Here is a 72,089-nt window from a genome sequence, read left to right as displayed (position 1 = left end):
AGTTGATGTAGTATTGATAAGGACATATTGTAAATGAATCTGTACTCAAGGTACATTGATACTATTCAGGATTGTCTTTGGCATGTTTTGTCAAAGAGGGAGAAGTTTATTGTCATATCTTTCTAAAATTTTGTAGAGGGAGAAGTTAAAAAGTTCATTCATAAAGGGAGAACACTTTAGGAGAAGTTTTCTGCATAAAATCAAAGAGGAAGAAACTTTCTGACAGAGGGAGTCTTGTTCTCAAATTTTCATTATGATATGACACATGTTTCCATCAATGCCAAAGAGGGAGATTGTTGGATACAATTGATTAATTGTGTGTTGTCTTTGATGTTACACAAATTTCATATCAGTTGGAAACCAGTGCATGTCAAGCTCACTTGGTTAGTAAAGATAGTTTTCCTAGTTTACTAATCATTCCTAAGTTCATTATGTGCAAAAGGCAATCATTATCGAGCTCACTCGAGTGTCAAAGGAAGCTAAGTAGAAAAGAGTGTTAACCGAGCTCACTCGACTAACAAAGGGAAAGTTGAGTAGAGTTAGTGTTAACCGAGTTCACTCAGTTACCAAAGAAATTTTGTAAGTTCACAATGTTAACTGAGTTTCTGTTGGTTAACATAGGAAATCGCTTCAGAATCAGTTTCTACCGAGTTGGGTCAGCTACCAAAGGATTTTCTTATTTTGGCATGTAAACATTAATTATTTTACCTATTGATTCTAGCCAATTGAAGCAATGAATATTGATTATTCTAAGTTGTATTTGAGTCAACTTGACAATCTAAAAGGTATAAGTAAAAGGTCAAGTTGTGATTTCAGAGTGTGTGTGAGATGCAAGTTGAATGTGTTGAAAGAAATAAGAAGAGGAAGCGAACTTGAAGGATAAGCAAATATCCTTGTGGAGCAAAAAAGTATTATTCAATCAGGAAAGATCAAGTATGAACCAAAGCAGAGATCCATAACCAATAATTTAGTTGCATCACAATTAGGTCATCTCATTGTTACTCTCTAACCATTGTAGTAGTGAACTAAAATCTCTTAATAGAGTTGGTTTAACAGCCATTTATAAATCCTCTAACAAGGTGACAATTCCATTGAATTGTGTTAAGACCTTTTGCAAGGCCACTCCTAATAGGGGTGATTAAATCCTTTAACAAGGTCACACATAGTGTGTCTTGTAACCTTTAACAAGGTTGACTCCTAATAGAGCTCACTTCAGAAGACTGAACATTGGTGGTTTTTCCCAAATTGGGTTTCCATGTTAAATCCTAGTGTCTCATGTGTTCATGTTATTTATTTCATGCTTGCAAGTAATTACTAATAATATCTTAAGATCTACTAAAGTAATTCACATTTTGCATTTATCGAGTTACAGTAATTTATGTGTATTTACTGAGTATCAGCAGTATTTAATTTTATCAGTTTGAGTTTTATAGTTGACATCTAAGGGATATAGGATTTATTCTAGTGGTAACTAATTCACCCCCCCCCCCCCCCCTCCTCTCTCTTAGTTACTCTTCTTATATTTCCAACAGGTATCTCTACTCTATGTTTTCTATTAGTATCAATCACTTAGTCATATACAAGGTCGAGTCAGATGGTCATCACTATGACCGACCTACTCTACATAGGCTGAGTCATTTACATAAGCTAGTATGTATTGATCAATTGTATAGAAGACGAGTAAAGTATGGTATATGGACTAAGCTCATTCAATGACCAAGCAAGTTATTAGGGACCAACTATAATTCCAAGTATATAAGTATTCAGTGATATTGTATGTGTCGAGCACAATATATGCTGCACATCATGAAGTTAATAAAGGTTGGGAAACAACAATGCCAAGCACCAGTTATAATAGAGGCTGAGTAATATAAAGTTTATTTAAAAGTCAAAAATGGAACAAATTTTTAGGAAAAATGATTATCAAGCGGACTTGGAAGGTATATTTAAATCTTGAAGAGGTTGTTATAAAACATTTAATACTTGTCGAGGTTGTTACAAAAAATTTGCATAGCATGGATCACATATTCCCATGTGTATATTCAATGATCAGGATGAAGAGGAAAAACAAGGAAACATTTAGAATACTCTTCATGGAATCTTTGTAAAGAAATGATCTTAACCTAGATAAAGAGGATGTGAGAGTTGAGAAATTGGTCATATGCATGCATATGAAGAGCAAAGAAGGAGATAAGAAGTCATTCAAGGGTTCCATTATCATCTAATAGAACAAGTGACTTATTCATAAGTAGTGAAAGTGGAAGGGAAAGACAAGAGTATCAAATCATAAGAGAGGATCAGTTAGTAAGGAGAAGACTCAAAATCAACTTGCAAAGAAAACTAATAATTAGGTACTGAGTCAATTTTAACATACTTGAATCAGGGTAAATCCTTTAATAGAGTGGTCTTAATATATCTTTGTAAATCTCCTAACAAAGTCCTTACTTAGTTGTAAGTATCAAATCCTCTAACCATGTGAAACCTAATAGTTTCTTAAGTCTTTAACAAAACAAACCCCTCACAGAGTAGATCATATATTATGGTCAAACATTGTAACCTTAACTAGTTAACTTTATTATTGTGGTAGTGAAGACTTGTGGGTGTCTTCCCCACCCCAATTTTACCTTCACCTTGGAGGGTTTCTGGGTAACAATATTGTGTTATGTTTTATTACTTTCATGAATGTGATTGAAGTGATTTACATGTTACAACAAGTTTATATTTATTATATTACATGCATAAGTTATTATTAGATGTGGCTAAATTTGTGAAAAGGTATAGAATTGTTATAGATCCTGATTCCCCCACCTCTCAGTATCTAGTTTACTGCTCCATAAATGAATAGGAAAAACATCCAACAAAGTAGGAATCATAGCCAGATCTAAGAAAGGAGTCTTTTGGGAGTCCTAATACTCATCACTAGAAATGATTGTAAGTTGCTTTAAAAGCATGTTAGAAAACTCATAATCCATATCAATGTATTCGTCACCACTACCAACATGTTCATCATCAAGAGTATATTCCATATAAAGATTAATAGAATCCAAAATATGAACAAAATGTTCATGTTTATCCATTTGCAATGTTGCCTTGATTAGCTTCTTCCAAAGACTCGTGTATGGTTTGATAAAAAGAAGGTAAATGTTAAGATGAAGACATGGGTTAAGAGGCAAGATAATAGTCCTTAGCCTTAGATTTAGCTTGATGATTCTTGTGACAGTGATGGACATCTTGATTATGGATGGTTTTTCAAGATAAAGTAGAACGATTAGGATCAACTACCATAGGTTCCAAAGAAGGAAAAACTACAAGTTCTAGAATAGTAGTTGAAGGAATAAATGGGGAAGGTAAAACAAGTTTAGAATTAGTGGTTGAAGGGACAAATAGAGTAGGCAAGTTAGGTACATGAGGATCACCCTTAAGAAGGTTAAGCTCAAGAATCTTGTCTACCTTGTAATGTTGATAAGAATAATAAAGATGATCAGGGTGAGTAGGAGGTTTTTCAGGATGACATGGCCAATAAAAGTCAATTTTAGTGTAATCTCAAGGATGTGAAGGTCTATAAAGGGAATGGATAATAGTGATAATTTATCCATTATAAATAAATTTAATGCATGTATGAATGGGAGAAGCTAAATCTTGCATGAAAGAAAGCCATGGGATACCAAGCTTAACCTAAGATTGATCAAAAGTAGGAATGACAAAAAAGGTAGTACAAACAATATTTTTTGCTAGACTGACATGAAGAGATAGAACCTTGAGGACAATAAAGAAACCATTACAATTTTGAATCCACATAGGGGATTTATCATAAGTATCTTTATGTGGTAATTTATTATTAAGATTTTCTTCAATGATCACATATGCAATGGAATAAGGATCAATTAAAACACCACAAGAAGGAATATAAGAAACTCTAATGGCAAGGTAAAGAGGAACACTAGGTTCCTTAAACATATCAAACTAACTAAAGGTAGTAAGATGTGTTTGTTTAGGTTCAAGTGGAGATGAAATTGAGGTTCAAGTTGAAACACAACATAATTTAGCAAATGATTTGCTTCTTCTATATTATCATCATAACTAATATCAGAGAAGAAGGTTGATTAATGACATGTTGAATGTGGAGGCACATGATTAGTGTAAATTTGCAAATTCTAGTTCAAAGGTGTAACATATTTATTTGTACTATAAAATTGAGTATCAATAGATATAGAATTAAAATTAAAAAGGTCTTGAATAACATTCTTCAAAGAATAACACCTTCAAGTATCATTTCTTGGTTGATGATGGTATTGGAAAAAAGCATTTGAATCAAATGAATTAGGCATTGGTTTGCGAGTGTCAATATGATGGATAGGAAGAAGGTTAAGAATCACCTAGTTAAAGACTCTGATAATTGAGTGTACTTACAATTAGGGTGATACACAAAGAAAAGAGTAGTCATACTTTTGGATGTAGTAAGCACTTGATTAACAACTATGTTGGTTGAATTGATTTTGATGAAGGTATTAGGTTTATAAAACTTGTTTAAAAGACTAGAAACATCACTTTTATCACTAGTCACATTGGCCATTGGAGAAGAGCTCTCGAGTTGACTAACTTGTAATTGGTAATGATGAAGTGTTGCACAAATATGAGAAAAGGATGTATACTCAGTAAGGAGAATCTTATCTCTAATGTATTTCTATAAATTATAAATAAAGATACATTGAATATCATGATTATGCATAGGATAATATATTTGAGCACACAAGTTTTTAAATCTATAACTAATAAAATAAGTAACTTTATATTTAATAGGTTTTTTACAATGCATCAAATTAGTCAAAGAAACTTGCAGACCAATATCATTCTGAGAGTGTTGAATGAAGCATTAGAAATAGTTTGAAAAGAATTATAGAATAAGGAGGTCAAGAGAAATACCATTACAAGGATCTATCTCTAAAAGTGAGAGGGACCATCATAGCCATAAGGCTATATTTATTAGAAAAATCACTACACATAGTCTCAAAAGTCTTAACATGAATCATGAGATCTCCCTTACCATTATAAGTCTCAAGATGGGGTACCTCAACATGTTGTGGTATAACAGTGTAGAGGATATCTAAGGAAAGGGGATTAGCAATATCATATATAGGAATGTTATACTTAGATTGAGTGAATTGAGCCACTTATTGCAACATAGAAATGGTTTGAACCAAGCCACTGATGGTGGGATCAGAGGATGCAATGGTAGGCATATATATTAGATGTGTTATGCAAATTGAAAGAAGTGGAAAGGAGATGCAAATTTTTCAAAAGAGGATTAGAAGGAATGAGTAAGGGATTAGAATATGTAAAATGAATTACATTACATGAAGGTAAATAAGAAGGTATGGAAAAAAGAGGAAGGCTCATGGGAAGTGAAATATTTGGAAGACCAACACGTAGAGGAGTGGAGACTTATGTAGAAGTCGTCATAAAAGATGGACATATGTAGGAATGCTAGAAAGAGTATTAGAAATAAGAATAGAAGGTTCAACTATTGTAGGAGGAGGACATCCTAACTCTTGAGCACATTCCATCAAAGGCTTAGCATGTGTATTTTTAAGTTGAGATATACCACATAAGATTAAAATTTTATTGTCATCATTATTAACAAGCTTATTAATAACCTCAATAGAAACAACACCATAAGGATTTTGATGATCTTAAGTGAGACAAGTTATTAATTTATTAAATTAAGGAGAGAGATTATTAACTTGCAAAGAGGAAATATTAAGGTTTTATCCTCATCATGGTATGAGTGAGAAGAGTTATGCTCCAATATAGGATTGAGATCTCAAGGAAAGATATTAGTGTCATCACGAGTCGTTGAAGGAAATTCATGACCAAAAGAGCCCATGATTCTACAACTTCTCCTAATTAGAATACTATAGGTTGGAATTAGTGTAATTTAACTCATAAAAATTTAGATCACAAAAGAAAACTCAAATGAGATCTACCCACACAAATGTAAGAAATAACATAAAAAGAGAGATCTAGACACATCTAACTTTGAGATCAATAAGAGAGGAAATGAAAGGGTTGACCCAAAAGAAGGTAAACACCAAAAATAAACAATATAAATCCAAAAAGAAAGGGGGACAAGTTAGTTTGATTAAAATGTTTAATGGTTAAATAGAAGCACTTTAATGGGATGTAAGCCTCCACTTGACACACTAAAGCATTCAAAATGTATGTGTAGGGAAAAGGAGAATCTCCAAATATGATTCCCTTAGAATCCAAATTATTTTAGCAAGACCCAAAAGGAAGGGATGCCAATATTGAATTTGAATTATGAAAAGAAATGCAATATTGGGAAAAACTCTCTTTGTCCCTTGTGTGATAATGAGTATGCAAAATTGAACTAACTGATTAAGTAATGTAGATCTAGATGTCAAGTATATATAATCAACTCAGTTGAGATACATAGTTATGCTAAAATTATGAATGGAAATTAAATATAGAAGATTCATCTTGAAATGCATAGAGGAGTTTGTATTTTAGCTCTAAAAAGTGTAGATGTAGAGTTGTAACTAAAAATCTAATTGTAAATCTTTGAACAGAATGAAAAACCCAAAAATTAATTTTTTGATTGAGTAGACAATAGGTCGACTTGGTAGTAATTGTTTTCAGATTGATATCCACAATTTTTTCACAGTCCCAGGGAATTGTAATAAGGTTGATCGATATTCTTCAAAAATCTCTAAAAAAGTTAGTTGTAGATCTATAATCACAATTTCGCTATCTTGCTCATGCACACATAAAACATAGATTTTGTTTGTTTGGTTGATGAGGGCTTGCCTTGGTCAAGCCCTATATTGAGGAATCAACCTTAAATTGAGAAATGTAAATTTATGTAACTGAAACAAGATAAATATAGGTACTCACCTTGCTTGCAAAAACCCTTGTCAATAAGGATTTTGCTTTGTTGTATGTTGTAGATGTTGAATTCAATATGTAAATGTAGGATATCTCCACAAGTTGTAATGGGTTTACCATATCCACATCACAAACCTATGGATGTAAACATGAATCAATGAAAAAAATTATGAAAGCCTTGACATAGATCTCCTCCCTTGATGGCCAACAATATGTTAGAGCTTGAAGAGGAAATGCTCACAAAGAATTATTCAATGCTTGATAAAAACTCATTTTCTTGAATGTTTGAATGCCTTGAATGATTGAATGTAAAATATAAGTGTATCATGCAAGGATGTGATCCTTCACTTCTAAGAAACTCTTAAGAGAAGGATAAATTTTTCCATAAGTGTAACATCCTAAAAGTAAATCCAAGCCTCATTGACATCCAAGCCTCATTGACATTTCTTCAACTTGCATGCTACACTCTTGGGATAAGGAAAAACATAACTCATAAAGGCCTCATATATATAATAAATGAAAATGAAATACATAGGAAGTGGTTAGTCATTAAGAGTAATAATCTTGTTACCATCCAATTGTATAAAGGTTAATGAGGAAGGGAGTAATCTATGTCCTTATCTAAGATCTCATTCCAAATAGTAGGATTATCCGAGGATTGGAGAAAGAACACATTAGGAGAAAAATGATTATGATTGAAACAAGTTACACGAGGGTGTGAGTAGTCAATATCCCTATCCAAGGGCTCATCCTAAATTATCAAAGTTAGGAACATCAAAGTAACTAAATAGTGATCAACACCATTTTTGAAGAGCCTACAATTTGGAGAAGGATACTTTGAAATAAATATGGGAATAAATTAAAAAAGAAACACTAAAGTGTCATCATATGCAAGCAATGGAATATCTTGAAGTTTGTGAAGAAAACTAAAAAATAAAGATAACAATTTTGTTGAAAATGAAATATTTTTGTGTCTTAATATTGTTTTAAATAAAATACAATGAAACTATGAATTGTGTTTTTTTTTTGTATTTTTTACAATACAAGTATATGAAATTAATAAATGTAATAAATGAAATCTAAGTGCCAAATTACAATAGATCTAAATAGGTAGCAAAATGTAACTCCAAAACCAAAAGGGGCGAATGCATTGGGTTTACCAAAATGTTTAAGAGCAAAATGAAAGTGATAAATTTGTTAATGTAAACTATATGAGATGAGTTCATTTGTTAAACATATTAACCCCGAGTCATTCAATATAAGAGAAAGAGGGGCTTCCAAACATAACTCTCAATATAACTCAAGTTAGATTAGCAAAATCCAAATAAGATGAAGGGATGCTAATGCTAAATAGAAGTTATACCAAGGACGTACACAAGAAAGTCATCTTTTATGAAATGTTCATTAACTTTTAGATCTATAAAGTGACTAAATTGGATTAATTGATTAAGTGTGAGATTGATTAACTCGCCTAGGGTTGACTAATTTAAATGAAAGAAATACATGTAAAATCCTACCTAAGAAAGAAATCATATTTGAGACACAAGGGGGAAGAGAAAGAAATTGGCTAACCTCAAAGAAGGGTAAGAGAAGACATCTTTCTACTAAAAAAAATTGATGATTGGAAACTACAAATTAGAAACTGAGACCAGAGCTAGAATTATAATAGAGAATCTAGAAACCTCTAAAAAATATAGATCTCTAGGTACAGGTTGACCTAGATACAAATATATGTTCCACTAGTCAATGTGTTCTTGGAAGGCAAAAGCAATGTTGACCTCAGATCTCCTAGAAGCTTTCGTATGTAGGTTTATGATTTTGAATTTGTAATTTTGTTAACCTATTCTTACACACAAGAAAACATATTTTTTGTTGGGGAGAAGGGCTTGCCTTAGTCAAGCCCTAGATTGAGGAATCAACTTTGAAATTGAAATGATAATGATAAAGAAAATGCTAAGAAGTAGTAGAATTAAATTTAACAATGAGAAATATAATTGCCCTTGTAGATTTAATCTAACGTGCAATCACGTATTATAATGTAATACACTTGATTGAATGAAAAAACCAAAATGTAACTATGCAATTCAAAACATCATAAATGAGAATGCTTATAACATGACTTGATAAAGAACTTAAGAAATTGAATGAATGAAAGATCTCCTCCTTAGGATTTAAACTCCACTACCACCTTGATGGAAGAAGCTTGATGCAAGAAAGAAATATTTTAATGAATGTTTGATGTATGCCTTGAAAGATATGCTTATATACTTTATTGATAGCTCATGAGTGTGTGTTTATATGGTATATTATGAAAATGAAGTGCCCAATATCCCTCATATACTAGTTTTCAGGGAAAAAAAATGAAAGCAAGTCATCTGGGTCACGAGATAAAACAAATTAAACACTTGAGACAACATAGGACCCAGAACCAAAAATCCTCTAGGTATAGGTTGAACATGTTGACCTATACTCGAGGCTATCTCAAGGTCTCAAGGGAAGTGATAAATGATAAAAGTGCCAAAATATATAGTCAAAAGGTGTTACAATAACACCTATGAGGACCATGTACAAAAATGAGAGATCACCTAGAGAACTGAGAAAGATTCAAAGAAGAGAAAAGGACCATAACCACACTAAAGAGGGCTAAAAGGTCTCAAAATAAGTGCTTCCATTTTAAAATGTTACATATAGTTATCTTCACTATTTTGAAAAAAATATGCTTGATTATAATATCAAATAGATTTGTTAAATTGTGGTCCTCACCACAACTTGTTAGTGGAGATCTAGTTTTCTAGTTACATGCTTGAGTCTTATATGTATTTCTTCTCTTCGCTCAATATCTAGAGTTCTATGTGAAAGTCACATATATGTGAGATGAGACATGACTAATTTCAACACACCAAGAAAAAAATATTAATTATTACTCTTAAATATGCAATTTGATGTTGTATTTAATTACTAGTTGATAACATGGATGACATTAGCCATAATTTTAAGGCAGTAATAACTATTGTAATCTTAACCAATAATGAGAATATTTTAATAGAAACTATCCATGGTTTAAGACCATTTTGTGCATCCAAAAGCTTACATTCAAACATAAATAATACTATCATCATTGTGCTCTTTACATGATATATAACTTGAGGTTACCATATTCATACTTGTTTTTTATAATAGCTATTAATTTAGCATTAAGAAGGAACTTAGTAAAAACCAATACAACTAATTTAAGATTTATAGATGATTTAGAAAGAATATAATTATGATGTAAACATGACTTTATAAGAGTGGTGATAGTTTATAATGAATGAATACATATAAAATGTGTAGATCTGACACACAAATATATGAAGAGAAGGATACAATTTGAAATAATTAAATGCCCATCATGTCAAATAATTCTTATGGAATGGTAAATGTCAATAAGATGTAAAATCCTACATAGACAATAATTCAAATGATGGATCACAAAGTGTTATCCAAAATACTAATGTAAAAATTGTTTAATTTTGAACCAAAATGTAAGAATGCAAAACACATAAACACAATAACAAATGGCACAACAAGTAACAATAATAATCATTAGATATGATAATATATGTAGTAGAGAGCAATGAACATTGTTCTTCAGACTCAAACATGCTTGAATATGCCCAGAAAAACTATTCTCCAAGGAGACCAAGTGACATTGCATGAGATAGACTGAAAAATGAAGGCAAAGAGTCATCACATGAATACCATTTAAACACTCGATGGTAGTTATACTCAAATGACACCTTTTAATATTCCAAAGATGAGCCCTTAATGAGAGATATGACCCCTTCACTTTTATAACTAATGTTAATACAAGAACAATCAATGGTAAATACTCATAGTGCGATCTTGCAGGTTTTAAGAAAGTGTTCTTGCTAGCAAGGGTATCTACGGGATTGAGGGTGAAAAGATAAAACTAGATTTCTGGGCTCAGCTATTTTGGTCAAGCATTCTCAAAGGTTTTACAACAATCCCGCTAGTAAAAAATTGCATTCTCACGAGAGGATTGGTTAGCAGGATTGGTGGGGAGGGTTTTTACTGGCAATTCACATTCCCGTCGGTAAAAGATCACAATTTCGTGGTTGGGATCACATTTTTGTGGCTGCGGGATCACAATTTTGCGACTACAAGATCGCAATTTTGTGGTGTTTGCAAGGTGTTTTAATAGGAATTTGATTGGATGGTTGGGAACACACTTTTTGCTTGGGGATTTTGGTACCTACAAACAATATTAAGAAACCAACTATATACAAAAACAAGCACAATATGTCAATTTGGTTAGTTAACAAGATAAGTGCAAAAATATGATTAGAACGACCCAAATGCAAGGTCCCACCGAGCATGCCAAGATGTATCACCTAATCTAGTAGTGTAATAAAGGAATACTAACTAATAAAAGCATTCACAAAATTAAATAATCTAACACTTATGACAGGACCAAGGTTATCACCAAGAAGGAAAGCAAACCAAGAATGGTAGGCTCCTCACGGTATAACCTACAATGAAGTAGCTATGTCCGTGATGGATAAGGGATGTATGCTCATGGTATGTTCAAGCTTCCAATAGGTGAGGGTTTTTACCAAGTGTGTATATGGGTGAGGGTTTCAACAATGGAGGTGTGGATGTATTTCAGCATGACAATGGTTGTAAAATGGCTATGATGGAGTGGTTAGTAGAGCATTATAAGTTTGCATAAAAGTTTATTGATATTTGTGAGAAGGGAGGATTTTATTTATAGGCTAAGGGGTAGAGAAATGGAGGGTCAGGATGCAAGGATGGAAGAAGGATGAGGGAGGGCTAGGATGCTTTGAAAGGGGAGCACATAGATTGTGCTTGTTTGGAACCAATCAGAGTGGCACTTGTCACAAGGAGGATGAGTGTGAAGGGATTGTATAAGGGTTGGTTAAAGGGAGTAATGAGGGAGGATGAGTGTGTAAGAGGGATGTAAGAGACATAAAGAGGGATGTAAGAGGAATTAATGGCATGTAAGAGCCATTAATGCTCTTGGATAGGGATGGAAGAGGATAAGGGAGACTTGTTGACTTTGGCTTGGGTTGGAAAGTCTTAACCCTTGTTTAAAGTTGTGTATATGTTTGGGAGGGGCATTAGACTTATCCTAGGAAGGGGATTAGGGGGCAAGTGGCTTAGCTTTGATGGGTTGGATTAGTTAGGTGGCTAAGTGAGGTTCGTATGGGTGAATGGGTTGGATTAGGGGTAAAGGTAGGGTTTAGAGATGTTTTAGGGGTTAGCATAATTTATTAGATGATTCATTTAATAAAATTGGGGATGTGGGATTAAATTAAATAGGTTTGAAGTTTTATTTAATTTAATAGAGGAATAGGGATTTAATTGATAAATTGATTTTGGGTTATTATTTGATTTTATCAATTGGGCTATAGTTAATTAAATTAATTAATTAACTTGGGGATGATAACTAATTAATTAATTAATATTTAATCAGTAATGTCCTAAGAGATGACTAAATATGATTACCTAAAGATGTAATCAGATTTAGGTGTCTATAGTTATCAACCAATTTTTGACCTAAATGATAAAAAGGACTGGATTGGAATTTTTTTTTGTTGTATGATTCCGCATTGATAATTGCATGTTGTAAAGCATTTTTTGATTGAATATGTGGTACAATATATATCTTATTGATCATACTTGATCGATGTCCAAAGGATGGCTTATTTTCAATGTTGTTATTTCAAAAATCCTTGATAGTGGATATGAGGAAGTAAGCATATGTTCACTGACATGTGATTTGATTAGAGGCATGTTGATTGCTTGATTAATAGGATAGGTATATATGTCTTTCATGGTGTAAGACTATGGCTTTCAAGATTATCTAACTTAGTTTGCAAGTTTTGCATTTTTTATATGATAATACCAATCTTCTATTGTTGTTGTGTTATGTTAGGGGAACTTTATGAATAGACAAAAGGGTTTATGTCATCATAGTAGTTAAGATCTTATTCCTTTTCATGTGTGAAAAATGGATTGAAGTGCATGTCATCTAGGTTGTTCCTTGTTTGGGATTGCATGAGTGGTCTCTGACCAAAAGGGTATGGAAGAGACATCTTTCTATTGATTTTAAGTGTTTGGAGTGTCATTCAAATTGTTGTCACAATGATTCCAAAATTGAAGTGTGTCTTTGGAATTGAATTCAAATAGAGAAAGACTCATCTTTGTGATTTATATTGTTGATGGTTTGATTTTGATATCTTGGTTCTAAGGTCCTAGGATCCTTGATGGTTAACCTTGAAATTTGATTTGATGGTTGTTTGATGACACTTGCAACAAAAAATTTTTAATTTAACAACAAAGTAAACAAGCACAACACTCACTTAAATCAATAGTCGTGAGAGATAAATGATGTGTATGTTTTGGATCATTTTGACAAGTCTTGTAAGAGAATATATTCCAAAAAATCTACCTAAGGTTAATTTTGGTTAAATATGGCTGCAAAACGGTGGTTTGCTAATCAATTGCATTCTAGTAAGGATAGAATGATTTTTTATCAAAGAGCTTATTTTTACCTCTCTTTCGAGAGCTTCCCACCAATATCGAGGAGGTTTTGCGCAGTTGGTGAGGGCTACTAGAGGAAGGCTATCAAACACTCTTTTTCCTTCACCCCATTAAGTATAAAGTTCTTTCAATTTATATTTAGTCAAAATACCACAAGTAAAGCAAGTGTATCCCACTTTGGACTTTCTCTCTCACTGACCTCATTAAAGAAAATCTTGGGAGGTATTGCCCCTGAGGTTTTTTATGCTACCTACTAAAGGAAATGAAATAAAATGAAACTAAGAGTAGGTGTAGTATTTTGATCATCCAGAAGGATGAGAGCATATCCCTACTACTTTTAGCTTTCAAACACAATAAACATGGTTGTTCTTTCCAAGCCTTATCTATTGGAAAACAAAAGGCTTTAACTTTAGTGTTTGTTCATTTCTTAGATGCAAAAAATGATTGATTGGATTATGAAAGTGAAAATGCCACAAGAAAATGACATATAGAAAAGGTTTGAGGCCTACATGATTCCAAGCTAGGCAAATTTTTGAGATCATTTTATTTCTTATACATACATGGGTGGTTGTTCCAGCTCCTTAGCATCCACAGTAGCTTCCACAAATGCTAGTCCAACATGACCAAAAATAGTGAAGGATGTAAATACAAAACAAAAACCAATAAACTTTAGAAAGGATAAGCACATAGATTGTTTTTTACTCCATATTTAACTTGGATTTTTACCTAGTCAGAAAGATGTAAGTTTTTCATATATTGTTGTGCCCCTCCCCCACAAAAAAAATGGAAAGAAGAAACCCCAATTTTAAATCAATTAGCTTTCCAAAAATGCAAGAATTTTTGCCTCTGTGCCTTGGGGACCCAATTTTCCATAACAGACCAGTTTTCAAAGATCTTTTTATTTTGGCTAATATTTTTCCTCAAAAATAGAATCACAAAGAATAGACCCCCTCTATAATTTTAAGATCTTTCCAGAAATGTAAGAATTTCAGAAAAAAAAAAATCTCTTGAGTGTACCCGAAATTTTTATTTTATGAAAAATTATTAAAAAATATTTAGAAAACAAAAAAAATACAAAAAATTCTAAATTTTTCTTTCTAGTCCCATTATGTCACATAAAAAATAACCCTACAAACAATAGAAATGAAAGAATGATTTCATAAATAATATACAAACAAACGAATGCATGCAAATCAATAAACCCTTCAAGCCTTTGTTGCTTCTCTTTGTTCATATAAAGTGTGCACTCAGTTGTGATTTTGACAACACTTACTCTGAGCTCCAAGAAATGTGATTAAAGATATGATTCGAAATGATAAGAAATGATATAAAAACTATCAAAGGTTTGATAGTTAATTGATTGAAAACCTGTATAAGTTTAGTACATGTGTGTGTGTGTGAGAGAGAGAGAGGGAGAGGGAGAGGGAGAGGGAGAGGAATGGAAGTTTCTAAAATAGAACATTGTTGGTTATAATGGATGATCAGATTAATCAAAGAAAACCAAGATCGATGTACAAGAATAGATAAGACCAAACAAGAAATTCACAATTATCCATTTTTAAACTCTAAGTGTGCGAGAGAGAGAGAGAGAGAGAGAGAGGGGGGGGGGGGGGGGGGGAACAGTTTCTTGAACAGAACATTCCTGGTTAAAATAGATGATCAAGATTAATCAAAGAAAACCAAGATCAACATACAAGAATAGACAAGACTAAAGAAGAAGTTCAAAATTTTCTATTTTTAAATTTTGTGTGTGTGTGTGTGTGTGTGAGAGAGAGAGAGAGAGAGAGAGAGAGATAAGAATGATAGTTTCTTAAATAGAACATTCCTGATTAAAATGGATGATCAAGATTAATCAAAGAAAACTAAGATCGACATACAAGAATAGATAAGACTAAAGAAGAATGATAGTTTCTTAAATAGAACATTCCTGATTAAAATGGATGATCAAGATTAATCAAAGAAAACTAAGATCGACATACAAGAATAGATAAGACTAAAGAAGAAATTCACAATTTTTTGTTTATATATATATATATATATATATATATATATATATATATATATATATATATATATATATAATTTTTTTTTTTAAATGATTTTCTAATTGAAAGGATTTTTTATTTTCTAAATTGATAATTCTTCGTAATTCTATTTTTCAGATTTTAGAAGATTTAATTGAATTAAAAATTATTATTAAATTATAAAGATGGAATCAGATGAAATTAATCAATAATTGAAATTGATGTGAAATTTAGATGAATTTAAATTAAATTTATTTATTTGAGAGGAATAAATTAGTTAATTTAAATAATTAATGATAATTATTTAAAATATAGAATTTTAGAAATTAATTTTAATTAATCAATAAAGACTAATTAATTAAATAACATCAATTATTAATTAATATTACAAGAGTGATTAAATGATTTGAAGATTGGATTATAGAGGAATAAAGATGATTAATTAACAATTGAAGAATTATTAATTAATAGAGGAAATAATTAGCAATTTAATGTTAAGTCACAATCACACCCATTTTTGGGTGTCTACAATTATCTAACGAAATACAAAAAAAAATGATTTAACATAAAACTATTAAGATGTATAAAAAAGTTTACATAAAACATAAAACTAAGACATTTTAAAAAACAAATAATTTATAATTTAAAAAATATATAAAGAAGGGAAGAATATTGTGTACTTGGTATGTGGGATGATCAAACAAGTCGAAGCTGCTAATGAGGTGTTGATGGGAGCTTTGGATGTCATAGGATCTCCTCTAACATCTAGCTCCATTAATTCACTAAACTCGAATGGTGAAAATGAGAGGTGATTGCTATAATTTTTTTAAAAATAGAGTGAAGGAAGGTTTCCTCAACCCCCCACGCCCCCAACCCCCCACCCTCTCTTCCCACAAACCACTTTTGTGGGCTCACCCTTCACTTACACTTCATAATCACCTAATTCAAATCAATCTATTTCATTACAATCAAGGGAAAGTACATTGTTAGCGACTTGTCCTTTGAGTATAGATCTTAATTTGGGAATTTAATTTGCCATTAGCCCCCTTGTTCTCTCTTGGGTTGTGAAGATCTAGTTTGAGCCCCTTTAAAATATTGTGTTTAAAGGCCCTTTAACTTTCCCAATGTGTCATAAGAATTCACACTTAACAAATCAAACCACACATATAATAACCCTATTTGTAATGTTACATTATCATATACAATATTATATGTATAATTTTATATTATGTTTTGAACTTACTTTGATGCCCATCTTTGTTGTTTATAGGTTATTTTAGCCTTTGCCCTAAATATTCCCCATCAAGGAACAACTTTTGTGATCATTTTTATAAAGTTGATGTTTTGGTTAGACAAGAATAAGAATTTTGTATATATGGTTTATGTTGCAAATGTCATGTTTATATTATTTCCTAATATTTGGAGTTTTGTTGAGCCAGATTTGTCTAAAAAGTTATGCAACATAAGCACATTTATGTAACACACTAACATCATATGACAATTCATGATCTTGTAGCTAATTTTGGACATGTAATTTGTTATCACCTTCCTAGTCTACAAGAATAGCTCTAGAGTGAATTCGAATAGCAAGCTTGCACTTATTTCTCCCTCATTCCATCTATCTTTGGATTAATATTGTTCTCTATCAATCTCTTTAACTTTCGTATATACTTCTTCGATCGCTATCAACCTCTTTAACTTTCTTATATACTTCTTCCATCGCTATCAACAATTAAAAGCATGTGTAGACTCCAACATTATATTGAGTACTTGTAATGTTTAGCAACATTCTACACCAATAGCCTTTATATTTTCACCAACTTTTGAAGGTGATTTGTATTTTTATTTTGCTAGTTTCTTATGTTATTCATTTGATCATCTCATACAATTCTAGTTGGGATCTCACTTCTTGCTTTATCAAAATTCTTAGTTGTGACCTCACTTCTTTACTCAAAATTCTTATTTACAAATTAATACATTATATTTGAATTTTTATTGCTTTTTTTTTACTTGAGACAGTTTAGAATGAGAGCACACCCTTTTCATTTTTACATATTGATCGTTCATAGATGTCAAAATTTCCCAAACAACCCCAACTACTTTTTTAAAATCTTGCAATGATAGTTCCTTTGGATGGAATATATCCAACCATACTAGAGTTTTTTATAATAGGTATCTTAGGTTATTGTGTTAAATTTGTTGGTGTAAATAAGTATTGACTATTTACACTTTACTTAAGTTTACTTAGGATAATGCATATTCATATTACTTGTCATATAGGCACCTAGGAGTTTAGATATTCATATGAGTTTTCATGTTGACAATACAGTAATTTGCACTCCAATTGAGCACATGCTATCTACTACATCTCTTTATGGGATACACTTTTGTATTCTTATCCTCTCATTGTTGCATGTACATTCATACACAATGGAGCATAATCCACTCTTGGTGGACGTGCTTAGTTGTTGCTTATCTCTTTACATGACTCCTAGTCATCTTGATTGCCTTTACATACAAGGCACTTCTCTAATGTATTCATCCAATTATTTGATCAATCCATTCTCATTTGATCATCTCTTGTCTCTCTTGTGCTATCTCTTGAGCTTCTAGATCTTGGCATTTCATTCTTCCTTTAGGCAAATTCTTACATGGTATCAGAGCTATACCAAATTCTTACATGGTATCAAAGCCATAGGAGCATTCATTGCATAGCCATTGGGGAGAAGAAAAAAAAAATTGCAGGTCAATATTGGAGCTTGCTAGTGCAAATCAGATGTTGGCATCACATTCAAAAGATCCAAAAAACCCTCAATCGACTCTTGTTTCATCAAAATTGGACATCTAAGGAGAAATCTAGAGTCATTTTTTAGAGGTGCGACGATGACGATTTAGGAAAAATAATTACAGAGGTGATTTTCAAACAATGATATCTCCCTCATATTGACTCCTTTTTTCAAGCATTTTTTTTTTGTTTTGGAGTAGAATTTTGTAATCTACACATTGTTGCAGGTTGTTTGCAATCATTGTTCCTAATTTTTTCTTAAAATTGCAAATCCCAGTTTTTGCAACTTCAAAGGCTTCATTCAAGCTCATATGGACACATATTCATGTGTTATTTTTTTGAAAGTGCATGATTGTTTTGGGGTAGAATTTTGTAATCTACACATTGTTGCAGGTTGTTTGCAATCATTGTTCCTAATTTTTTCTTAAAATTGCAAATCCCAATTTTTGCAACTTCAAAGGCTTCATTCAGGCTCCTATAGACACATATTCATGTGTTATTTTTTTGAAAGTGCATATTTTTTGTCTACTTTCCAGATTTGGTATCAATATGTATTAATTTTTAGTGGACATAGTACTTTCAAATTTTGGTCTTTTTTGGCCTATTTTGACACTTGTAATAAATTAGATCCTCGAGAGGTCTTGTGTCTTATCTTGTTGAGTTAGATATAGCTTCATATTTGTTTTATGTAACCATCAAAATCAAAAGTCCGCTTTGGTTCATTTTGACAAGTGGCAATTGTACACGCACTAAATATAAGGGGGGGGGCGCTGGGGGGGTTCGAGGCGGGTTCTTTGATTAAGTGATTTGGGGGGTGTCTTGAGTGTTTGCACTTCTCTTTCTCTTGTGTTTTTTATTTTGCATCATGGGTTCTCTTAGGTTTCCACTTTTACCTCCACATAATTATGCTACATGGAAAATTAGATCATGGAGTAAAATGATAGAAAAATGTTTAATTGATTATGTTGATGGAACCATGGTTGCACCATCTGATCCTGATAAACTAAATGAATGGAATCATAACAATAAGGTTACTATTGGTACTTTGAGGAAGTATGTACATGAAGATCTTATCTTCCATATTGATAATTGTAAAACAGTAAAGGAAGCATGGGATAAGTTTGCTAGCTAGGGGTTTTGAACTTGATGAAAATCTCATGTCATTAGATCCAAAGGAGTTTGACACAATTCAAGACTATATCACCAAGGCAAGATTGTGGAATTACCATAGAGGATGAAAAATTGATCTATAATTTGATGAGAAAACTTCCTCCAGAGTATGCATCATTTATTTCAAGCTTCAACACTCATAAGTTAACCTTAGGTTCTTCCTACACCATGCCTTCATTTGATTCCTTCACAGAGATGTTGATGGTAGAACAATCAAACTTGATGAGCATGGGGATTCTCAAGTCTTCAAAGTCTAAAGCATTGGTGGCTAGTAAAGGGAATCAAGGAAAAGGGTCTAACAAGAAGCAAAAATCATGGCAACAAAATTCACAACAAGAGAAAGAACACTCAACCTCCTTACCACAAGAAAACTCCAACAATAAGGGTAAATCATCCAAGAAGGATTTTCTTACTTGTGCATATTCCAAGAAGAATGGACATGAAGAACATCATTGTTATAAGACGGGGATAGATGAACTCAAGAATCTTCTTAAGAAGAATCAAATTGGTCTACCATCAAGAATGACCACTTCATTCTCTTCTTTACATTCAAATTATGGTAAAGGAAAGGATCACATGGGAAAAGGTCAAGCCTTAGTTGCTACTTCAAGTCAAGATTTAGGGAGATGGCTTCTAGATTCAGAAGCTTCTCATCATATGGCATCTTTACAATCTATATTTTTATCATTTGGTCCTTGTCATACTCTACCTATTTTGATGGGCAATCATACTTATATGAATGTGATTGGGAAAGGAACTATTGATAAGGGGGAGGGATACTTCGAAGATGTGCTGTGTGTACCTCACCTAAGTCATAATCTTCTTTCCATCTATCAGCTCACTCATGGAGATAGAGGAAGTACTGTGGAATTCACACCTGATTCGATTTTTATTAGAGACTTGGAGACAAGAGAGATCATTACTACAAGGGTGGTTGATCACGCATCTAAGCTATACTACTCAGATTTTTCTCATGATGATGACAGTGATTTCTCAGTAGATTCTTTAACAAATTTTGATCACATTTCCAGTGATGATTCAGACTTTGAGAACTTTGGCTACTTGAACTTAGGTGTTCTCACATATGATCAAGTTCTTGAGCCTTCCATTACTTCTCCTCCTACTGATATTCCATCTACTATTGTTCCTGATGGTAGTTGTATTCACATAGCCATAGATTCAAGTGATTCAGTGCAGCAAGATATTCGTTGTCTTCTAGAATGAGTTCCATGGGATGACTACTTGACACACATTTCCAATTTGTTTGTAGAGTCGTACATTGCAGATTTGGGAGACACTATTGACGGCATTCATCTTCTCTTTGGTGAAGTTGGTCCTTCTTCAATTGTTGCGAGGGATCATGTTGACCCTCATCTTCATTCTCTATTTGATCAGTCTTTCGAGGTTGACATGATGGTAGATCCTTTGATACAACAGTTGGAGGAGGTCACTTTATTTTCAGAGGAGATATCTAAGTCTTTGATACATGTTCTACATTCATCCTTAGTTGAGCCTGATTTTTTTTTTTTTCAGCAGAGTGGCATAGTACACATGATTTGGAGAAGGCACCTCTCAATATAGACATGAGGACACTTGAACAAGTTTTAGAGATTTCATACATTTTGAGATTTCTTCCTATAGATGGGAGAGGCTTCATTACACCTTTGGTTTTGTTTCTTCCTAAGGGGAGGAATGTTGTTCTACACTCATGGAGGAGTTTCTACATTGAGCCTTACACATATACCATAGGTGTAGATTCTACATCGAGGGGGTGTTACTTGGTCTATCTTTCACTTGTTCTCTCTTATGGGGGAGATCTTTTCCTCACATGAGTTCTTCTCTTTCATTTTCTCTTATTGTACTTATCTCTCTTTTTGGAGGGGGGGTTTTACCATGTGGTTTTCCCTCTTTCTCCACTTTATGAGAGATTGCATTGCATCTATCTTTTGCACTTGTATATTGTACATGGGTACCTAACATGGCCTAGTAATTGGGACCCATCTTGCATTATTATCTAGCTTTTGTGAGCTTAAGTACATTTCCCTAAGTTGCACTTGGGGTGAGGTGGTGTTGGTGTAAATAAGTATTTATTATTTACACTTTACTTAAGTTCACTTAGGATAATGCATATTCATATTACTTGTCATATAGGCACCTAGAAGTTTAAATATTCACATGAGTTGTCATGTTGACAACACAATAGTTTGCACTCCAATTGAGCACATGTTGTCTACTACATCTCTTTATGGAATACACCTTTGTATTATTATCCTCTCATTGTTGCACGTACATTCATACACAATGGAGGAATATCCACTCTTGGTGGACATGTGCTTAGTTGTTGCTTATCTCTTTGCATGACTCCTAATCATCTTGATTGCCTTTATATACAAGACACTTCTATGATGTATTCATCCAATTATCTAATCAATCCATTCTTGTTTGATCATATTTTGTCTCTCTTGTGCTATCTCTTGAGCTTCTAGCTCTTGACATTTCATTCTTTCCTTAGGCAAATTCTTACATAGTATCAGAGCTATACCAAATTCTTACAAAATTAGCTTTGACTTAATTATTCTTTCCTTAGGCAAATTCTTACATAGTATCAGAGCTATACCAAATTCTTACAAAATTAGCTTTGGCTTAATTATTATAGAGATTACAAACTATAAGTAGTGTTCAAGAATATATCGTTATTGATCTATTGGTGATATAGATTGAATTATTAGTCCACACCTTGCATAAGGCAAGGTACTAATGTTTTCGATGGTGGTCACCATCAATTTTTTTCTTCAACAGATGCTAATAAATCTCGAAGGTTAAAAAATCTTTATTATTAAATTAATTTTGAATCAAGCATTCTTGTTTTCTCATTAGCTAGCGACAATTATGCTAGGGATAAATATATTTTTTGACACCAAAAATAAGGGAAAAAAGCCTTTGGAAACTTCTTTCGAATTCGTCTCAACCACATAATTAATGGTCACATAGCCTCCATAGCTGAGTTTCTCAATTCTAGATGCGAGACATTTCTCACATAATGTGCATAATGTGCCCACCGCCTTGGAAAATGTTTGACGTCTTTGCAATGGATGGTGTCTAAGATGTCATGTTCTAAAGCCCAACATGGGTGATTGGACAATGGGGAATGAATAAATAGAAATCAGGAGAACCTAGCAATAAGAAATTGATTGTGTGGACTCACATTATGTAATTTGTCCACTTACAGTCCAAGACACATAAATGCTCAAAAGCTTCTTTAATCTTTCTTCCCATACCCACAACAAAATATTCAATGCATCTTTTAATAACTTCAGATTTCCCTCGCATTCCTTGCACACCTAATCTTCATGCGTGGGTTGTTCCCTTCCCATTTACCTCATGCCAATTGTTCTGCTTCCTTAATTCTATTTTCATTTTATTTCAGCCTCTTTTTTACTGCAGTTTACTTTAGATATGAACCTTCATTTAGTGAATACAACAAAATTTAATGTTAAATAAAAATAATTTGATAGAACTGAAAGGACTAGTTCTTTTCATTTTGTACTTCTTTTTTTCCCACTTTTATTGTTGTTTTAATTTTTCTTTTGAAATTTTTAATTAAAATTTTTGAAATAATTATAATCTTTTAAGTCATTATTTTACTAATATTATTTGAATTTAAGAAAGTTCAATTTTCAATTACAATTTTTCTAAAGAATTATTATTAATTTAATTTTTATTTAGTTTTCCTTTACCTTTATTGTTTTCTTATTAAGTTAATTTTCTAATTTCATTTTATATGATATGTTTAATTGCTTAATAAAAAAACTTCTTATAAATATATAGACTATATTATTTGTTATACTATAATTTTAAAACATTATAATTTAACAATCAAACTAAATTCTTTTTCTTGAAAAAGACAAGGACTCTAGCTCTTGCAAAGCTCTTGTTTGCTAAGAAATTAACATCGTATACAATTGAGATTGGAAAAATATTCTATTTATTGCACTTGCTTATTGACGAAATAGACTATGACAAAATAACATCTTACCATACAAGATGGTGCTTAGAAACTAAATGATTATTGACAAAACGGATTGTGGCCATCTTTCATTTAGGTAAAACGTCTTGCCATACCAGATGGTGCTCAGAAACTAATTTACTTGCTTATTAAATAGATTTTCTGTACCAAAAAGGATTAACCGGTGATTCACCTTTGCATTGATTTAATGCAGACCACTAACATTCACATTTTACTTTTAGTGTTTCAAGGCAAAACAAACCTAAAACAAAAAGAATATGTACTTTATAATTGAGTTAAATGGTCAAATTAGAAAGTTCTTAGAAAACAATTTTTTAGACAAATCATCTGTACGAACATCCGTCTGACCTCTCTGGCTCAGTCATAGAGGTTTTACATGGTAGTAGATTTATAATTAAAAAGTTGAAATTCTATTCAAACTACAAATCATATATGGACAGAATTACATTTCAACTACAAATCATATATGGACAGAATTACAATTAAAACTACATACGACGCATAATCTAAGTGAGACTAAAGAATTGAACTGCAATACCTAGATATACAATGCATAACGAGACTAGGAGGAAAATGAATATCAACTGGTACTGTTATTTTGGAGGGCTCGATTTGCATGGAATTGGAGCAAATGTGAAAGTAATCACTCTGAAAAGGCTCTCCACCAATCAGGGGCATGGAGAAGCTAGGAGGAAAATGACTCAGAGAGAGTTGAAGTGGTAAGTAATCCAGATAAGAGTCCTACCAATCCAGCACTGTTGTATGTGGTGGGCTCATTTTGCATGGAATTGGAGCGAAGGTCAGTGAAGGAGTCATTCTGGAAAGGCCCTCCAACCAGGGCTCCCGTGGCCACATTCCGATTTGGAGAAGTGGAATTAAACCACATAAATCCACTCTTGCAATCTGTGGATGCATCGACAGGAATGGATGCACCTCTGTGGTGCACTTGCTCAGGGTACTTTTTCCCATATCCCACCAAATAGCTCATGCTCATTGGATTGTCTCCTAGTATGTAATCAGCCTGTTTGTCATAAGACATTCTTAGTAAAGATCATTCCTTGGAAAACCATGCTTGAAATTTTAGTGTGTGGTTTTAGTGTGTGGGTTTATGGTGCAAACCTGAGAAGATGCAAAAGTGCGTAAATCTTGGAAAGAAAAGCTTTTATCTCCACACTTGAAAGTGTCAATTCCTGCCGTTGACATGTAGTCACTGAATATGACCGCAAGGAAAGCAGAATTTACCCCATGTTGAATTGCATTCCATTCTGTTATCCAAAGAAGCCCTCCTGTATCAACCATTACATATAATTATCTATCCACTTAACCCAAGAGTATTAAAAAGCTTATTAACAACTATATAAGCCTTACCATCCGTTCTATTGGTAGTGGCAGTAGGAGAGGTCGGAAGGAAAGCACACATGATATCTCTTGCTGTCTTTCTGTAATGTTCAAGATTGACATTCGCTTCAGAACTCACTGTCTTTGACCCAAAAAATCGAATCCTTGAAAGAAGAACCTGCAACCATTGAATCAGAGAGTCTTTAACTTAATGTTTCTCAGCAACAACATTGTGAGTAATAAAAAATAAATCGACCACAACAGAATTTTAACAATAACAACATTTTTGTGTTCCAATGGTTAGAACTCAATATATAAAAACTTGAAAGTTATCAGTTTTTACATTCAAGACTAAAAGAAACATTTTAATGTACAGATAATCATTTCAGCCAGTAACAGCACCAAATTCGCAACTCCCATAACTGTTGTTCATGGGCTATTCACATACATCAAGTTAAGATGATAATGATATACTCAACCTAACATAAACACCACTCATGGAAAACAGGTTATACCCCAGCCCACAAAGTTACACCTTGTAAATAAAAAACATCAGTCTGCTATATGTATAAGCTGAAGTTTGGTATCCATTTAATACTAAATTGTAATATAAAATTGTCTAATCAAGTTAGCAGAACTGAAAAGCTCCTCTATAGCATTTTCTTCCAGTGGGTCATTGATTTTTTCAAATTTGACAAGAATTGCCTGATCAATCCAGTGGTTGACTAATTTAAAATTAGAAATGTTTTAGATGCTTGCACCAACCACCCACCTAATACACAAATCTGTCATATCACAACATTCTCTATACATTTAGGATAACATTACTAGTGCAGAATCTACCAGAAAATTGTTCAGAAGCCAGTGCTCTCATTATGTGAACTCCAAACATTTTAAAAGTCCAAACTTAAGCCTATACAAATGATTAAGAAGATAGAGGGGAAATCATAACCATACAAACTTGCAACCATAATTTATTTTAACTATGCTCTCAGTGAAAGCCGGATTTTCATTCTCTATGTTAGACAGACCTCCCCATACAAGTTTAAAACTGACAGACATCACCTAACAGGGAGATGTTAAACATTCAATTTACATATTATAGATAAAGAATGGGAGAGTGAGAGGTTGAAGTCACTTTATATTTGATATGTCGTACCATATTTTGTCTCAGTAACAATTTTTAAAAAGGTGAAACAACAAGACCACTAACTATCATCTCTGCACACATTGATTCCATATCATGAATTTCAAGTAAATTGCTGACCGAATTCTGAAGAATTAAGTGAAAAGAAGGTGCCAGGGGCAGAGATCATGTTCCACTTCAGCAACCCAAATCAAATGAGAAAAGTTTAGTCTGTCAAGAGTTGGCAGTGTTTAAAGCATGCTTTTCATTTTATCATAGCCCATTGCTAAGTATCCCAATAAATGCAGAAAAAGCATTCTGTAGAGCAGGGCTAGCAGTGTTTGGGAGAGCATTCCAATTGCATCATACCCACTGTTACTTCTTCCGTAAGAACTGAAGTGTTTGCAGAAACTAGGGAGGGAGGTTGTCAAACATTCTGAGGGCATTGATCAATCTATTGATGTTAAATTTCAGATCTTGGTCAATAGATTTTGCACATCAGAAAATAGGTGGCTTAAAACACTAAAACTTCAATCAAACAATAACCGCTGAATATGCTCATCTACTAACATAAACTGCTGAAAAAAATAACAGAGGATTCAAGTATTGGGCTCTCAAACCTGGTCTTCTAATTAGAATTTTAAATCGAAAACAGTCCGCAGCACTGGAATGCAATTTTAGAAAAGACTATATGCATCATAGTTATATTAGAATGTGTGCCTTTCAAATAGATATTTCCATTAAAAAAACTCAAAGCAACTAGACAAGGTGTCAAGTAAAGCTCCAAGTTACTCTTACAACAACTGTTGCGTCACTCAATTTGACTGATCAATCAACTAGTCTGACCAATCAATCAGCATAATCTAACAACTAGTAGCTTCTAAACAAAGTAGTTAACTCGATTATGTCCACAAATTGCAAGTGCTTTATCTGAGCACTGGTCTCTCCATGCTAATCTCAGCTACATGGAAACTAAGGTGATCTCTGCCATCACTGTTACTCCATGTTGATCACATGTCTTCAACCCACCTGCACAGAGCATGGCCATCGTTTTGTACACTTCTCTATTTAGGAGAAAATGCAGTCTATTTTTGTACTGCTGAAGGAAGAACTTCACAGCAACAAAAGTAGAACTGTCACACCCTCCTAACGAGGAAGGTGCTCTTCACCAAACCAAAATACTATTAAAGCATCACGATCCTTGCCTCTGCTAGGGGCACTGCTATTGTGTAGAACATCTATGAATGTGAAGAAATATTAACCTTAATGATTTCTCCCTTTCACACTCCAGAAGTTCTTCAGGAACTTGAATGTATAAACCCCTTGTCCAAGGAGAACTTAATCAACAACCTGCCAACATCCTGCATTATTCATGTCAACTTCATAAGTCAAATTCTCGTCACACCACATCATGAGCTGTTCGCGACTTCCGGCAATAATAATTCATCCGTTTACAACTACAAGACAAGTGGATAAAGTCCAAATGATTAAAATGTGCACTAAATTTGTAAACACCCAACATGAGTAAAAACTCACCAATCCTAAAATACAAAAATCATATCACATGCATCAGCCAATATCCTTTAAATCTGATTTCAATTCATGTGTATCTTGCCCAAGCAACTCAAAAGTCAAAACCCCCAGCAACTGAAGCAAAAGCCTCAGTGAGATCAACTCCCTCTTTCAGAGGTAATCTTCACTATCAGCAAAAATTTATGGTGTATCCCTCCATCTTCATAAGAAATTTGTCAGTGTAGCCTTCAATACCCGTCAGTTGCATGTATAGAATCAAGTTATGGAAACTGTCTCCGCAAATTTGGATGGATGTTCCATCATGGTATCCTGTAATGCCTGCTCAATTGGATCAGCAAGTAGCCTATAAAGGCCACCACCTAAAATACTTTTTCAAGGCTAATTTTTTTAATGATCGCTTGCTGATACACTGTATGTCAGTCATGCAAGAAACTGAAGTAAAACTCTTAATTAAACTAGAAACGTAAAGACATCATCAAGCTCAAGAACATCACCCAAAGCCACACAAGTCATGTTGCCTTCAGGAGCATATGTATGCTGATAACCCTTAGCCTATTTTTTCATATTTTTTTCCCAGGAGATGAATAGTTTGTTAAAAAAGGGCAAACATGATTCATTCAACTAAGTTGCCAAAAATTATAAGTTAAAGAACATCTTATATTTAATGATTTATAAAAGTGTTTATAGTGATTAATAGAGTGTTGCTAGACACAAGATACAGAAAGGAGAATTAAAAAACTTTGAAATAATTATTCTCAAAAAGAAAAATTATTTCCTCAAAATAAAGCTATAAAAGGGAGGAATTTCTTCAAAACGGTTCATTTTGAAACAGCTTCATTCTCATAAGTGAACCTGCGTTCTTGTTTCCCTTCTTGAGAAGAAAAGCATATGATTTAGAAGTTTCAAGAACAAAAACCCTCCCAGTTTTCAATGCAGTTCCATATAGCAAATGGCAGTGTGCTTCAACCAACAAGTTTGGCACCCAGTTTGACTCTGGGTTTAATGATTTCCTGATTTTGATGTGAGATTTTCCATTGTAGTTCAGATTATTGCTTGAAGTCTATGGATTATAATTTTCGTTTGAGATAATATTGTATTATTAGTGCTTTAATACTTGTTTGTGAAGAGCTGTTTTACCTTTCCAGGCTGTACTGCTGCCGTATGAAGCTATCATCGCTATGCAGAAGAAATATCTCACGTTTGGTAGGCCGTACATGGTAAAAAGACTGAAGTATTGCTTCTTTAAAAGGCCCTTCATGCATGTTCAAGTTCGAGTGCAGATTTTTCTGGATATTTGTCTTCTAGGCTGTTCCAACCTCTGTCAAACCATACTGTCCAATTCTAGGCATGACTCTGTCTGGGCTGAGCATTGGATTTCTAACATTAATTTAGGCCTACACAAGATAATAAAGCCTCTAAGTATTATATTCAGAACTTACTGGGTTGTTGAAGAGCTGATTCAACAATCCATATATTTCTGATGGCCAGACGTACAAATTGATGAGGATATATTATAATTCCTGTTCCAATTTTATCAGATCATACAGCTCCCTTAGAGGCGATTCATGTTTAACGACATATTATTCATCAACTGCACTTTGCGCTGATAAATCTCGAAGTGACAAAACAGGCATAGCCTTATCCTTCATGGTTTGGTGTTTGAAAGGCCATATTTCCATCTCCTGGCCTGCCGAACTGCTATGGGTTAAATTTATCTCAATTTTGAAGACAACTTACCAAGTCGACTGTTTTGTCCTATTGACTCTATTATACCGTTCTGGGACTCAAATCAACATATTTTAAGGCTACAAGATACTCACTCAGATTATATTGGTTCAAGACAGCTTCATCAAATTGGCAGGTATCACTATTATTCTAAATATTTTCCTGAATGTCAGATATCAATATGCCTAGTTGGGTTCCTCTTAGCTAATTCGTATGCTGATGTAATTATTCCAATCGTTGGGAGTGGTGCTTTAAACTGTGAAATCAATGTAAAACTGGGAAATACCCAGAAAATAGTCTATTTAGTTTCAAAGATCCTGGACCATTTAGTGCTGAATCCTTGCTCTACACCGTAAAAGATCTTGGTCAATTTAGCTGGTGGATCTATTCTTATTTTCCAAAAATATGTATGCCTTTCTAGTCATGTATCCAAATCTAGTCAATTAGTCTGCCATTTGGGCATTGATGCAATTCCACTTGCATACAACTAGTTTGGCTTCCTCAGAATTTGCATTTCACGCCAATTTGGCTTGATCAATTCTATGATTTTTCTTATATTGAAATTTTGGTCAACTAGCTACCAACATCTTTTAGTGCAGTTCCATTGACCTCATTATGATCTCCATACACTCTCAATTGCCCGCATAAAGAACATGGTAATTACAAAGAGCTAGCATTTGAGAGATGGAAAAACAACTATGTTGATTTAAGCTAACACCTTGCAGAGGTTATTACAAGGGATGCAAGTTAATTCAATATTTGTTATTACCCAGCTCCACTTATATGCCATCCTCTTAGTTCTTGTGTTTTTTTAATGTCTTCTCATTGAAGGCAACATTCCTAGATGCTCCACTATCCTCGTACAACCCTACACCAGAAATGATGTCAGTGGATTGTCACAACACCATGGAAAACGTTGACTCCAGTTTGAATATGAACACATGGTTCAACTAAAGTTTCTACTTTTCCCACAAAAACTCCCTCTATTGTTCCTTAGATTTTTCCTCTCCAGACACCAAGCTGCATAGTAGCCCTTAGTGTGGCACTTGAAACACTTCAAATGTCTCAAATCTTTCTTCACCTGGTCCAAAGAACATTTAATTCTTGCTCCTTGCCCTTTTAAACCTTCCTAATTCCATTTTTCTTACCACGTCTTTTCGTCTTCCCAATGAAAGTATATTCTTATCGTCTTCCACTTTGGCTGGAACAATTTAGTCTCCTCAATGAAATCAAACCAAAGCTTCTGCCAAGCACAGACACCCTGAACAAACAGGTCCCAGCATAGAAAGAACTTATTTATAACCATAGGCACCAACTCATTATTCTCCACCTTCACCTTGAAGTCCTAGCCTCATTGGAAGGCCACCACGCTCCACATTCAATGTACCAAATATCACAAACTACAGTGAGCTCCAACAAACTCTCACCATTGTTCTAAGTGCCATCAAGGATTGGTAAAGGATGAAGATTAGCATTAAACTCCAATCATAACTAGATGGGGTACATTTGCTTATCTGAAAATGCTGATTGACCTCTCCAAAAAGAAAGAATGTCAACTGGTCTCTCAAATACAGGAGCAACCCCGTCATCTACTTGAATAATCTAATTATTTTTCCCATGAATAAATAAGATCATTCTATGCATTTCGATAAGGTCTTTGAGCTTGAGAAATGTAGGGAATTTAAGATCTTCTTGAAACTAAAGAAATGCATCTTCGTAAATTTCTTGGTAGATTGGTGTCCAAAGAAAGTGTTGCTTGTGATCTAAGCAAAATTGCAGCAATATTGGAACTCTCTTCTTCAGGCCCTTCAATCCTTCCTTATAGATCAGATCAACTTCATTAGGAAGTTTCTTATCTAATTTTGTAAGATATCTCAAACCTATAAGACTCATAATTCATACTAAAGAAGGATACAAATTCAAGCACACAATAGATGGAAAAGATGTTTATTTGCAAAATAGGGCCATTGTAGATGCACCTATGGTAGTAAATCATGGTAGCAAGAAAAACCATCATACACACAGCTCATACCCCAATAGCCCTTGGCATGCCACTATTAAGTTAGGAGCCATTGTCAAGACATTTATGATAGATCAAAAAGATCTATCTCTAAACTTCACAAACTCATATAACAGAACATAAGAACCTTCCATGATCAATTTCCCTCTGCCAGTCATACTCCTTCCAAAAGGTCCAACCTCATTTGCTTTAACACTAAAACCAAGATGTTTCAGCACCCCCACAAAAATATCACTTCCAAACCGCATTTTAAATGATTGCTAAAAACAATAAGAACTTCCAACAAATCTAACAACAATCACCCAGATACTAATACCACTCCCATGCTCTGAATAAAACTGATTGAAAAACAACAAGGGCAAGGACAGCCATCAGGTCTGACAGCAGTTGCCCAGTACAAAAAAGTGAACACACCCAAATTGACACAGTCAACGCTAAGAGTATCAGCTGCCCATACCCAGAGATTTGGATCTGTCAAACATGAAAATAAGATGTCACCACAGAACAACTAAATGTCTTGAAACTGCTGCTGATATAAGGCAGGTTAGGGATGCTGCTGCCAGCTGTTCATGATGAAGAAGACTAAATCCACCACATGATGGTGAAGCTGTAACAGGCAATAATCTACAACCAGCTCTTACAAAAGGACGACCTACAATTAATCTGGAATGGGTCCTGCATCACTGTATTTAACATATATAGAATAATAACTAAGGCAATAATTTTTTATTTTTCATTTTTCCGATCACCAAATATTGCTTAAATATTTGTTTGCATTCTAAATAACAACCAAAGCGAGATTGTATTAGTTCCAATGGAGGGTGAATCTTGAATGGGCAGCATAGCTAATTTATTTAACCCAAAAAGGGCCAGCAGGAAAGATGGGAGAAAGGTGGAAACCAACCTGGCACACTGGGACTGGGGTCCACAAAACCCTTATCAAGTTCACCGTGATCGTTAGATTATCTGAAATGAATTTAAGAGAACCGACTAAAGAATTAAAATTCAGCTAATACATTTTGATCATGAAGATTTTGAATAGTACCTGCACGCCAGCATGTTTGTCATCCCAACTGAACCAAGTTGGAGCTGCTCCCCACCGGGCAAAAGCTTGCCCATTCTCTGATGAAACATAGCTCAAATATGATTCTTTGTGACTTGCATGATATAGCCAAGCTGCGGCCCACAGAAGATCATCCTTATATCCAGTTGAATTATAGAAGGTCTGGACAGAAGGGATGCTATGGCTATATAATCCTCTAGAAGAATCAGCAAACTGAAACAATTGTTCCGCATGCTCTATCAGTTTATCAGCGTATGCAGAATCAGTCTTGCGGAACACCAATGAAGCCGATGCCATTGCAGCAGCTGTCTCTGCTGCAATATCTGACCCAGGACTGGAGGTGTCCACCTTAAGTGTCGGCCTTTCTTCCTTCATTGTTTCAGGCCTTTCCCAACACTGATGATCAGCAGTTGCATTGCCCACCTGAAATAACAAAAGTGCTTAATTTTCTTCTTCCAAAATAAGTGGATCTCTCAGCCACTGGAAAACCAAAAAGAAAAACATGAATTCCTATAAATGATATTGAAATCTTGCTATTGAAAAATGTATTATACATATCAGAGTGAAGATTAACTACTCGTCACTACACATTCAGAAACGAAGAGAACACAGCAAGTGTTGGAAATAAATGTTTGTCCTTGACTACTTGCATATAAAGCGTAGTGTTTGATCTGACTAAAATATCAATATCAAAAGCAAATGTAATTTGTAACGAAAGAGCAGTTGCATGGGGGCATTTTGTTCCCAGGCAGAAGTTCAGACTAATAAGAGGGCGCACGTTTTCTATACGATGTTGAGCAGATAAAAAATTTAAGAGTTGCAATAAAGCGACCTGATCTAAATGTGCCCTTGTGACAAACTTGGCAGTGGCAGACAACGTTAACATAAATTAAACAAAAAAGACATATTTATGTAACCAATTCCACCAGATCTAACTTAGCTTGGCAGTGGTGGAAGATGTTAAAACAAATTAAACAAAAGAAATGTATTATGCCTGTGACCAAAGCCACCAGATCTAAACTTGCCCTTGTGACAAACTAGCATTCAAGTGCAATGGACTAAAATTTGGCGAGAAAACCCTGAACTCAACTTCTGTGATTACAACGGACCACATTGTTGTAGGAAATATGTTCTAAGACTTTTAATCTCAATCCTCGTCTTTAGTTCAAACTCCAGAAAGGCTTAACAGGACAAAATTTAACAGCATTCAAATTCCATAGTCCATCTTAGAGAACTTTTAGGTGTTTTTTAAAGGAAAGTGTGTAGGTGGAATTTAAATTAGCGGCACATTGAGAGAAACAAACCTGAACATACAAAACATTGGGTGAAGGATGGGCATTGATTAAATAATCTGTGATCCATTTGATAGCATCCTCAGCGTCGGCCTTGGTACCAGCATTGGCCGCCTCCATGCGATCTCCATACTCCAAGACAGCCCAGGACAAAACCGTGGCTGTAAAAGCCATTGGCAGCCCAAACTTAATGTGATCCCCTGCATCGTACATTCCTTTGGATAGATCTGCACCCACGTCCTGCCCATCCTTAAGTGCGGAGTCCCCTCTCCAGGAGATAGGATTAGCAGCAGGGAGCTTCCCAGCTGGATGCACCGAATCATGCAATGCAACAGCATTAAAGAGACTGGGATCTACAACGACAAGCATGAAAGCAAGCATTTTTAAAGAAACAAACCTTTCTGAATGTCGAAGAAGGTAAATGCGACCTTCAAGGCCTGGGCATATTGATGGGAAATGGCACCGGGGGGACTGGATTGGCCGTGTGAATGCTTCTTGGAGTGCTTGATAGTGAGAACTGCTGCCATTACCACAAATGCTGCAATGACTACTGCCACCGCCCACCATATCCATCCTCTCGATTTCTCGTCCGAATGCTTAGCCATCGCGCTTCCTTTCTACTCTAAACTTTGCTTGTGCGTCTGCAACGAGCTTGCAATGGATTGAGAATGCAGATTCAGCGCTACCCAATTACCAGAAGAGATTAGAGGGAAGCATGGGTTTAATTGCCAATTTATGTACTTTGAGTCATTAATGACCTCATCAATGGCCAAACTCTGAAAGTAACACTAGTAGGTAGATCCGAAGAAAATGTGACGTACGTGCACCGACACGAGATCTAGAAGCGATCAAAGGCCACGCTGAAGCTGGGCGTGTACGAACGATTGAATTTTCACTTCCCTCATGGCGATCATATTTATGTTCTTCGTTGTTTTTCTTTTTAACTGTATACCAAATTAAAATTTTCTATGGTTTACAATTTTTCGTCTTGTAACTAGCAGTCCCTGTTCCTCCAATTGATTTGGGCTTTTTAAATCGAGTATATTAAAAGTTAAAAAGAGCATAATTTGTTGACTGAGAAAGTATTTGTGGGGAATAATTTAAAGCAGATGTTCTTTATTATACGCAGGAAACTAATGTTCCCAGTGGTGGTCATTATTTTTGCCATTCAGATCAATAGGTTTCTAAAGCTTAGAAATTTAAATTATTGGTCAGAAGTAATTTTAGCGGGATAAAATTAATTTTTTTAACAAAATAGAAAAAAATTAAATATAGAATGTTCTACAACGGGAAGCTTCTTTGTTTGCCAAACGTACCCCAGCAGATGCTTTTCATCAGTCTGCCCTCTTTCCAAATGTACAGACCTGCAAACCCTATTCAATTTGATCATTCATCTTCAGAAAAAACATGGCGCATTGGGACGAAAGACACAAATTAAATGCATTGCATTTACTGACGTAAACGACACTAACCAGATGGCAAATCTGACACTTCAATCTATGATTTGTGATATGAGTAAAGTTTTATTTCCGCCTTTAAAAGCGTAGATTTTGGTTGTTTGAACATTTAGATTAGAAAATAATATAATAATAAAATTGATAAGTAATAATATAAATAGTAGTACAATTAAAATGAATATCTAATATATTATATTAGAAATAATAGTATACTCATAAATTTAATTAGATATGTTGGTTATATAGTTTTTAGTGTAAAATGTGGAAAAGAATTTATATTAAATATAATTATGTTCAAAACATCTACAATGTTTTACCAATAAGATGAACATACATAATTCACATACAATTTGACTCTATTTTTTACACTGTACAAATACAAAGTATTATATTTTTTAAACTTTTATTTTTTTTTAAACATAATTATATTCGTAATTTTATATTAATGATCAATCTTGTTAGTGATGGTATAGAATTCATCTTTTAAAATATTTTTACTTTCGATTATTGTAAAAATGATCAAATATAAATTCTTCATATAGTTAAATTTTAAAGTATCATACCTTAATTTTACACAGAGTTCATCTTCAAATATCAATATTTTCTTTGCCTCTTTTACTTTCTTACATTTTCATTTTTTATATTAACTTTCTCTTTTCTTCCTACAACCAACAATCAGACTTTAGGTTTAGGCTTTATAATGAATTACTTGTAAAATAAACTTAGCAACTTAGTGCCCATAGTTCTACTTAACAATTTTTAAAAATTCCTCATCCGGTGTCATCGAAAGTCATAGTTTAACACTACACTATATCCAGAAAAATAAAAATAAGCCTTCTCTTCTTTGCAAAAGGCAAGGACTCAAGCTCTTTCAGAACTCCTTTTTTTTAAAATAATTTAGATATGAACCAAATTGATTTGGGCTTTTTAAATTGATTATATTAAAAGTTAAAAAAGCATATTTTGTTGAATGAGAAAGTATTTGTGGGAAATAATTTAAAGTAGATGTTCTTTTTTTTTTAAAGTAATTGAGATATGAATCAAATAAATCAAAAAAAATTTAGGAAGCCCACTTGTGCTTGAAACCTCTTCGGCTTAGAGGCAAGGATTGAGGGGCACCCACACCGTCAAAATCACCTAGGGCACAATCCTAGCCTCATCCCTTATGATGTCAGAGCCTTGCACTCAGCAAAATTTGATCTCTAGTGGGGGCTCTTTGTAAGCCATTCAACTTCACCAGTAAACTAAGGGTCCATTGACATTTTTAATATTTTTTAAAACAGTTCATTTAAATATATATAATTATTTTGTAATAAATTTTGTTAATGATGATTAAATTAAATATTATTTAACTATTTGATGTAATGTTATATTTGATTAAATATTTAATAATATTTAATCATCTTAATATTTATTCTACATTTAAATTAGCTTTGTCTAATGTCCACATCTAATTAAATATTTTGTATTACTCTATTACCTTGATTTTCACATCACATTAATTAACTAATAGTATTTTAATTTCTAATTCACATAGATAATTAAATTGAATCATTATTTATTTAATTAAATTTACATATATTCTTGGCAACTTATTCTCTCTCTCGATTTTGGATGTAATGGATTATTTATATTTTACATACATTATCTAGCACCAATCTTCCAAACCGAATCTATGTTGTTCATCCTCTTTGTCAATTATTTCATAGATGAGTCAATCCTCTTTAAAATATATAATTGCATTCATTTTATCAATGGAGTCCATTGTTAATTTTGCTTTGTTTTATAATTTTAATATTTATATGATCATGAGCTTTGCATGTGTTTTAGAATAGGAAGTTGATAGTGCAATATCATTCTTAATTGTTAATTTTTTTGATTATATGTTTGTGCCAAACCACTAGATTGTGATCCCCCACCCCATCATTTCTTATTTTGGTTTTGCCTCAATGGCTAATTCTTCCATGGAAAATGTTTTCAATAGAAATGTTCTTTTGTAAGAATACACGTTAAATAATATTGACCTTATATAATTTATTCTTTTAGGATAGTTAAGAGATTTCCGAAGTATTAGATGTTTAGCTTCATGGTGAACAACTTATGACTATAACAATATTATAGAAATCTATCTAGACTACTTGAAGAAATAATACTTCATAGTGTTACAAGAACCTTGATAGTTCTAATCTACCCTTTATTGTTTGGTCTTAATATTCATTACGTGGCTTACATAGATAGGGAAGATCCAATTTAATATTTATGATTAATATGAACCTAGATGTGCTTAGACAATTTTATTAGTCTAGCATTTTTTTCCCAAAAACTTTCAAAGTTAACTAAGCAATAAGTATGGTTTATTTGTAGAGTATTTGTGAAGGTTGAAGATTTTATAGCAATTTAATTTCTTGAAGGCGCACTTTTTGTAAAGAACAGAATAACAACTAGAGCATTTGGCAATGTAACATGAATATTGGTGTGAGTAATCGAGAAAATGTGGTCATGATCTCTCATCTTATCAATCAACTAATCAACCAATGAATTGGTATTCATAAGGAAGCACTTAATGATGGTCAAAGATTCATAGAAGTTTCTAAGTGTATTAATCTTGTAGTCCCCCCATACCACTATTGAAATAGAACAAATTAACATTGTGCATGCATATTAAGTATGTAGATACTCAACTAGCAATTGAACCTTCATTTGAGGGTTTCAACTATACAACATGATCTACAAAAAATGCACTATTATGACTAACAAATCCTTTTGTGCATGCTTCATAGAATGATTCAAACAATGTATGACTTTGGAATATGTTAGCTTAATATACAAGAAATAACTTTATAATTTATGTTGGAAACACAATCTTTTGATATAGCAATTAAAATTATATATTAGAGAAAAGTTATAATGTAGTTTTTTCGAGCCACCACAAAAGAATCGATTGTTAGCTCTTATCTCGATCCCAACAGATAATCGAGGACTTCAGAAGGGACCATTTGATGTCTTCATTGTGATTGTAGATCATGGTGCTCCTTGTCGAATCGATTCCAATGAGGTCATGTTGACAATATTCTAAGGTCATCTGCTCATTCATTTTAATGTTCAAAGTTGTGATTATTTATGGACCTAATAATGTATTTTAAAATTAATATTGGCATGGACCTTGGCATTTAAACACTACTAAATTTGGGCCTACATTGCAATGGCAGATCATCGCAATTATGATAGCCACTAGTTAGTCGAGTGACAGTAACAAAAATTGGCCCCGTCAAATGGGCATCGAACTTTTGTTGTCATAAATTGTGACGACAAGAGCATCTATTGTAATGGTGAAGGACAAAGCTGTCACAATTTGGGAAAACATAGGCAAAGGCCCCTCTTTACATCTCCATATATTCAACGGTTTACCGTTGCAACTATGACAACCTACATTTTTATATAGTCATTGTAGTTCTGAATGCATTGTCGGAGGCCCAATGGGCATCCGTCGAAAGGTATGTCACAATAGTGATGACATCTAACGACAACACCATTGGAGCAATAACCATCCATAAGTAGTTTCTATTGTAATGACGATGACATGCGATGGCAATGTCATTCGAACAACGGCTGTGAACAATGACTACCCATCAAACAAGTTGTCACAATTTTGATAGCTTGCTACATTGTTAAAAAACATTTAAGATGGTCCTATATGTTAAAGTAAATTTCAATAAGGTGGGGGCCCTAGCTTGGTTAGCTAAATCTTCCCTATTGCAGGGGGTTGGTCACGAGTTCTAGTCTCCCCCGTTCCCGTGGTACCGGTGGCCGTATCGTGCCAGCACTACTGGTCACGTTAAAAAGTTTACTCGGTGCACTGCAGTTTATGGGGGGGGCGTGCTGCACCTGATTCCTGCAGTCTAATAAAAAAAATAAAAAATAAAAAGTAAATTTCAATAGACAAATAGGGTATGAATGTGTATATTAAGGGGATAAAGTAGGAACTAGAAGTAATAAAATGAGATATTATATAAGTAACTATCTGAAACCTAAGATAACTTTCATATGTCTAGGATAGTAGTAGGCATTATAACCATGAAGTCATTAGGGAATGAATTTGACAAGAATAAAGTGAACTTATGGGAGACAAAGAAAATTAGAAATTTAACTCAATAAGGGAAAAAAAAATTTGTAATGAGATTGAATAAGAAATGCAACCAATAACATACTTATGGAATATCATGGCTCTAAAATCTAAATTAAATCTGGATAACTTTTCAGTGGAAACATTACAATATATCAGATAAAACCTCATATTATTGTGCCAAGATTATACATCCATATCTAAGATGACAACTATGATGAAACAAGATGCTAAGTAACATAGTTAACAAAACAAATGAATTGTATAAGGGAGTTTGCAAATTTGTAAATATCTATAACCAACAATTGCACCATACAAATTACAAAGCACATGATACAGGACAAAATATAAAGAGATCCCAAAGGGGGACATTACAATCATATAAAAGTAGGAAGAGATACTCCATTATATCCAATTGATGAAATTCATGATTGTTGATTTGAATATCAATTATCAGTCTTACATAGGTAATATCATCAATATTAGTCATGCAAGCTCCAAATTTGTGATCTAAGTAAAGTATTAGTTAGCAAGAAGTCTCCTTCATTCAACAATAAGAAATGTTGTTAGTGTTATATTGCAACAAGGATAGGTACATGGTTGCATCTAATTAGAGTTGCTTCCATGTTTGAGGGCACTAGAAAGACCTTCATTCGACAATGGGAATTGTTGTTAGTGTTATAGTCCAACAAGGATAGGTACATGGTTGGTTGAAATTGTTGCAGGCATTAGTTCAATGCTTTGATAGCAATGATTTCAATCTAATGGAAGGTGCTCTTGATACATTATTAAGGTCAATTAAGACATACAAGAGGGGCTGGATGCTAGTGTACTAGGCTTTCAGGAGTGACCTATTGATATTTTTTGGCCTAGATTATTTTAGTTTTTTTAGTCACCATATGTTTCTCTCAAGAAACTAACACTTAGCTCTATGAACTAGTATATTGAGCTTATACATAAAATATTTCTATTATCTACAGATAAGTATCTCTAGGGCCTATTTATTCTTTCTCATGATCTGGCTATTGAAGTAAGGAAATTGGTATGTGTTGCATTGGTTTAGCTCCTTAAGGCTAGGTCTAATTTCCTATAGCCCCATATGAGAAATGTAATTTGTATATATGTTGCAAGCAAATTAGGATGTTGATGAAGAAGTGGCTCTCAAGTCATGTGAATTCTAGTATGCATTTTGTGAAGCTCATCTTCATCCACAAATATTGAGGGAGTTTCTACCACACTTGATTGTGGTTCTATTGTCAAACATGGTGTATGCAAATAATGATGAGGCACCTATTGATGCAGAGGCCAATGAAAATGCTTTTGACAGGGATCAAGATTTGAAACCTAAATTTTTTTATTTACAAGCACAAGGGGCATATGGAACTTATGGTAGAGAAGAGGAAGAAGATATCATCTGTTGGATACAATTGTTAATTGTGTATTGTCTTTGATGTTACACAAATGTCATATCAGCCATCAAGACAGAGTCTACCGAGCTCAGATGGTTAGCAAAGCAATTTATAGTGATTACCGAGCATTCTTGAACATTACACAGGAAAGTTAGCTTTTACCGAGCTCACTCGGTAAGCAAAGGCAAGTTAGCTTTTACCGAGCTCACTCGGTAAGCAAAGGCAAGTTAGCTTTTACCGAGCTACTCGATAAGCGAAGAAATGTTATCTTTTACCAAGCTCACTCGGTAAACAAAGGAAGGTTAGTATATACCAAATTAACTCGATCTTTGAAGGAAGTTGCAAGGTTTGCAGTGTTTACCGAGCTTCACTTGGTTAACATGGGGAAACCATTTTGAAGTAGTGGTCACCGAGCTGGCTCGAGTAGCAAAGAATTTTATGATTCCAAAGAATTAAGTTTAATTGTTTTGTGCAGCCGACTGATTTTATTTTGTGTTTTTGTAAACTTGTAATTGAGTCGACTTGACAATCTATAAGGTATATATGAAAGGTCAAGTTGTGAATTCAAAAGTAAGGATGTGTATGGATGCATAAAAGTGTGAATGTATGAATAAGAAAATACATGAGCGAATGTTGAGGAAGAATTTGTCATCCCTATGAAGCTGCAAAGTTGCATTCGATCAGTAAGGATTTAATGAAGCATAACAGAGATCTGTATTCAACAAAGATAAGTTGCATATATCTCAGATCACTTCATTGTTGATTTCTAATCATTGTAACAGTGATTCAAAATCTCTTAACAAAGTTGGTTTGACAGCCATTTTGTAAATCCTCTAACAAGGTGACAATTCAGTTGAATTGTTTTAAAGACGTCTCACAAGGCCACTTCTAACATGGTGATCAAATCCTCTAACAGGGTCACACCTAACAGTGTGTTTTGCAACCTTTAACAGGGTTGGCTCCTAACAGGTCTCACTTCAGAAGAGTGAAAATTGGTAACTGGTTACTTGGTGGTTTTTCCCAAAACTGGGTTTCCACGTTAAATCTGGTGTCTCTTGTGTTCATGTTATTTCTTTATGCATGCATGTTAATCACTTTAAGTGCTTAATAAAGTTAATAGAACATCTATCCAGTTTTAGCATTTATTTGTGTGGTTACCTAGTATCAGCACCAGCTGTATTTTAAGACATCTAAGGATCTGTAAGAAAATTTTTGTGGTAACTAATTCACCCCTCCCCTCTCAGTTACTCCATCTCTATTTCCAACAATTGGTATCAGAGCTTTTGGTGCTTGCAGGACAAGATTTCAAGGATCTAAGCCAAAGATCAGGATGTCTTACAAAAGGGAAATCCCAAGACTTAACAGAAATAACTTCTCAACATGACAAGGACTGATGAGACTTCACCTAGCATCCATTGGTGATACAGGACTGAAGTACCTTGATGAAAAATATGCAAAACCAGCTGGTACACTATCTGTCAATGATATTGTTGAAAAGAAGACTCGCAACATTATGATGATAGATATAGCATCTGCTCTGAGTTATGAAGAATTTGATGATATCAAGGACTACAAATCTGCCTTTGAAATGTGGGAAAAGCTGAAAGAGATATATGGAGGAGATGATAATGTTAGAAGAGCCAAAGCAGAAAGTCTGAGAGGACAATTTGATCAAATGAGGATGAGAGAGGATGAAAACATTGCAAAATATGTTGAAAGAGTTAAAGCATGTGTCAGTCCAATCAAAGCTTCTGGAGGAGATATCAGTGAAGAGATAGTTATAAGCAAAGTTCTCAAAACTCTACTTCCCATTTATGCAATCAGAGTCTCTACAATTCAGGAAAGAAGATGTGAAGCAAATCATAAGATAAATCTAGAGGCTATAATTGGAAGATTGACTGCATTCGAACTGGACAACTTTGATAACTATATTCCAGCTTCCAAAAACATTGAATCAGCATTTGAAGCCAAACTTTCACTCAAGGAGAAAGGCAAAAATAAATCTCAGTCAAAAATGAAGATGAATCAAACCAAAGTTCAGACAGTGATCTTGAAGTAATTGGAGCCCTTCTAGCAAGGAAATATTCTAGAGGCAGAGGAAAATACAAAGGTAAAGTACCCCTAATCTATTTTTCATGTGAAGAAGTTGGTCATATTGTTGCTAGATGTCCAAACAAGCAGAATAAAGACGAAAAGAAAGATAAAAAATGGAATGGCAAGAAAGATTTCAAATCATTCAAGGACAAAGGTAAGAAAGCATGTTTTATGGCTAAAGATTCTAATGACTCTAATGATGAAGAAGAAGATGAGATTGTCTATATTGCTGTAAAAGATGAATCTGATAATGATGAAGAAATGGCACTCATTTCTCATATGAGCAAAAATGATACATGGATCATAGATAGTGGTTGTTCTCATCACATGACTGGCGACAAAACTAAGTTTGAATACTTTGAAGACTATGATGGTGGCAGTGTAAGATTTGGTAACAATGAACCTTGTTGTATAAAAGGAAGAGGAAGAATTCTCCTAACCAAAGAACTTATATGTGATAATGCCTATTGGGTAGAAGGACTAAAGCATAATCTGTTAAGTGTGGCACAACTACTCAATAATGGAATCAAAGTAGAATTCATGCATGGTAAAATAAGACTGCTGATGCAAAGAAAAGCTGATTGGATCAGGCACTCAAACTAAAGGTAACTTTTTCTATCTTGAACTAGGTGAATGTTCATGTTTCATTGCTCAAGTTGAAGAAAGTTGGTTATGGAATAAAAGGTTGTGTCATGTAAACTTTGATAATCTGGTAAAGATAAGCAAATTTAGAAAAGTAAAAGGCATTCCCAACATAAAGAAACCTGAGGTCGGTCTATGCAAAAATTGTCAAATTGGAAAGATGGGAAAGACTAGTTTTAAAAGTAAAAACTATTAGTCTGAAGATATATTAGAAATTGTGCATACTGATTTATGTGGACCCATTGGAATTGAAAGCTATACTGGAGAAAAGTTCTTCATTCTTTTTGTTGATGATTACTCAAGAATGATGACAGTCATGTATCTAAGAAATAAATCAAAAGCATTTGAAAAGTTCAAATGGTATTTGGCCAGAGTAGAAAAGGAAACAGGAAAAAGATTAAAATGCTTAAGGTCAAACAGAGGTGGAGAATTCATTTCACATGAATTCAATAACTTTTGCATTGAAAGAGGAATCAAAAGACAGGTATCAACACCTGGAACACCCCAGCAGAATGGAATAGCTGAAAGAAGAAATAGATCCATCATGGATTGTGCAAGAACATTAATGATTGAAAAGAGCATTGCTATCAAATACTGGAAGGAAGCAATCGGCATTGTAGTTTATACCTTGAATCGAGTACATCTGAAGAAAGACTCATTCAAAACCCCCTATGAGTTATGGTATGGCTATAAACCTAATGTAAGTTATCTTAAAGTATTTGGAAGTAAATGTTACATTTTGAAAGAATCTAGAAAAGGCAAATTTGATTTAAAAGGTGATGAAGGTATATTCCTTGGATACTCATGCACAAGTAAGGCATATAGATGTTTGAACTTGTCTACTCACAAAGTCATAGAAAGTGCACATGTGAAAGTTGACGAGTTTGCAGAAAGGACTGAAGAAGAAAGCAAAAGGGAACCAGAAGATTATAAAAGGTTTGTCTTCAGTGAACTTGATACAGTACCAGTTACATCAGAGAATCGAGAAACTTCTACTCCCGAGTCATCTGTAACCAAGTTACAAGAAGTTCAAATTGAGCCACAACAAACTGAGTTAAATTTAGTATTTACCAAGCAAACATCTAGAGAGCAAATATCTACCAAGCCAAAACAGAAAGAGCCTGAAATTGAAATGCAAAAAGATAATAATGAAATCCATTCAAAAGGAAAGGAACCTGTATTAGCTAAGTATGTTAGGAGACATCATTCAGTAGATCAGACCATTGGAGATAAATCTGAAGGAACCATGACAAGAAATAAGCTGAAAGGTACTTGTTTACTTGCTGATTTTGAACCTAGAAATGTCAAAGATGCATTGGATAATGATAGTTGGATTGAGGCTATGAATGAAGAAATAGAGCAAATAGAGAAAAACAAGACATGGACTCTTGTACCCAGACCTAAAGACAAAAATGTGATTGGAACTAAGTGGGTATTCAGAAACAAGTTGGATGAAGATGGTAAGGTATCAAGAAACAAAGCTAGACTAGTATGCAAAGGATATGCTCAAGAAGAAGGAATAGACTATGGAGAAACTTTTGCTCCTGTTGCAAGATTGGAAGGAGTCAGAACCTTACTAGCATATGCTGCTCACAAGGGATTCAAAGTTTATCAGATGGATGTCAAATCAGCATTCCTCAACGATATACTAGATGAAGAAGTCTACATTGAACAACCTGAAGGTTTTGTTAATCCAGATAAGAAGAACATGGTCTGCAAATTACACAAGGCATTGTACGGTCTGAAACAAGCCCCTAGAGCATGGTATGAAAGATTGCATAAATATCTTATTCAGATTGGTTTTCAAAGAACTAATGATAACAGTAGCTTGTATATTAAAGAAGGACCAGATAATAAGATTGTCTTGGCAAAAATATTTGTAGATGATACTGTTTTCACAGGGAATGATGATCTGTGCAAAGAATTCTTAGAACAAATGAACAAAGAATTTGAAATGTCTATGTTTGGTGAGATCAAATTCTTTCTTGGTCTTCAAATTCAACAGAATACAAATGGTATCTACATTACTCAATCAAAGTACATCAAAGAGATATTGAAAAAGTTTGGAATGGAAGATTGTAAACCAGTTGGGACTCCTATGTGTACCAGATTAAAACTTACCAAGGAAGATGAATCAAAGGAAGTAGATCAAACATTGTATAGATCTATGATTGGAAAATTGCAGTATGTAGTTCATACTAGACTAGATATTGCCCTTGCAGTTGGTATTGTAGCAAGATTTTCAGCAAAACCAAGAGAAAACCACTTGATGGCAATCAAAAGAATAATAAGATATTTGAAAGGAACTAAAGAGTATGGTTTATGGTATAAGTCTGGAGAAAATTTGGATTTGAAAGTATTTATTGATGCTGATTGGGCAGGAAACCTTGATGACAGAAAAAGTATAAGTGGAGGTGCATTCTTTCTTGGAAAATGGTTGGTTTCTTGGACAAGCAAAAAGCAAAATTGTACATCTCAATCAACAACAGAGGTAGAGTATGTTGCCGCAGCAGTAAACTGTTCTAACATTGTTTGGTTTAAACAGTTGTTGGAAGGCATGAAGATGGAAATCAAAGAACCAGTTGTTATGTTCTGTGATAATACAAGTGCAATCAACATATCTAAGAATCCAGTGATGCATTCCAAAACAAAGCATATTGGAATAAAATATCATTTTGTCAGATAATTGGTGCAAGATAAGGAGATTAGATTGGAATACATTCATACAAAGGACCAAATTGCTGACATATTCACAAAACCATTACCTAAGGATGCATTCTTGTATCTAAGAGGTAAGTTAGGGGTCACTCCCCTATCTGGAGTTCACTAAAATAAAGTTTTAGTGATGCATCAACTCATACCAGATTGAAGATCTATCAGTTGATGCAGCATAATCAGGAAACATTGCATATGAATCAATACTAAAGGTACACTGAAATTCATTTGAGTTTGAGTTGTCTTTGGCATGTGTTGTCAAAGAGGGAGAGTTTACTACTGTCATATCTCTCTGAAATTTGTTCAAAAGAGTTTTCTATCTTAAAGGGAGAATTGTTATATTGACATGTTGTGTTGCCATACAAGTGAAAGACTTGTTTTCAAATTTCATTTCTGCTATGACATGTTGTGTTGCCATCAATGCCAAAGAGGGAGATTGCTGGATACAATTGTTAATTGTGTATTGTCTTTGATGTTACACAAATGTCATATCAGCCATCAAGACAGAGTCTACCGAGCTCAGATGGTTAGCAAAGCAATTTATAGTGATTACCGAGCATTCTTGAACATTACACAGGAAAGTTAGCTTTTATCGAGCTCACTCGGTAGGCAAAGGCAAGTTAGCTTTTACCGAGCTCACTCGGTAAGCAAAGGCAAGTTAGCTTTTACCGAGCTCACTCGGTAAGCGAAGAAATGTTATCTTTTACCGAGCTCACTCGGTAAACAAAGGAAGGTTAGTATTTACCGAATTAACTCGGTCTCCGAAGGAAGTTGCAAGGTTTGCAGTGTTTACCGAGCTTCACTTGGTTAACACGGAGAAACCATTTTGAAGTAGTGGTCACCGAGCTGGGTCGGGCAACAAAGAATTTTATGATTCCAAAGAATTAAGCTTAATTATTTTGTGCAGCCGACTGATTTTATTTTGTGTTGTTATAAACTTGTAATTGAGCCGACTTGACAATTTGTAAGGTATATATGAAAGGTCAAGTTGTGAATTCAAAAGTAAGGATGTGTATGGATGCATAAAAGTGCGAATGTATGAATAAGCAAATACATGAGCGAATGTTGAGGAAGAATTTTTCATCCCTATGAAGCTGCAAAGTTGCATTCGATCAGTCAGGATTTAATGAAGCAGAACAGAGATCTGTATTCAGCAAAGATAAGTTGCATATATCTCAGATCACTTCATTGTTACTTTCTAATCATTGTAACAGTGATTCAAAATCTCTTAACAGAGTTGGTTTGACAGCCATTTTGTAAATCCTCTAACAAGGTGACAATTCAGTTGAATTGTTTTAAAGACCTCTCACAAGGCCACTTCTAACAAGGTGATCAAATCCTCTAACAGGGTCATGTAATCACCTAAAAATGGTCATCTAGACTATTAGCCCTCTTCTCAGCATTTTGGCTAAATTAAATTAATCATTTATCTAGACCAAATTGCTAATAATCAATTTATTTGATTATAACCTATAGTTTGACTATGCTATCCTAAGTTCATTATTTGATTAAAAGAACATGTCCCCTTTTAATTAAATAAAATACCCCATTCTTCTAACCCACTTAAAGTGCACACATAAAGTCTTTTTTCTATTTTGCAATTAAAAGAGAAGGCTTTGTGACTTTTGTCTTATATGACAAGTCAACTTATATTCTATTGGTTGACTTGTGTGTGCACATGGATCACTCCTCTTTTCAAATTCCATTATTGATCATCCACCATCTTCATCTTGATCTCTACCGTCCATACGACTTTAAAAGGGAGAGAGCTTTCCCCCTCGATCCATCCATCTTTTGAATATTGTTATGCTGCAGGTTTTTCTAATAGGTTTCTTTGGAGCTTTGTGGAGAACTTCTCATTTCTTGTCTCATTCTCTCATTCCATCATATTAGCATAAGATCATATGGCATTCTTAGCATAGTTGTATGTTAATTTAGCTTTGATTTCTTGCAATAATCTCACATAGTTTAAATAATGGTATTGTAACACTCTCATACATGCTTAACATAGCTGCATTTTGCATTATCATCTTAGCTTAGTTTCCATACTTGCATTGCATTCTTGAGGAATTCCTTGAAGATATTTGCACTCTTGCTCTTGTCTCAAAGAACCTCTCGTTGCATGGTTTATTAGCAAGAAGTACATTTCTAAAGCTTGGCTGAGAGCCTTCATGCTTGAATACTAACTTCTTGCACTCCGTGGATAGGGAGCTCTAAGCCGGCATCCAAGCATTCCAAACTCATGGGATTATTTGGATAGAATGGTTTAGAGTGTGACACAAATCAAGTGTACATTTTTGGCACCCACCGTGGGGTTGGATTGTACGTTTCACCCTGCATGTTTCTATTTTCGCTTGCATTTCCCTTACTGCTTTGCATTTTTTCTTTTTTTACAGTCGCAGTCTTGGGCGACATTTTTCTAGTATCGCGCGACAATTCATAGTACTGTCATGCGACACTTTTTTTGAAAATAGTGTCGCACTTTACCCCTGCATTCTGTCACCCTTTATCCAAAAATCTGTCACACGGCTGAAGGAAATGTATCGCCTGAACAAAAAATTGTCGTCCCGCTATACCGTGAAGTATCGCGCGACATTTGTTCAACAAAAAGTATCGCCTAACATTTTCTTTGCTCGTTCCTTGAGGGTTTTGATCAAATTTCTTCTTAGCTAGCTGACTATTGTTTTTAAGCAGAGTTCTAGGCTGTTTGACAGAGGTTTAATTCACAGTTTTTGTGATTATTTCGTGCTAACTTGTGGGCTAACGAGTTGTGATTGCAGGTTACCCTCTTTGTGAAGAAAAAAAGTTGAAACCTTGCATACAAAAGAACGCATGTCAAAGCTTCAAATGTGCAAGGGCTACTAACATTGTTTGCAGGGTTGCCCAAAGCATAAAAACCCAAACTTGCTTGTTTTTTGTTTTCATGTGCGGCATTGAATAATTGTTCATTTTTATAGGCACATAAAACTTGTGATTGGAGTCTTTTGGTAATAGGAGAGTATGCTCTTCACCCTCGTGGTGAATCATAAATCTTGACTTGCCATTTGGTTTCAAAAGCAAGGGGTAACTGAATCTTCTTGGCGTGTTTGGGAGAAAACTATTGGAATAGGAGAGTATGCTCTTCACCCTTGTAGTGAATCAGAAATCTTGACTTTCGAAAGTTGATCCACTTTGTGTAGTTAGAATCCTTTAGAGAGCCTACTCTCGGACAACCTGAGAGGAACGACCCAAGTGGGGACAAGCCGATTACCTGGCTCTTCTAACCCACTATAAACTCAAGGCTACCAAGGACACAAAACTTTGGTAGACATAGTGTTTGTCTTCACCTAGTGTGATCGCTTATGGGATTTCGACCATAGGGAGATTATTAGGCAAGAATGCTTAAGGTACTCTTGTGATCGTGAGATCGGTTACTCATCGCAAGGTGAGGTGTCCCATAATTGGGAGAAAGAGGAACACTATGAACGGAAGCCCGATCTAAAAACCCTAAGTTAGTAACTACCCTTTTTAGCCACTCAACTTCTTGGTGCAAGGATCGATCCTAATGGACTACCCGAATCACCCCAAGATTTACACTCACCATATGTGTTCCCTTGGTTATGCTTATGGCACTTCCATGACAAAGCCAATATCTCTTATGGGAAACCACTTGGTGTGAGGCAAAGGAGCATCAAGCGTGGGCCAAGTTGTTGAGTAATGAACCGTGACTCTAAGGTAGATTTCTTGGCTATTGTTTTCGATGTTTTGACCAGTGTTAACATTCTTGCAACATAAACATTCCAATAAGAAAGTTGTTAGGAAGGTTGTTCTGATATCCCAAATGCGTATTGACAAGGTTGTTTTTACCCTTGATCAATTGTTTTGAGACATGTTACAACACTTACTGTTTGCAAACCTTACTGTTTACTGATATGAATTGAAACGAAACGTTGTCTGATTGAAATGACTGTCTGATTGACAAATTGAAACGAACTTCAAACCAAAAATTGACTTTTTTTTGTACAAAACTGACACTCTGTCGCACGCTTTCAGGAGAAATATCGTGCGACATTTTTTTCAAAAAATTATGTCGCATGTCAGTAGTAAATTCTATCGCACTGTATGCAAGATTATATCGCACTCAGTTCAAATATCTGTCGCCTGAACAAAATGTGTCGCACCGTTCCTGAAATTCTGTCGTGCAACACTGTTTGTTGAACTTATGTCGCCCTCCTTTTGAGAAAGTATCGCCTAGAGTCATTTTGGGTCAAAAAATAGAGTTTGCAGTTGGATTTATTTGGTCTAAGGAGCGTCACGTTGGTCACCGTTGATCCTGGATGCGTATCAATGTGTGAAGAATTCATCCTAGGTTGAAAAGATGGGTTTAGTCCGTCAAATGTAAGTCTTGAAACGTCTTGATGAATCGCTTGTCAAAATTCAGTTATTATTTTATTCTAGCTATCCGCTATTGAGCTTCTCGCTCGTCCACTCAGCTCGAGTCACCCGTGCTGTAAGATCTTGAGCACTGTTTGACAAGCCATCTATCACATTTTGACAAGTGACTAGTCCTGATCGTAAAAGCTTCAAATTCGGCTCGCTTTTCTTGTCCTACTAAACAAAGACAACTCTTTACATGCCGATCATAACTAGATATCAAGTTGGTAATGGTAGCCACACGCCTTTCATTTTCAAGGAATTGGAAACACCACCCAAACGTCCTTGCAAACAACCTTGTGATAAGAATCTTGAATTTGCTCAAACATAAACAGCTAACGTTCGGCACAACCCACTTTATAGTTTTGAAAATCCATTTGGTACACCCTTTGAGACACCCGAGGATACGAGTGGTATAGTTACTATGGTGCACCCTGATGAAATTAAACGTCGCTTAGAAGAACAAGCATGTGAAACCCAAAAGACTTTGGAGGCTATATACACTATGGAGAGAGAAAATCAACAAGCTAAAACTGACAATCAGGCACACTATGAAGGATATAAAGGAACTTGTCCTCGAAATCCTTTTGAGAACAATGATGGTAATCACACGCCTCCAAGGACTCCTAGAGTTTCCGCTAGCGCATGTCCTTCACCTAAACCATCTCATCATGATAGTGATGAAGAAGTAACTAGCGAAGATGTGATCAAATTTCAACAAGATGGCTTTGCCCAAAAACTAATGCTCAGAGCTTTAGAGGAAAATGGAGACCAATACTTCCGATACATGACAGCTAGGGGGATGGAAACTCCCTCAAGGTTTTAATGTCGAACATATTATTCCAAAATGAGAGCCCACTGAGGCTGAAATCTTAAGGGAAGAAATACAGGAACTAAGGAAATAATTTGCACAACTGCAAACTTCAAAAGAGCCACCTAAGACATCATTTGTTGAATCAATTTGCGCTCTTCCATTCGATAGGAGTCTATACATGCTTCCATTTCCTAAGGATATAGAGGTTCCTAAGTGTGACAAATACGATGGAAATAGTGACCCTCACGACCATGTGAGACATTTCTATGCTATTAGCATGGACTTTATGCATGAAGACACCTTTCTTATGCATTTGTTTCCTAGAAGTCTAAGAGGACAAGCTATGGAATGGTTCACAAAATTGAGTCCTCCTCTTAAAACATTTGACGAACTTGCGCAACGCTTCATCCAGCAATATTCATACAACATTCAACATCTAGTGACTGTGCTAGACTTATGCAACATCAAACAAAAACCAGGAGAATCTTTTGCAATATACCTCCAACGATGGAGATCTCTATACTCTCGGTATCCTCGGCAAGTGCCTGAGGCTGAAAAAATTGACATTTTTGTCAATACGCTTGTACCCAAATTATACTTTGATCTAAGAAAATAGTTATTCACATCCTTCAATGCATGGTAGAAAGTGCATATCGCATTGAGGATGTTGCTATCAAAAGAGGTGATATTGCCATAAACAAGGATAGAGTTAACAATGGAAATGGTAAAGACAAAGGCAAACCTTGGAACAAAAACAAGTATGTTGTCAATGACGAAGTAGTGGACACTCCTAAGACTAAGGAACCTGCATTTAACCTTTCCAATGCCATCTATGCAGCAAAGCAACAAGAAGGTTCAAAACCACAAACCTTTGATAAAGGCTCTAAATTTGCAAAGAAGCGACGTGTTTACACACCTATGGTCAAACCTTATAAAGTGGTTTTAAAAACCTTAATTGCAAACAAATTGGTTACCTTGCCAGACAACTCACGTCCTTATGATCCACCCGTTAGACCTCCATGGTGGAGAGAAGATCATACTTGCAGCTATCACCGAAGTAAAGGACATAACACAGAGAATTGCTTCAAACTCCAAGATGTAATTCAAGACCTCATCGAAGCTAGCAAAGTTGTTACAGATGGCCTTGTTAAGAATACTGATCATAAGGCTTTCCAAAAACCATTACCTGAATACAAAAAGGGTGAGACCTCAAGGGTAGCTGCCAAAAAGAATCATGACGCCAAAATTAGTTATGCTTATGCTAACACTGATAATGTTATAAGCATGCTTGAGCCTGTTGAATACATATGTATGGCAAGCTCCAACAATGACAACTGGCCAAATTATGATGTTGAAGATGAATGACCAAGAGTGGTCTTAAGGACACGATCCACTCCTCAAGATCATACTGATACTAGACCCAAGGTGGTACTCTGAGTGGCTAAGTCTTCATCTTCTCAGGGTGAACCACTTAATACTGTCACTAGGGGGCAATCTAAGGTTGTCCTAAAAGTTGCTAATGATCCTAAAAATGCTTCATCATCTAAGCAACCAATTACTTCCAAGATCTCCAACTATGATCTTGTTAGCCAACTGCAACGCACACAAGCACAAATCTCCATTTTCAAATTACTAGAGTTATCTCCTTTGCACAGGGATATCCTTGAGAAAGCTTTACATTCTGCCAATGTTCCCACTGATATTGATGCAGCACAATTCCAAGCTATGGTGAACCACATCTCCTCACCTCACTATCTCACCTTTTCTGAAGAAGATGACCAAGCTCTCAGTCATCCCCATAACCTTGCTCTTCATGTCGAAGTTCAAATCTTTCGTACCCACATCCGTCGAGTCTTGATAGACAATGGTGCAAGGTTAAATATCATTTCGTTCAATGTAATCCAACAATTGGGCATGTCTGAATTTGCCATCGATCCTAAGCGCAAGATCACTATAAAGGCCTATGATGAGGTTGAAAGGCCTTCTAAAGGTCTAATTGTACTTCCAATCAGAGTTGGTCCAGTTGAGAAGAATGTCGTTTTCCAAGTCTTAGACATACCACTTGCATACAACTTATTGTTGGGATGGCCATGGATTCACGATATGCAAGCAGTACCCTCTACATACCATCAGTGCATTAAGTTTCCTTTTAATGGTACTGAAGTAGTTGTCCCTGGCGACAACTCCATGTCTATCAACACATTATTTGCTGCTGAAACGCTAGTCCCGCACAATCGCTCTTCTCATGAGCTAACACCATCTTTCATAGAATGTGAACAAAAACTGAAAATGATCAGCCTTGGTATGGGCGAGTACACTTTGGACTCTATTACTGCCTTACCAATTTCCCCTCGGTTCTATGGGAAACCAACTATTGCAAAGAAGTCTTCTGCTTCTGCTATGACACTTTTTGGCACTTTTGTGCAATCTTCCATACCACTAGAAGCAAAGAAGGAAGAACAGGCCATTAGGGACTGGATCTACAGAGAAGAGGAAGACAAGGAGGTTACAGTGACTACTCCTATTTCTCCTAAAAAATATGGAAAAGGCTATAAATTTTTGACAAAAATGGGCTACCAGGGCCACGGGTCCTTAACTAGTTGTAAGAACGCTCTAGTTGAACCTTTAAGTCACATTCAAGGTTGTGATGTTTGAGACACCGCTGGTCTAGGCTTTGGGCTAAACAATAATATACCAACCTGTGATCGAAGATTGCTCATGTCTAGTGAATCGGAGGATGATGACTCTCTCGTAATTGCTACTACTGCACAAGACGAAGACTTTGTTCCTCTCACTTCCCTCCTTTGGGGAGAAGAAATAGTCACTGCTAATAATGAAGAAACTTCTACCTCCCAACAACAAGAACAAGAAGGGTCTACTTCTGAGGACATAAATAGAGGGCGAATTAGGCAGAATATTGCTCATCTCATAGCTAGGGGTCAAAGTACAGATTCTCATGAGTATGAGTGGGAAAGCCTCTCTAATGCATCTTGCGAGCTAGGGGTGGATGTCATTCATGCCTATGCAACCCAACCCGATGTAGTCGAACAGTCTAGTATAGGGTCGGATGAGTTTGACTCACAACATGTCTCAATGGATCACGCTAGTTCCTCTAGGACTATTCCTGAGCTGGACTCCTTTGCGACATTTTCTATATGCTCAACTTCACAGGTCACCAGAGATGACTCCTTCCATATCAATCACATTGAAACTTCTCCCTCACTCTCGCTAATTCACCCAGATCTTATAGATTGGTCTATCCAAAATTAAAGACCTGAAATACGGTCTTTCCAAAATGACTATTAGATCGCTTGTTATTTAAACGCAATTGACCTTGTCAGTTCTTCCACCAGCGAACCCGCGGTTAACATGACAGAATCAGATATCAAGTACCTCAATCAAAAAATTAAAAGGAAAAATAAGCAATCAGATGGCGAAAACCACATTGTAGCGGTGTCTGATCCTCAAAAAAGTAAAAATAAAGGCGTATCTAATGGTGAAAACGTCTCTAAGGCACTTGCGGATGAGGTACTTGGTAGTCTGCCAAGCTATTTGCAGGATAGATCTTCAGTTCTAGTTGAACCTACACAACCTATCAACTTGGGAACAGAAGAATGTCCTCAGATTATCCATGTAGCTCAATCTTTGTCAAATGAAGAAAAGACACAATTTGCTCAATTCTTTCAAGACAAGAAGGTCAACTTCACATGGACATACTTTGACATGCCAGGGCTTGATACAGATCTCATCATGCATCACTTATCAATCTCACCAGATGTCAAGCCTGTCAAACAGAAGTTGAGAAAAATGCATCCACATGTGACCCTACTGGTCAAGACAGAGTTAGAAAAACTATTGAATGCAAACTTCATTAGGGCCATTGATTATGTCGAGTGGATTTCCAACATTGTACCTGTCTCCAAGCATGACAAATCCATACGAGTTTGTACTAATTTTAGAGATCTCAATAAAGCGTGCCCCAAGGATGATTTTCCACTACCAAACATCGATATGATAGTGGACATGACTGCGGCATATGAGATGTACTCGCTCATGGATGGATTTTCTAGGTACAACCAAATAAAGATAGCTCCAGCAGACCAAGAAAAGACAACTTTTACATGTGCATGGGGTACCTTTTGCTGGAATGTCATGCCTTTTGGGCTCAAAAATGTTGGCACTACATATCAAAGAGCAATGACAACCATCTTTCATGATATGATGCATAAAAACATGGAAGACTATGTTGATGACACATTGGCAAAATCAAAGAAATGAGACACACATCTCAAAGACCTTAGTTTGATATTGGACCGTATGGAACAATTCCAACTTAGGCTGAATCCAAAAAAATGTGCCTTTGGTGTCACTTCTAGAAAATTGCTAGGTTATATCATTTCAGCAAAAGGCATTGAGGTTGACCCTGAAAAGGTCCAAGCTATCATGGATATGCCTCCACCAAAGACTATCAGTTAGCTTAGAGGTCTGCAAGGACGGCTACAATCCATAAGAAGATTTATCTCTCAATTAGCTGATAAGGCTCAACCTTTCAATAAATTTTTTTATAAAGGATCTACCCATATTTGGAATAGTGACTGTCAACAAAGCTTAAATCAAATCAAAGGCTACTTGGCAAAATCGCCAATTTTGATGCCACTCGTTTTGGGAAAACCTTTGATCTTGTACATTTCAGCTACAGATTCTTCTCTGGGAGCACTCTTAGCCCAAAGTGATGAGATGGGTAAAGAAAGAGCCATATACTATATCAATCGAACTTTGGTAGCTTATGAACTAAACTATACAAGTATAGAGAAGGCATGCCTTGCTGTAGTTTTTGCCTCCCAAAAACTCTAGCATTATATGTTGACCCATACAGTTCACTTGATTGCCAAGATAGACCCTTTGAAATATCTATTAAGTAAAGCTGCACTTACTGGTCGCCTTGCTAAATGGATGATGATTCTTTCCGAATTTGACATTCAGTATGTTGAATGTAAGGCAATCAAAGGATAGGCAATAGCTGAACAGTTGGCTGACTTCCCACTTGAAGATGTAACACCTATGCAAATTGAGTTTCCAGATACCTTGATCATGTACATTACTGACAGAACATGGAAGATGTTTTTTGATGGATCCTACACATAGAATGGAGCTGGAGCAGGGATTTTGTTTGTTTCCCCTCATGGTTATACAATTCCAAAGTCCTACAAACTATTGTTCCCATGTACAAACAACATTACAGAGTATGAAGCATTAACAAATGGAATCAAAAAGGCCCTTGAATGGCAAATAACTGAGCTACACATTTATGGAGATTCTCAATTGGTTGTGAACCAAGTGAATAATGAATATCAAACAAAGGATGACAAGTTAATCCCTTATAAAAAGTTGATAGATGCTCTAAGGAATTATTTCACCTTTGTAACATTCCAACAGATTCCTAGAGCAGAAAACAAGGCTGCTGATGTTATGGCCACCTTAGCATCTATCCTCCAATTACAAGAACATGAATCATGATTTGAGTTCCTGGTGGAAGAATTGCGTCATCCAACCTATGATTCCTCAGATAACCAGGTGATCTACACTGTTGTGGGTCATGATTCCTCTCGCTATGCGGCTATTTTCTCCTACCTACATGATCAAGTTATTCCCAAAACCCTCACGCACAACAAAAAATGCCAACTCCTTCATAATGCCTCACACTACACTTTGGTCTCTGGTGACTTGTATAGGAAAGGTCTAGACGGAACATTGCTTAGATGTTTAGAGCTAGAAGAGTTCGAGAAGGCACTTACTGAAGTCCACGATGGCATTTTTGGGGCACATTCTAATGGCCTTGCACTTGCCCAAAAATTTCTTAGGACGGGTTATTACTGGCCCACCATGCAAGTTGATGTTGTGCGCTATGCAAAGTCCTGTCAGAAATGTCAGCTCCATGGCAACTTGATACATGCTCCCGGGCGAGAGTTAATCCCTTCTGTGACATATTGGCCATTTCAGCAATGGGCCTTTGACTTGGTAGGAAAGATTCATCCAAGCTCATCCAGCGGTCATAAATTCATCATCACAGCAACAGAGTATTTCACTAAATGGGTTAAAGTTGTACCATTATCTACTGCTACAGGCAAACATGTTGCCCTGTTTATAATAAATCACATCATTTGCCGATATGGTATCCCATCCTCTATTGTTACGGATAATGGAGGGCAGTTCAAGAATAAGGACTTAAAACAGCTGTGCAAAAATTTTTGAATTAAGCAACACTGGTCCTCCATTTACTATCCCCAAGGGAATGGCCAAGCTGAGGCCTCTAATAAGACATTGCTGAAAATCCTACACCGCACAGTTCACAAATCTGGGAAAGATTGGCACTTGCAAATAAATTCAGCACTCTGGGCCTATAGAACCTCTATTTGTACTCCTACAAGGGCTACACCCTTTTCTCTAGTCTATGGCTCTAGGGTTGTTCTCCCATTAGAAGTCGAGATACTTTCCTTGCGCGTCTCTTTACATGGGTTAATAGCCGATGAGGACCATAGAGCTATGCGAATACAGGAATTAGAGACTCTGGATGAACGTCGCAAGGCTGTTTTTGATCACACGAGAGCTTATCAGAAGCGCATGTCTACACAATATAACAAGAAGGTTCACCCCCGTGAGTTCCAAGTTGGTGAACTCGTGCTTAGAGAGAATCCCAAAAATCAGCAAAATCGGGAACAGAAAGGGAAATTTGAACCTAACTGGTTGGGTCCTTACAATATCACAGCAACATTTGGGTCTGGTGCTTACCAGTTGTCTACTTCAGAGGGAGAAGAACTTGCGGAGCCTATCAACATCCTACACTTGAAGAAGTTCTATACTTAGAGGCTTGTTGCTCAGCTATCTTGTATATATCTATGATCCTGAAAAAATCCAAAAAATCATATATGATACTGAAAAAATACTAAAAAGTCAAAAAAAGTCCTAAAAAAAAGATCATCTTGGGTGAAAACCTAGCAATAGGCAGTTTGATGTATCACCAAAAAAAAAAAAAAAAAACCTATGTCTATCAGTCTCAATCATCCACTTCGCTACACATTTCCTAGCTTGGAATTGTTTCTTGTCCTCGTCTTGCAGGCACAACTGCTTAGCCTATTGAGGTATTCTTGTGCATTAGGGTTTCTTGGACAACTCACAAATTAGTATTTCTCAACACTTCCCCCACCTTGACATCAAGTGTTTTTCAACACTTTTTTAGATAGTTTACCTACGGTCTCCGATGTCGTGATATTTCTCACTATCAGAATCAAGTCTTGAAGAAATGGCCAAGTGACTTACACACACACACTTTAACACTTAAATGACTGAGCTATGCTGATCTTTATCTACTTTGTGTGCTATCTATGATGATTTCTTTACTATATGTTCCATCCCTAATAGTCTTTCAAGGATGTCATTGACTAGAAGACTGGGGGCATGGGGCATGTTTTCTTGATTTCTGCTTGTGGGTATACTTTGTTTGTCTATAGTGTTGTAAGCATTCATGCTTGTCCTATTCAACACTTTGACTTATAAATGTATCATCTTTGACTGTTTCACAATATCGCACTTGGAGTTTATCTTGGCGCTTATGCCTTGATACAGGTGTAATCTTGCTAAATTAAACTTAGGGAATCTAATCACATAGTTATCTTGACTTACATGTCTCTGATGCTTAGATTGGATTTCCACATACCTATCTAATATCGATCATATTCATATCCCCATAGTTATACTAGTGATGGTTGTATGATCTCATGATGTCCCTAATAAATGCTCAATGATGAAATTAAGAGTCTAAATGCTATACACTTCTTGTTGGTAAACCACTTTTCATATTAGCTTGCATTTTAGGTTCATTTTCTAGCTTAGTCTTGCATTCTTGCATATGGGGAGAGCTCTCTCTTCATCTTTTTGTGGACATATCAGCTAACTCCTTTCATATATTTCTTTATTTTCTTCTTGTTCATGTCTTTTCACCTTCTTAATCTTTCACTTCATCTCTTTTCTATCTTATCATCACATTATATAAAATTTTGACCTCTTAAGTAATTTCAACGTCCTAGATTCATTTTCGGGATCGAAATCCAAATTTGAGTTCATCTTGATGGTCAAAATTGTCTTTTAAAATTCTACTTTCTTCTGAGCAGTTAGCTGATCTTTTGAGGTCTAATCTCTAAATCATCACTGGGGCATCTTCATTTCTTCATGTCTTCATCATTTCCATACTTCATATCTACTTCAATTCACCTTTTCATGTCTAAAATCATCTTTCTACTAGATTTGACCTAATTTTACACTGTGTCCTTCATGGTCAACTCTAGTCAAACTAGGGGCATTTTATCACTTTCTTATAGTCATTCTTGGGCTCTAATCATTTATCTATCATATCATACATTGCTATATCTCGACTTTCTCATGTCTATCTAGTTCCTGCATTCTCTTACCTCATTTCGATTTCGATCCCGAGGGGGCAAAAATACTCTATTGCTGATTGTTACAACTATCTATTTCTTAGGAGCATTTGTTTGACCTTATCACTTGCTCTCGATCTATTCACTTTGCTAGGTGTTAGAATTCTTTTCGGATCCTAACATCATCTTCCTAGTGTTCAGTACTACCGCTATTAGGCTGTGCATTCAGGACATGCTATCTATTTATGCATTTCATTCTTTGGAATCAGACATCTATATCTACCACTGCCTACTTGGCTTCAATTTTCTTTGACATAATGTGTTCCCAAATCGATCACGCATTAGTCAAAGAGGGGCAAATTTAATCACCTAAAATTGGTCATCTAGACTATTAGCCCCCTTCTCAACATTTTGGCTAAATTAAATTAATAATTTATCTAGACCAAATTGCTAATAATCAATTTATTTGATTATAACCTATAGTTTGACTATGCTATCCTAAGTTCATTATTTGATTAAAAGAACATGTCCCCTTTTAATTAAATAAAAGACCCCATTCTTCTAACCCACTTAAAGTGCACACATAAAGTCTTTTTTCTATTTTTCAATTAAAAGAAAAGGCTTTGTGACTTTTGTCTTATATGACAAGTCAACTTATATTCTATTGGTTGACTTGTGTGTGCACATGGATCACTCCTCTTTTCAAATTCCACCATTGATCATCCACCATCTTCATCTTGATCTCTACTGTCCATATGACTTTAAAAGGGACAGAGCTTTCCCCCTCAATCCATCCATCTTTTGAATATTGTTATGCTGTAGATTTTTCTAACAGGTTTCTTTGGAGCTTTGTGGAGAACTTCTCATTTCTTGTCTCATTCTCTCATTCCATCATATTAGCATAAGATCATATGGCATTCTTAGCATAGTTGCATGTTAATTTAGCTTTGATTTCTTACAATAATCTCACATAGTTTAAATAATGGTATTGTAACACTCTCATACATGCTTAACATAGCTGCATTTTGCATTATCATCTTAGCTTAGTTTCCATACTTGCATTGCATTCTTGAGGAATTCCTTGAAGATATTTGCACTCTTGCTTTTGTCTCAAAGAACCTCCCGTTGCATGGTTTACTAGCAAGAAGTACATTTCTAAGGCTTGGCTAAGAGCCTTCATGCTTGAATACTAACTTCTTGCACTCTGTGGATAAGGAGCTCTAAGCCGGCATCCAAGCATTCCAAACTCATGGGATTATTTGGATAGAATGGTTTAGAGTGTGACACAAATCAAGTGTACAGGTCACACCTAACAGTGTGTTTTGTAACCTTTAACAGGGTTGGCTCCTAACAAGGCTCACTTCAGAAGAGTGAAAATTGGTAACTAGTTACTTGGTGGTTTTTCCAAAAACTGGGTTTCCACGTTAAATTTGGTGTCTCTTGTGTTCATGTTATTTCTTTATGCATGTATGTTAATCACTTTAAATGCTTAATAAAGTTAACAGAACATCTATCCAGTTTCAACATTTATTTGTGTGGTTACCTAGTATCAGCACCAGCTATATTTTAAGACATCTAAGGATCTGTAAGAAAATTTTTGTGGTAACTGATTCACCCCTCCCCTCTCAGTTACTCCATCTCTATTTCCAACATCATCAATTCATGGAATTTGAGAAAATGTAATGCTACAAAACTTGGTGGTTTCTTTTCTTGTGCCTCTCCTTGATGACAAGTATCCTTTGGACTGAAGCATCACATGTTGGACTATTTCTTAGTATAATAAATAGATTATTCAAGTCACAAGTAATCTAGAAGGACATGAATAGTTTTTTAAGGTACTTATTGGTCTTATTAGATGAATTTGAGACAACAACAAGAGAGTTTAGGAGTTTTCTTGCTCTTCATTTTCTACCCTTGAAGAGGAGGTAGCAAGAGAGTTAGCACCACATCTGGAGCTTATTTTACAACACCTTTTGTGTACCTTTGCTAAATACCAAAGGCCAAATCTTTGTATGATTTATGATGTGATTGGTACACTTGAAGATGTTGTGGGCAGAGGGGGCGAATCAACTAAGAAAAATATCTTGATATTTTGATACCTCACTAATTGCCAAATGGCAACAACACTCAAATTCAAATAGGGATCTTTTTCCTTTGCTTGAATTCACAACAATAGCATAGGCATTGGGTCTTGGGTTTACTCATTATGTTGAACATGTATTTGTGAGATCTATCAATCTAATATGAATAAAAAAATTGTAAAGGTTGATCCTATAAAGGTAGGTGATCCATATGATAAGGAGTTTATTTTTTTCTCACTAGACTTGCTCTCTAAGCTTGTTGAAGGCCTTGGAAGTTGAATTGAAAGTCTGGTTACAAGGAGTGATTTTAGAAATCTTCTTTTACAATGCTGTGGAGATGAGGCTACTGATTTTTTTCAAAGTGTCATTGCACTACTTGCTAACTTTGCAAAAGTTTGTGCAGTGCATTTGCAACCAAATCTAGTTGATTTCCTAAATGCTGCCACAAAACTGCAGTTGGCAGAAGTGAAGAAAATTGTTTATGTTGCAAATAATTCTTGTTGGGATATTGGGAAAATTATTGTAAAGCTTAAACATGAGCTATCACCCATTTCAATGAGTTATATCATGTCTTATTCTAATCCTCTCTAATCTTGAGGAGTTGAATAAATCACTTCTAGAAAATAGTACTATAACTCTAGAAAATTGCCCTTGGATTGTGGAACTCTTACCTTTACCTTATGTAGCTCGTTGACAGTGGACAAACTATAATTTATTTATCTAGGGTCTATCTTATATGTAGGTTTGATTCTTATGCCCTATATTTCAATACCATATTAGAACTATTGACTATGTCATGTTATATTTGCAATCATAAGATGTGGACTTCGTCTATGACTTTGTCTTAATATTTTTTGTTGTTGCATTTCTCATTAGATTAGACCTCGTGTTTGTTCATTTGTTATATTTCTCTAGGGATTGCTCTTGAATCACATGACAACCCTTTACCATTTTTTGTTTATTTTGAAATTGCGTACATAACAATGGCACAAGGATTGTTTGACAGAAATAATGTGTGATACATTTGCAACAGTAAAAGCACTAAAGCAGTTAAATCTTACTTGAATCTTACAATGTAAAAGTTGCGATGCTCGTCGTTGCAACAAAAGTTCAACAATTCATTCGATTTTAACCAAATAACTAGCTGTGTATCCAATACCAAAGCTAGGACCTTGTGAATACCAAATAAGTCACTAAATGAGTCATAATTTTTTATAAATCAATCAAAGGAAAACTGCAACTAAATTGGTGTAAATAGTAGGTAAATTGACAAGGTGAGAGAAATTAGTTCTAGCTACATGTAAACTGCATGGATCTTGAAGCAATTCAATCTATTCTATATATCCTAGACTGGAAGGGCCATATACAATGTAAACAAGAACATTCTATATCATAATTTTTGTTTGAGCATTTTGAAATATATTATGTGAGTTTTTCCTTTTGGGAAGATTTGAATCAAATTCTATAATTCATTGTCATCATGAGTTATGGAATGAAATTCTATGATTTGATGTCATGATGAGCTATTCAATAAAGAAATGAATTTAGGATCAAACACTATGATTCAATGCCATAATAAGCTATCTAGTAGCCACTTATAGATAGTTAAAAATATGATACAAAATTTTGATAAAAGAAAAAATCACATAATATAATTTAAACATATTCAAACTTAAAAATAATGTACAAGAACAAAAATTTACTAAACATCAAAGTTTAGAAAACAAATAAAAAACTAGTAGTTTTTTTTTTCACGTTAATCACATTTCATTCTTATTGTTGTTTCATCTCATGGAGCATGTCATATAGTGTTTTTCAAAGCTACTTCAAACAAGAACATGAACCTTCTGACAACAAGAAGATTGTCAATTACCTTGTAATGGAAAGAAAATCAATAGTGTAAGAATAAATTTGTTTTATCTTGAGGCATTTGGCCACTCTGCCTACCTTAAGTAGGAAAGCTCTCGACCATGAGAGCCCTCCACGTAGCAATAACATCTAATCTGGCCCTTTTTTGTACTATGATCTATGCCCCCACATATGCATTTGCAAATATACATTTTAACCTCCACAAATCACATTCAAAATCAGACCTTCATTCATTAATCATAATTTCATCATAATATATGACCGGGACAAATCAAAATCAAAATCAGGCCTTGCACTCATGATAAACTATATTTTCATTAGTAAGTACAATCTCAACAATAGAATACATTTGAGAGGAATAATTTGAGGCAATCTCATAGAACAACATTATTTTGAATACTTCATACAATACAACTAAATTTCATAAATCAATGAGTTTGACTATGGTGTCCTTCTTCATTGCCTAAAACTAAGAGATTCACCCAGTTAGTTGTCATGCAATTATAGGTTAATGTTGAGCTTCACTTGGTTTCAAGAATAGTTTAATATTATCTACCAATTAGGGCCAACCATTGTGCAAGCTCATTTGACCCCCCCCCCCCCCCCCCCCCAACATCTAAATTCCCCATTAACATCTAAAATTCATTCATTCTATTAATAAATTGCTAACATTCATGAATTATCACACGATAACATTCATTAACACATAAGTTTCATTAGAACATTCACATTAACATTAGAACATTAGATTCAATAGAACATTCAAATGAACATTCAATAAAACATAAGTAAAACTTCTAGACATAAACATCAATCATTATCAAATAAGTTACACAAGTTCACATGAATCATTTCTTTTTTATTTTTTATTTTTATTTTTCCTTCCCTATATTGTTGCAGAGGCATATCCATGTCATCATCAATATTTCCTCTCACCTGTGGATGTGCACTCATGGTCATTGCAAAGGAAAGTCCTCTACAATGACAAATAAAAGGGTTAAATTTTAAAAAGTTGAGACTTTAAAGATTTTAAAGAACATTGTAGCGCTCTTACCTTTTTAGCTAATCAAACACCCCCAGTCATTGATATTATTCTTCATCCATCTCATCATCAAGATCATCATTATTGTTGACATCGTCACCACCACTATCTTGTTTGTCCTCCCCATCATCTACATCATCACCATCATCATCACCATCATCATCCTCCTCATCATTATCATCATCATTGTGATCAATAGAAGCATCATCATCATGATCAGTAGCAGCATCAAGAGCATTAGGAGCATCATCAACTAACTCTAGATCATGATCCACTTCTTCCTCTTCCTTGGTATCTTCTTCCATCACAGTATACTTTATTGACCTTCCCCTTGGATCATGTCTAATAGAAAATGACCAACCTGATTTATGTGGAACCTCTGAGTAAAATACCTGCTCACATTGGCTTGGAAGAGCATAGGGCTCATCCCCAACTAGCTCAAACAACCTTGTATTAATCACTGGAAATCTATTCTCGTGCTCAATAACAGTTCTATCAGGATCATTTTGATTGAGTCGTAGTCTATACCATTTGACAATGAAGAGAAGTAATTTGAAGGAATTGAAGTCACAACCAAGTATATCAATCAAAATGCCATAGTATCGATTTTGAGATTCTCGAGGATGTAAGTCATTTCTAGATGAAATATTGGTCACCTGGAAGACTACACTTATCCCATAATCACAAGTTCTCTTCATGTCATCTAAATCTTTGATATAAAATTTATAACCATTGCATAACATATACTTGTGGTGTTTCACCTACAATAATGTCAAACATGTATAAATTATTGCATCACGAGTTCAAAAACATATGGTTGATTAACAAACTTATAAGTACCTTGAGATCCTCTTAAACCATATGCTAAATATATTTCCTTTTGTGTAACATTGGGATCTCCATTATAATGATCTTGTTTAACCAATGAAGACACAGATTCCCATTTTAATCTATGACTAGAATGTTGACATCATTCAATCCATACCATCATCTAATCTTTGATTGTTTGTAATAAACAAACGAATTGCATCCCACTATTTAGCAATTGCATAAAAGTAAATAGATGACTTACAATAGATTTATTTTGAAGATTGAGAATTAATTAACTACATTAACATCTCATAATTTATTACCTTTCACTTTCCTAAATTTATCGTTCCCCACCAAGTACTCCCCTTCAAATTTTTTAATGGAGTCTGTTGGTGTTTCAAATCTATCATGTAAATAAAGTGCCTACTACAAGGATGTAGAAGATGATAACACACCTAAAGGTTAGCTACTTCATAAAAGATAATAACACACCTAAAGGTTAGCTACTTCGTAGAAGATGATAACACACCTAAAGGTTAGCTACTTCCTATATTCAACATGAATTTCTTTAGATCCAAACCAACTTCAATAGAATCTCAAGGATTCTCTACTCTTTTGGCTTTGCAGGACCAAGGCGGGTGCACCTTAGGGATAAAATGGCTACGACACTTGATACTTACTTCACACTTCAATCATTCACTAATATTATTTCTTCTTATTTCTCCCCTATAGCAAATAATGGCCATAATTCTTCTTAGTTTTACAAATAATTCCTGGTTACAATAGCTAACTATAACATACAGAGATTAATTGCAAACAAGCACTGACCAACAATTAAATTCTTCATACATCAAGGTAAAAATTGATTTGATTTTAAAGTTTTCTTTCATGCAACTCCATTTTTCTTCAACATGTAACTGAATAAATGATTAGTGCCTTATCCATTGGCATTCAGAGTCTACCCAAAAAAATTGATCTAATTAATTGCCTTACAATCAATTATATCAACAATTAACTCTAAACCCCATTCTTATGAATATACTTCTTATATAATTGGAAATCCTATCAATTTAGTGAAGCATTTACTTAATTCCTTGAATTAGAAGCAACATCAAATTGATATACAACCTATCCTAGTTGAATTAAATTGCATAAACTTTGCTCATACAATCTCAACATTACCAACACATAACAATGGAGACAAAATTCAGAGATAACAGATATGGTAAAACATTCCCTTTGTATTAATTTTCCTCAAAAATTATACAACACTAATGTAAACTTAGAAATACTTCAAGGTATAACAACTTTTCATTAAATATGCTCCTGTATTCTTAGATTTATAGAGGAATACATCACAAAATTGTACCTAAAGACTTACTAGACCGAATTTAAGACTAGCATAATACTAAAAATTAAATAAAATTCAAAACTCAACTCCACATCTTGTAAATCCTTTTATAGAAGGATTGTAACAAGCTTTACATGGGAGGACGCTTGTAAAAAAACTATTGGAAAATAAATATAAAGATATTTTCAAAATAGTTACGTTGCAACATTCTTTGTATTTGGCCAAAAAATTTGATGCAATTGTAGAAATTGGTAGGTGGAATTTGTCAACATATATCTCTTTAGCAAACCAATTTGTCTTTAGCTCCTGTCACCATCCATGCCTTTTATTTGTTCTTTATATCTTTAACTGCAATCCTAACTACACTAGTCATTGTCACCAGATGGAAAGGCTTTGATATTTGCAATCAGTCCCCATATGGTAATATACGTATCTACATCTATCCAAGTGGCATCCTTGACTGCCTCCAACTCATCCAAGCATTTAGTCCACTTGGCATCTATTATGGCTTTAACCTCAACAGTTATTTTGGACATTTTTGCCTCAATCTTACAAAGCATATCGACCATATCATAAACTGCAGTAGGACTTGCTTCATTATTGCAAAAGGACAAAAATCTAGGATGATCAAGAATATTTTCAAAAGAGGATGACCACTCTACCCAACCCTTGAACTTGTCTTCACTATCCAATATTGTAGGTACAAAATTAGGTGTGCCTGCAACATTTGTCTTTATCTTGTTTTGGATTAGCTGCATCTTGCCACCAAAGAGACCATTCAAGTCTTTCACCTTATGGATAACTTTTCTAGTAGTCACAGTGGTTATCTTTGGCAAGTCTTTTTTCTAAGGCAACAAGAGAACTAGACTATCAAAAAATTGTGTGTAAGAGCCCCATGTACTAAATAGTGGAGATAAAATAGCAAGAGCCTCTGAACACCTATATTCTGCTCCTTCTAATGCAAGGTAGCCACTATGTACATTCTAAGAAATTGTTTTCAATGCATTGATCTTGTGAATTAGCAAGTTCTTCATGGTTTTGATTTCTGCATCCTTGCTTGCTTTTAAATTTCCTTTTAAATTTCCTTCACCAATCTCCATTGCATGGCCTGATGTTTCCCCTATTTTAAATGCTTAGCCCTCTGTCTGCACACCTTTGTCATGGACCTCAATTGTGTTTCCAATAGTTTTCCTCAAGGCTGCTACATCCATTTCTAGCTTGATGGTCTTCTACTCCAAAACATACATTTTCTTCATCTCCTCCTCATAGCTTCTTCTTGTCTTGAGGTATCTCTCATACGTTTCTTCTAGTTGAGATTGAAGAGTATCCATCTTATTTTTTCTCATAAGTACTACTGTAGTGTGCATTCCATACAACTGATCATTGGAGGTAGATTGTACATGCCAAAAAATAACATTCCCCCTAGGGGATTCCTTGATTTCCATAAGAGTAGGTTTATCATGCTCTGGAGCTAAACTCCAAATCACCATTGTTTGAGCATCTACGTTGAAACCTAAGCCTCTCAAGTCTCCATATTGATTTTCATCTTCAAATGAAATTTTTCTTTCTTGTCTTCTCATTTGATCTAGCAGAAAAGATGATCTAAGATCTCATCCTAGGAAACAATCATGCCACTTCTTGTTACCAAGTCTTTGGTCTCTTCAACAGTGAGGGTTTCACTTGTAGGATCACATTCTTGTAGTTTTTTCACAAGTCCAACAACTACTTCATTTGAATCACCTAGCTTCATTTGTAGAGCAAGTTCATTCTGCTTTATCTTGAATTAAAAACTCTTAAATCCTCAGATTTTATAAAACTATCATCACTCATGAGCTTTAACAATCCTTTCATTTGTCATCTGAGCCGCTAGCTGTAATTTCTTTGTTCTCTGCTCATCCTTTGATGCTTGAGATATCAAATAGTTTCTTCAAGTATATCATCAAAATACTTGTTTCCCCTTGGTAAAATTTGGAGGGCTTTTTGCTGGACTTTCTTTGGAAATTCAACCATCTTTTGCCTTTTATTTCTCTATTCTGCCTATTTAGAACACTCAGGAATATCTTCCTCATCTTGAGCTTCCTCTGGCTGGTCCTCATCATCAGAGACCTCAATAATGATCTCATCATCTAAAAATTCAAGGTCAATATTTTTCTTGATTTCCTCTAGAACTTGGGATGCTAATTGATCAAAATTTTCTACACATTTCTCCAATTTGGACTAGTAGTCTTCGTTAGGATAAAATCCTTTGAATGATGAATCTACATTTCTCATTTCATACTCAAAACTGACAATGTCTTTGTATTTCACCATTCTTTCTCTACAAACATCTTCATTCAACTTGTCAACAATAACATCTTCTACCCACATAGGTTTTGTGGGAGGCAAATTATATCCCCTCATGTTTATTAGGGCATGTCTAACTACATTATATGGATCATAGGTTCCAGCTAGCCCAATTGGCAATTTGAATTTTCTCAAAAATTAATTAGTCTCCTCAATGGCATTTTTGCCTATCTCATAATCCCCCACCTTAATACATCTACACAGAAAGGTTCCCTTCTTAACATGTTTGCCTAGATATTCTCTATTCAAAGAAATCAACTACAAAAATACCTCTACAAACCCTAGTCTCTCAGGGACATATTTGGGCAAGATATGGGGTGGCTTAGGGCATCCAAAAACCCTTATAACAGTATTCTTCAAACAAGAAAACACTTCCCCAATCATGTGTTAATCGCTTTCTGGCTTTAAAGCACGTCTTAGGTTTAACAACCTTTCTAATACTCCTAGGGATTCTTTCAATTAACAACCCTATCATTTTCAAAATTGGATTATCAAAATCATTATAAAAAGAAATGATATTAGAGTATGGGTAGACCATCTTCCATACCTGTGTCCATCTTTGTACTGGTAATCTTTCACCCCATTCTTATGTCAATTCAGAGAAGCTCTGATCAAATATGCCTACATTCTTGAATAGAATCAAATGCATGAGTAGGGAATAGTGTCAAAATTTGAAATCCTTCAATTCTCCTTGCTGAGCAGCATTGATCTCTTTATGGATACTATCAATGATATATTCCACAAAATCATATCCAACATTATGATTTGGGTCTTGGATATTCAAAGCCATGATATAATGTGCTCCAGAGACATTCATGGTTCTGTCTGAACCTGGGGCTTTATTAATTCCAAATAGAGTATTATGAAAGTATCTTTGGAAGAATTCCAAGGGCATAACCTTTTCAACATCTTTCCACTTTGGAATATCACCCACATTCTTCTTTGTCAATGGAATATGTTTGGTCATAATCTTGCCCATGTTGAAGCTCTCATGATTCTTGTAATTTTCATTTAATTTGTCTATGTCAATTGGTAGTGACATAGGTCCTCCCAAGTCAAAAACTTCTATGAATGTTACTTTGTCCAAGGATAGGAAAATACTTCTATCCTTTTTGCAAAATGATTTGTTAACAAGATTATAACACTTAATTAATGCTTTCACTAGGTCCATGCTTATAAGGACTTCTCGCATAATAAACTTACCCAAGTTCCTTACCCAAGGGTTACATACTAGAACTTTTTCTGCTTTATTTTTGTAGAAAAACTAGAACAACTTGTATCCATTTCTATCTAGGACCTCTACATCTCTGCATAATTCATATGGGTCTTTGAAAGCAAGGTCATTCACATTTTGAGCATTAGATGAACCAAGCAAAATATGAATCCATTCTTCTAAAAATATGTTGGGAAACTTTAGTTGTGCAACTGGTTCTTTGATTACTACTTGTGCAATTAGTTCTTCTTCTCTTTGAGCCATTTCTGCAAACAATTATGTTAATTATGTATACTGAATGTTGAAAGATCACTAGGAATTACTCTGCAACTCAAAATTTGCTCAAAAAACTTAGGCAATTATGAAAATGGAAATGAAAATCTTATGCCCTTTAGACTTTATTTGTTCTATAATGGGAGTGTGGCTTTAATGGTATTTAATATTAGTAACTTAAAAACCTATCAATTCTCAAAAAGCTGGCCAAATCTACGCTTTTTTAGATCTTCATAAATCCAACTCATCATACTTTTTATCCAACTCAGACCTAGTCATTGAAAATGATTTTATGTCTTTAAAACTAACAGGTATGATGACACAAATAGTATTATTTCATTGCTTCACCCTAGATCCTTTTCCTTTCTTATTTTTTATCATGATCCTGTGATTAGGGCTTCCCTTCTTAGTATTTTTCAACGTCACATATATGTCTTTTGACTGTTGAATATGTCTTGTGATGTTGTGATGTATGTTATGCGCTTCTTCACAACTTTATTTTACTTTAACTTCATAACCATCATGATCTGGTGATGAACCTTTTATATAACACTATGCACTTTCGCAACTATTAAGCAAGATATTCATGTTAACCATGTGATGTTGCACCAAGCACTTTTCCTTAACATTTTCTTTATCTTGCAACATTGCAACTTACTATCTTAAATGCCTAAGGAACTGTGCGAGGGTGCGATATATACTTTTTAACTACAAAAATTCCTTAATTTGTAGATTCACAACATTATTTCTTTATGTTTATTATTGACATGCAAAGATGCACTCACTATTTTACTTAACCGTCATTTCTTCATTGCAGCTTTGCCACTTGAATCTTAATTGTTATGTGAACCCTTGCAATCTTGTGCTAGTATTTAATCTTAGCCATTCTAAACTTATCATCCCATGTTTGTAACATCAATTTGGCAACTGTAGTTAACCCTTGCGAAAACACGATCCATAGCATTCACCAATTCACAACCTCTATCCTAAGTTATTCATTAACTCTAGTGATGGTGCAATATTATAAAATCTTAATTGCAATGATCAATGAATTGCTTTTTCATAACTTAACGTATTACCTTGCATTAAAAGTTTATGATATATCAATAAGCACTTCTTCTAACAATTGGGCATCCTTCGTGGCTTCGCAACTTAGAAACCATCATTTCTATTTTATCATGCGATCATATGCACATCTTCAAATATTTATGCCATGTGTCACATATTAATTTACATGTCTCCAACTTGGCTTCAACACCTGGATGCATTAGGGCACGTGTCCATCCATTGTTGCCTTGCAACTTAAAAATTTCCAACTAGATTTTGGGTATGATCATGTGATTAGCCTTTATGTTGATTGTTTTCTTTGCTTTGCACTGTCACCACTCAAAATCTTAACTGGACATGTAACCCCAAAAAGATGCGACTAAAAACT

The 72,089-nt window shown here is 34.7% G+C and overlaps 1 protein-coding gene, 1 long non-coding RNA gene and 2 pseudogenes across 2 annotated transcripts; 2 read left to right on the top strand and 2 right to left on the bottom strand.

The window, feature by feature from the left end:
- Nucleotides 1–23,718: 23,718 nt before the first annotated feature.
- Nucleotides 23,719–34,278, bottom strand: LOC149578464 (endoglucanase 24-like). The gene is made up of 6 exons (XM_089829263.1): nt 33,971–34,278; nt 33,586–33,878; nt 32,264–32,704; nt 24,845–24,992; nt 24,596–24,762; nt 23,719–24,497 (listed from the first exon to the last, which is right to left on the bottom strand). The coding sequence occupies exons 1-6, from the start codon at nt 34,176–34,178 to the stop codon at nt 24,162–24,164; spliced, it is 1,593 nt and encodes a 530-aa protein (XP_089685389.1). The 5' UTR covers nt 34,179–34,278; the 3' UTR covers nt 23,719–24,161.
- Nucleotides 26,658–32,257, bottom strand: LOC149578465 (uncharacterized). Its single transcript, XR_016364465.1, has 2 exons — nt 27,477–32,257; nt 26,658–27,301 (listed from the first exon to the last, which is right to left on the bottom strand). It is a non-coding gene; the product is annotated as an uncharacterized LOC149578465 (long non-coding RNA).
- Nucleotides 34,279–38,487: 4,209 nt separating the features above from the next.
- On the top strand, nt 38,488–61,242 carry LOC149578463 (transportin-1 pseudogene; annotated as a pseudogene).
- A 112-nt stretch (nt 61,243–61,354) lies between these two features.
- Nucleotides 61,355–62,447, top strand: LOC149578462 (transportin-1 pseudogene; annotated as a pseudogene).
- The last annotated feature ends 9,642 nt before the right edge of the window (nt 62,448–72,089 follow it).

The sequence above is a fragment of the Cupressus sempervirens genome, chromosome 1 (genome assembly GCF_028749045.1).
Source record: "Cupressus sempervirens isolate cs-2001-9-10 chromosome 1, ASM2874904v1, whole genome shotgun sequence".
In the NCBI taxonomy this organism is placed as follows: Eukaryota; Viridiplantae; Streptophyta; class Pinopsida; order Cupressales; family Cupressaceae; genus Cupressus; species Cupressus sempervirens.
This window is presented reverse-complemented; position numbering and strand designations above follow the sequence as displayed.

Bases quoted from the DNA above. Each gene is read 5' to 3' on its own strand.
- LOC149578464 (XM_089829263.1), bottom strand. From the start codon at position 34,178: ATGGCTAAGCATTCGGACGAGAAATCGAGAGGATGGATATGGTGGGCG. The intron at 33,879-33,970 runs GTTTGTTTCTTT...CGGTGCATCCAG, and splicing joins CTTCTTCGACATTCAGAAAG to CTGGGAAGCTCCCTGCTGCT. The intron at 24,993-32,263 runs GTACTATTCAAA...CAATGGTTGCAG, and splicing joins ACAAACATGCTGGCGTGCAG to GTTCTTCTTTCAAGGATTCG.